This window comes from Herpailurus yagouaroundi, unplaced genomic scaffold (genome assembly GCF_014898765.1).
Source record: "Herpailurus yagouaroundi ecotype Mexico unplaced genomic scaffold, PumYag 77, whole genome shotgun sequence".
Lineage (NCBI taxonomy): Eukaryota > Metazoa > Chordata > Mammalia > Carnivora > Felidae > Herpailurus > Herpailurus yagouaroundi.
Window position 1 is genome coordinate 98,832,023 of NW_024412388.1, and position 72,089 is coordinate 98,904,111.

A 72,089-nucleotide genomic window follows, 5' to 3' on the forward strand; every position below is an offset into this window, starting at 1 on the left:
TTGCACTAGAAACAAGGTCATGTGAAGCTGGGCTAAAAGTAGAATTAGGTCTAAGAGCACGCATTCTCAAATATCACAGTAATGGGAAATGTAAAAAATAATAGTCTCATTAAATTCTATATATACAATCCCTATTAATAAGAAAGAATAAGTCTTGATTTCTACTGTTACACATAGTTTCTAAATGCCTTCTTAAATCATACAACCATTCATCCTCATCATTCTGATTATGTCTCAATTGCCTTTAAATTCCTCCATGATCCATAATTAGTATCAATTTACATTAAACACAAAATGCAAATATGCATACACCCAGAAGCATACATTTTAGCATCGAAGGCATTAAAGAAAGTAAAAGATGGAAACATTTGATTTAAATCACTAGCTTATGTGATTTATTCTTTTTACAAGTATTACCCATAACTAGAGGTAGGTTTCATTTTTAGAAGATCGCTACATTTTAGGGCAATAATTTTTTTCAGATTAATTTTGAAGTGAAATTAAAAAACTGAAATGTAGTTATCATGTTATGTTTATTTTTTAAAACCAAAGTTAAAGCAGAAACTTGTGAAGTCACTTGGGAAACCATCTCCTATGCAATGGGGTAGTTATGGATTTTGAGGAAATATTTATTCTATTAAGGAATAAACTGAAACAAAAAAATGCATACATTATTTTTTGGTATTTATCATCCCAATTTTTCTTCCCTCAGAAACTTAAATAGATAGTGAAATTGATTATGATTGTGTTTTTTTCTCTCTACAATTATCAATAAGCACATATCTCTCGAATCTATTTGACAATCAAAAGCATCTTTTACACATTTGTAAGTTTTTCTTGAGCAGTGATGGCAACTGTATAGGATGAGATTTTTGTCAGTTCTCTGTGAAATGAGAAATATTAGGTCAATGTAGAGATTTTTTAAAAAATAAGGCTAAACTTATTCAAGATTCTAAGGGCTGTTTTCATTCTGACATGTCTTTCCTATTTAGGGGAGGTAAAGGGAACTTTTATTTATTTATTTATTTATTTATTTATTTTTAAATTTTTTTAACGTTTATTTATTTTTTTTCTTTTTTTTTAATTTTTTTTCAACGTTTTTATTTATTTTTGGGACAGAGAGAGACAGAGCATGAACGGGGGAGGGGCAGAGAGAGAGGGAGACACAGAATCGGAAACAGGCTCCAGGCTCCGAGCCATCGGCCCAGAGCCTGATGCGGGGCTCGAACTCACGGACCGCGAGATCGTGACCTGGCTGAAGTCGGACGCTTAACCGACTGCGCCACCCAGGCGCCCCATAACGTTTATTTATTTTTGAGACAGACAGAGACAGAGCATGAATGGGGGAGGGTCAGAGAGAGACAGGGAGACACAGAATCTGAAACAGGCTCCAGGGTCTGTGCTGTCAGCACAGAGCCCGACGTGGGGCTCGAACTCACGGACCGCGAGATCACGACCTGAGCTGAAGTCAGATGCTCAACCGACTGAGCCACCCAGACGCCCCTAAAGGGAACTTTAAAAAAAAAATTTTTTTTTAATGTTTATTTCTGAGACAGAGAGAGACAGAGCATGAGTGGGAGAGGGGCGGAGAGAGAGTGAGGCACAGAATCAGAAGCAGGCTCCAGGCTCTGAGCTGTCAGCTCAGAGCCTGACACAGGGCTTGAACCCACAGACTGGGAGATCATGACCTGAGCCGAAGTAGGATGCTCAACTGACTGAGCCACCCAGGCACCCCTGGGGACTTTTATAAAATTTTGCTAATAGTGGATGGTAAAGGTATCCACATTCAAGATTTCAGAACAGAAAAACACAATTTAGAGCAGAAACTTTCATAAGGAATCATTATTTCCACAAGAATGTAAATAAGATTTAATCCTAGAACCCTGCATTCCAACACTTTTTATTCATTAACAAGCCTCTAACAGTTAAAATGCATTATGTAAATAAGAATGATATAAGGATAACAACATGTAATAAAATATTAGAATTTAAATAAGAATAATGCAAAAACTTTGTATAATGCTTCCCCCCCCCTTTTTTTTTCAATTTTTGAAAGAGAGAGGGAGAGAAAGAGAGAGAGAGGGAATGAGCGGGGGATGGCAGACAGAGGATCCCAAGTGGGCTCTGCCCTGACAGTAGAGAGCTCAATGCAGGGTTCAAACTCACAAACCGTGAGATCATGACCTAAGCCTAGGTCAGTCGCTCGACTGACCCACCAGGTGCCCCTATGCTTCCCTTTAAAGTGTCAACACTGCACATAAGAGAAGAATTACATGCTAAGCTGCTGCATTAAAAGTAGTCACCATAACACTTTAGCTCTGGGAATCAGCCAGAGGGAAGGGTGGAGCAAAAGAATATTGTTAATTAAACTTAATTTAGATCCTAATGAAACCAATTGTACTCAGAATAAAATCCAAATTCTTTTACCATGGCCTACAAGGCCCTAACTGACCTAGTTCCCACTAAATCTCTAACCTCTGGTTCACTGTGATTCAATTCCATTGCTATTTTGGTTTTTCCCACATTGCAGATTTGTTTCTACTCACAACTTGCATTTACTGTTGCTGCTGTCTGGAATGCTGTTTCCCCAAATTATCACTTTGTGGCACTTTCTCATCAGTAACTTGTTAGCTTAAATGTTACTGCCTCACAAAGATCTTCTCTAAAGTAAAAGTACCCACTATCACCATCGCTCTCCACAGTATTAGCTTGTTTTATTGTCTCCATAATATGTATTGCTGTCCAAAATTAACACATTTATGAATTTAGTTGTTTATTCCCCTTCTTTCTAAACAATAGTCCAAGTTTCAGTTCTCTGGTTCATCACTACATCCCCTAAATCTAGGACAGGGACTGACATAACAGTAAGTACTTAATAATATTCATCGAATGGATGAATTATCCATTTCACTAATTCTAAGACATTATTGATTGTACCATACATCGTTATTTGTGCATCAGCAAGAAGAAAATATGTTGCCATTTTCACTCTGACATAATACTGTCATTGGTTACAATTTTTATATTTGTTAATGGAGTTCCTTTAAAGTTATTTAGACCTGGTTTAGGTCTAATTAGATAAAACTTTAAAAACATTTTCATCATGTGTCACTCTTGTGTGTATATAAAGTGAAAAAAAAAATAAGCAAAGTAAATTGGTTGTCTTCCTAAAACTTCTTCACGAAACCTAACTTATGAATCTTTCTTTGTAGTAATAAATTTGACTGTATTTTAAAAATTCCATTCATCAAGAGACAGCATTAAAAACTTTAAAAAATCAAGAAACTAGAATATATATGTTTGCAACATGTAAAACTGATAATGTATTAGTCTCATAAATATATACTAAATTAATACCTATAAATAGGAAAAAGTGAAAGAAAAGAAATGGGGGAATGATTTGACTGTCTACATTAAAAAAAAAAACGTTAAGGGCGCCTGGGTGGCTCAGTCGGTTGAGCGTCTGACTTTGGCTCAGGTCGTGATCTTGCAGTTTATGAGTCTGAGCCCCACGTTGGGCTCTGTGCTGACAGCTTGGAGCCTGGAGCCTGTTTCAGATTCTGTGTCTCCCTCTCTCTGCCCCTTCCTCGCTCATGCTCTGCCTCTCTCTGTCTTTCAAAAATGAATAAATGTTAAAACAAACAAACGAACAACTGTATAGGTACGGGGTGCCTGCGTGGCTCAGTTGGTTTAGTGTCTGACTCTAGATTTCTGCTCTGGTCATGATCCCAAGGTCACAGGATTGAGCCCCGCATCGAGCTCTGCATTGAATATGGAGCCTGCTTAAGGTTCTCTGTCTCCCTCACCCCTACCGGCGTGTGCGAGCTCTGTCTCTCTCTCTTTCTCTAAAATTAGAAAAAAGAAAACTGTTAGGCAAATAATCATTTGATATTATGCTCAGCCTCATTAGTAATCCAGGGAATACATTTTTGTTTTGAGATAGTTTTAGACTTACAAAAGAATTACAAAAACTATATAGAAAGTTCCCATAAACACTTCACCCACTTTTCCATTATGTTAAGGTTACTTAGCCATAGGACAATTTTCGAAACGAGGAAATTAACCTTGACACAATATTAACTAAACTACAAAATTAATTCAGGTTTCATGAGTTCTTTCCCTGATATCCATTTTCTCTTCCACAGTCAAATCCAGGATCACACCCTGCATTTAGTTGTTGTCTCCTTACTCTCCTCCATTCTGTGACAGTTCGTTGCCTTTCGTGACCTGGACACTTTGGAACATTGATCAGTTATTTTGTAAACATCCCTCAACTTGTTTTTGTCTGATGCTTCCCTGGGTTAGATTGAGGTGATGCATTATTTGAAAGAATGTTATGGAGGTGATGTACCTTTCTCATTGCATTATACCAGGGGGCATAAGATGTTGAAATTTATTATTAGTGATGTTTACGTTAATCAGTTGGTTTAAGTGGTGTCTGCCAGGATTATTCATAGTAAACTTGTTATTTTTCCATTATAATTACTAAATGTTTTGGGGGAGATACTTTGGGACTTGATTGAATTGTCCTCTCAAAATTATATCTACTCAGAATCTCAGAACATGGCCTTGTTTGGAAATAGGGTCTCTGCAGATGTAATCAAGTTACAATGAAGTCATACTGAATTACAGCAACAACTAATCAAATGACTACTGTTCTTAGAAGAGGGATATTTGGATACAGACACACACATACAGGAAGAAAATCATGTGAAGATTGAGGTAGAAATTGCAGTGCTGTATCTAGAAGTCAAGGAATGCCAAGAGTTGCAGGAGCTAGAAAAAGGGCATGGAACATACTCTCCCTTAGAGCGTCCAGAAAGAACCAACCTTGTCAACACCTTAATTTCAGACTTCTAGCCATCAGAACTGTGACAGAATACATTTCTGTTGTTTTAAGCTATCCAGTTTGTAGTAATTTGTTATGGTAACTCTAGGAAACTAATAGAAGCTAAGCAAATACCTTTTTCTGTTTAAACTTTAGTTCACTAGGGGCACCTGGGTGGCTCAGTCAGTTGAGCTGTTAGCACAGAGCTCACTTTGGGTCTTTGTCCTCCTCTCTCTTTGCCCCTCCTCCACTCATGTGTGCTCTCTCAAAAATAAATAAATGTTAAAAAAAAAAAACAACTTTAGTTCACTGATTACAGCATACATTGATGAATCTTACTGAATCTCTTTTTGGCTCATAGATGTGCAGGTTTTTCCACACAGGATTATTCTTAGGCCACCAAAAATACTGGTAACACAGGATTTCCTAAGAGTGCTTCATTGTGGTGTCCAGAATTTTATTTCAAGCTAGCAAAAGCTGTGTGGCAGGCAGAACTGTGAGATGGCTACCAAGAATCCCACCACCTGGTGGTGTACATGCTGTGTATAGTCCCCTGCCCTTGAGCATGGGCTAGACCTGTGGATATTAGAGGATACCTCATATCTCCTTTATGGCAAAGAGATTACTGCAGGTGTAATTAAGATCTCCAATCAGTTGGGTTAATCAAGAGGGGGTTATTCTGGTTGGGCCTAACGTAAGCTCTTAAAAGGGAGTCTAGAGATGGGAGACAAGGAAGGTTGGAGAGTGATCTCCTTTTGGCCTTGAAGTCCTGGGAGTTTTACACCTGTATAGAAATGAATTTTGCCGGGGCGCCTGGGTGGCGCAGTCGGTTAAGCGTCCGACTTCAGCCAGGTTACGATCTCGCGGTCCGTGAGTTCGAGCCCCGCATCAGGCTCTGGGCCGATGGCTCGGAGCCTGGAGCCTGTTTCCGATTCTGTGTCTCCCTCTCTCTCTGCCCCTCCCCCGTTCATGCTCTGTCTCTCTCTGTCCCAAAAACAAATAAATAAACGTTGAAAAAAAAATTAAAAAAAAAAAAAAAGAAATGAATTTTGCCAACAACCATGTTGTTGCTTGGGAGGGGGCCCAGAGCCTCAGATGAGATGCCTAGCCTATGCTGACACCTTGATTTCAGCCTTGTGACATCATTAGATGGGAACCTAGTTAAACCCTGCATGGACTGCTGACCTACAGAACTGTAAGAAAAGGGCATTGTTTTAAGGTGGGAAATTTGTGGTCATCTGTTATATAGCAGTAAAGAACGAATATAGCCATACTCCCAAGTTCTTATGCTGGCACTCTCTTGATCTTACCAGAAGGTTCACTTGAATGGAAAGTTCACAGAAAACAGCTGAACCCCTACTCCCTTCTCAAATAGTGCTTAAAATAGTTTCTTGACCAAAATAGCAAGAGCTTACCTTTGTCCAGTCATGCCACCAGGAACACAGCCAATTATGCTTATGCTTGCAGTCAACTACACCACAAACCCCTACATGTGTAAGACATATCCCAATTACAGGGATGTTAACATATGAAATAAAAATCAAGCTTAGGATCAATAACATATAGAAATCCACTTCCATCAATTCCTCTTGTATTTTTAGGCTAGATGAAATGTTGAGTAAATTGCAGTTCATTCAGCTCTGAAGGTTCTGCCTCCTCTTTAGCATTCTTTGTGGGTGACAAAAGAAAAAGCATCATCTGCTTTCCATTATATTAGCAGATAATAGTCCTTAATTCCCTCTAAAAGTTGCTGAGACACCTGCAAGTGAAATACTGAAAAATGTGCAATATAACTGCTTATTGCGAAATGTATCTAATATAAAGGTGGACGGAGAATTAAAATTCAGGAAGTCAGATATTAGCAAGGATTTACAAAATGCATAATTGTAGTATTATATATGTATCTCTTAATACATTATATGATCACACAATGAAATAGTGAACATCAGTGGAAATAAATGACAGCTATGTACAAAACTATTTTTAGAAACATGTTCAGTTGAAAATATCAAATCCCTATAGACTATGTAAAATATGGTACCATTTTTATAGAAATCAAAATGGAACAAAACTAAAAAATGTCACTTTAGGGATGCATACATATTTTAGGTCTTTTTGCATGTGGTAGAACTATCAAAAAAGGGAGTAGGGAGATGGGGAGAATAGGAAAGGAGCTTAGATAAATGCAAAGTATGGGTGATGTTCTAATTCTTGTTAGGTGATGAATGATTATATTTGATAGCTTATTTGGTTGTTACATATCCTTTTCTAAGTGTTAAATATTAAAACGTAAGTGCAAAATTATGTATAAAGTATTGGCAAAATTTGTATTTGCACAGTTGTTTTTTAGACTATGCTTATTTGATCAGCGTTCTTAATTAGAGGCAAGTCAGGTTAATTTTAACAAAAAGTGATTTTATTAAAAGGCAATCCTCAGGATCTCTAAAACAGGCAGAAAACCAAAATGAGAGGCTACAGAGCCTCTAATCACTTCAGATAATTGCTTCATTGACGATCTCACTGTGTGGCAGACACACTGCAGCCGCACCATTGACTTTGCGGACACTGGATACTGAAATGTTGTCACTAAAGCCGCTTGGGCTGTTCCTCTGTGGAACTGGACATAGTAGCCAGTGTTGTAGGCCTTTACTCAAAAGGAATTCTGCATAGTTCCCTGCTTCTTTGTATGCCTAACTTTAAAGTTTAAAGCAGATATATCTTCCTTAGCTGCAAAAGAGGCTGGGAAAACATTTGACACTTAAATTTCTTAGGAGGGGAGGAAGGCCTCTGCCTCATTAGGTGAGGGACTCCCTAACAGGATACGAATGATATTGGGCAGCCAGGAAAGAAATGACAGTTGTCTGCCACAGCCACTCTTGGCCACTCAACACCAACACCTTCAACTTTCACTTATTAAGAATGATTCAGAGTAAAAGGACTTGTCAGACCTTGTTAGTTGCCTTCTCAATACTCTTTCCTCCTTGCTAATGGAATACCGACTTTATCTGAGGCAGCTATGTACACAGCCTCCTTTGAAGATAGAAGTTACCATTTAAAGAGGCAGGCAAATTAAGACAAGGGGAAATCTGTCTGGAATTTCGGGGAAAGCTTTGCTTTCCTTCGTAAAAGAGGATACACAGAGCTGGCACAGGCCATTTCCCTTTATCTTCCTGCCTTCAATAGGGACATGGAATCTGGCACAGCACCACCCTTGCAACTACAAGAAAAGAGCATGAAGGATGAAAAATGGCATGCTCAGGAGGCGGATTTGAAAGACAGCACTGCACTCTTTGTACGTAGGTAAGACCACCAATTAAACATTGTTTAATCGTATGTACACATGGTCTCAGCTGCACCACTTTAGAAAAGAGAGGACATGGGGCGCCTGGGTGGCACAGTCGGTTAAGCGTCTGACTTCAGCCAGGTCACGATCTCGCGGTCCGTGAGTTCGAGCCCTGTGTCGGGCTCTGGGCTGATGGCTCAGAGCCTGGAGCCTGTTTCCGATTCTGTGTCTCCCTCTCTCTCTGCCCCTCGCCCGTTCATGCTCTGTCTCTCTCTGTCCCAAAAATAAATAAACGTTGAAAAAAAAATTAAAAAAAAAAAAAAGAAAAGAGGACAATTACGTCTCATGAGTTAAGACTCCATTTATTGAATTCGTATTTTCTAACATATGGGCTGTGGTGTTTCTTTTGCACTATTAGTAAAAATAGATTTTGCCAATCAAGAACCACTTGAACTCTGACCCGTATTTGGCATTTAAAGGCATCCTAACTTAGTGGTTAAGAGTATGTTTAAGGGTCTCTCTAGGTTGGAATCTTGGGTCCAGTTTAGACAGATAGCATAACCTCCTTGTGCCTGAGTGTATGTAAAATGAGGTATAGTTGAAATGGAGATTATAGAATAACTAGAAAGCACCAAGCTTTCTCCTCCTCATAGAGCCTTCTCTGTATCCTATACATTCTCATATTGGATTTATCACTGCCCTGTAATTATATGTATACTTGTCTCCTCTACCAAATTTTTCTTCAAAAACAGTGTCAACGCCTTTCCCTCACCTTTTTTCTATTCGTAACTCCAAATGAAGTGCCTGGTACATAGCAGATTAGACATTCTCAAACTAGTATCCGTAGAAGTTATCTGGGATGATTATAAAATACAAATTCCTGGATCCCATTCCTAAGTTTCTATTTCAGTAGTCAGCAATTTTGGGGAACACGGAATGGACCTTCAATGTTTGAATCAAATTATGTGAAAATTATCAATATAAGTCAAGGTAAAAGGTATTAAGGTAAGATCAGTAATATTTAAGCATTTTTCAAGGTACTTCTAAACTCAGTTTTTGTAATTTGATTTGTAATCATATAATTTTGGATTTCTAAATCATGAGGAAATCTCTAAAACTATTTTATTTATTCACTTATTTGTTCGTTTAGTTAGTTGAGAGAGAGAGAGAGCCAGCACATGAGCGGGGTAGAGAGGGCAGAAGGAGAGAGAAGAGAGAATCTCAGGCAGGGTCAAGCTCAGCATGGAGCCTGATGTGGGGCTCGATCCAACAAACCTGGGATCATGACCTGAGCTGGAATCATGCTCAACCGACTGAGCCATGGAAGTACCCTTCTAAAACCTTTTTAGATGCAACTATTTGTAGACTTATACATTTGACTACATTATGCTAATTATAAAATATTTATGAAAAGCCCTGTCTACTTGACATGTTGCTATTATGTGAAAAATAGACCTTTGTATTTCCTGATAATTAGACTCACTGCAGAATAAAATTAACTGTTATTCTCAAAATGAAGTTTTTATTAGAAACATTCATATTAACACTAGCCAGAATTACATTATGTAGGGTGCTGAGAGCTCTTTAGACTCAGACTTCAAGCTTTTGATTTGCCAGGGTGAAAGGTTAACATAGACATTTATCCTGATATCTAAGATGTAAAGTACTTTATAAACACCTTTAAAGGAACATAAGGCAGATAAAGAGACACCATGTCATATTATAATGGGCCATTTGATGGCCCTGTATAGTCCACTGCCTCCTGAGTGGAACTGTGGGACACACAGTGGCACTTAGGGTATATACTTCAAGCCAAATGGCTGGACTAAAGGTTTACTTACTCTTGGAAAACAAGATAAAAATGCCTACACTGGGGGTGGTAGTATTTTTCAAATTCTGTATAGGACTTTGAATAGAAATTTGACAAATTCTAAAATACCTGATTATTAAAGACCACCACTATAGGCAAAGTAATTTCAGTATTACTGGGATCAGATGCTTTTAGGATATCTTAGTGAAGTTTTATTGTTTTAATTGGAATTAATTCTTTATGGCAGTATGAAAGTTTACATCACACAAAGCACAAACAAAAAACTCTTTTTAATACTGGGTCTCTCCTATGCAGTATGGTGCTTAGTACTACTGGAAAATGTGGACAGGTTTAGGATTTGTTATTTCAATTATTTTTAGGCAAACCTAATCTGACAGTATAACATGAAGTAATTTGTAAATATCACATGTGACTAAATTGAGATGGGAGAATGAGTTGATGAGTGAGCCTAGTTGACCACTCAGCATTTGAATCTCAACACTGCTTTGTTGTCTGCACAACACGATGAATGTAATAACTCTCATTAGGTGATAAACTTTTGCTTCCTTGTGAAAAGTGGATCTAAAAAGAAAGCCAACTGCCAGTACTAATAATGAAAGACATCCAAGTAAGTGATGGTACTCAACTATAAAAAGAAGTTCTATGTATAGTACACAGAATGTTGTACATTAAAAACCATGATGTGAATAAACCTATTGTATGCTCTTCAACTGGGTGAATCACCCAAGTTGAAGATTTCCTATGAGGACAATATTGAAAAACTGACTATTAATATCAAATAGAATAAATAAAAGCTACCTTTAGGATTTAACTAAGAGTACATGTGTATATGCACATACACGGGACAAATTTCTCAGGATTCTTTGAACAATACAATGACTTTACTATCACTAGAAAAAAGGTGGGCTTATTTTCAAGTATGTTTCTTGGGGACTAGCAGTAGGTTCTCTCAAATTAAGAGTAAAGACACCAGGTCATAAAGTGCCAACTCTTAGCACCAGAGAGACTTAAAACTTCATAGGAGGTGAATGACGTTACAAATCAGAGAATCTACTAATCTAGCTCTATGGAATTGTATTACTTTTCTCAACTGGAAAAAAAAATCTAGGTGTATGCCAAGTAGATTTAAAAAGCTAATCTCTTTTAAAAATTTTTTAGAATTGTAATTTACAATCCTATATAAAATAAAATAAAATTGCTGGCTTATAATAAAAGGCTCTAAGTTTCAGAGATATGAACAAACAAAAAGGAACTGGTAACACAGTTTATATAAATCAAGGTCCCAGAACTGAAAATTAAAAGTAGTCTCTCAGAGAAAGGAATGGTGAAACTCAGTGTGTATTTTCACGAACACACCCAAAAACTGTTTTGTGGACAGCCAATCTGATTTCGAATTTCTGAACTGCCACCTGATACCTTTAATCAACACTAAATCAAGTCTGAGGCAAGACATTACATGGACAATACTCAAATAGAAAGATAATAACTTCCTTCCTTGACAATCTCCAGCTGTCATTCAGAAGTGGAGTTATTTGATGGCTTGGGAAGCAGTGTCCATTGAGTTTTCCTTCCTGACCTGAAGAGATTCACTGCTGATGGACAATAATTCTCGAAGTTCCTTATTTTCAAGCTGGAAAAAAAAAGGTATGTTTATTTCAGTATTTTGATTGTCAAACTGTATCAGAATACATTGTTTTGGGCCAGGAACAGAAAGCATATTAATTTTAAACATTTAAAAGAAACAAAATAACTGAGAATTTCCTAAAATACTAATTATTAATCATTTAATATACATTTACTGAGTAATTTATATAAACCACATGTTAGGATTACAAGGAAAAAAAACCAAAGTCTCTCTCCACCTGAGGTATTCGGTGCTTGTTGTACTTTTTGTGGTTCCCACTAGTTTTACTACTATTTCTTCTACCTTTTAAATTCCTAATAATATTTTTACTGTGCTCAGTCTTTTCTCCTGAATTTGCTACAGTTTTGGAGGAAGGAAGAAAAGGAGAAGAAACTACTCATGGGTCCACAGCCAGGTACCAGTGGGTATCCTACATATATCATCTCACAACAACATGTAGGGCAGGTACCATTCCCTACATCCATGTTCTCTAGAAGACGAGGACACTGTGGCTCACCAAAGTCCAAAAACTTGTCCAAACGCAGACAACGTGGATGTGATACTGCTAGGGTTTCAATCTGATGTTGGTGTCCTTTCCACTTAAAATACTGAGTAAAATTTGTTCCACATTTCCTTAGGGCTATTTCCATAGTTGAGGTACATCAGGGATAGTATAGACAAGGTTGTTCTACTGTTTTAACTAACTCCTAATTCCTACTTGGGACCTTGTCTCTCCCTTTGATTTCCAGCTAGGGCAGCTTGCACTCTGTAGCCTCATTCTCTCTGTAGGAAATTCTAGGAAACCATAGCATTTTTAGGCTTCATCAAGAGTCTGCGTCCATGGTCATTAAATCGTCTAACATATAAAGTGCTTCCCTTAGTACTGTGCATCTCTCCTAGCATGTACAAACCATTTGATACCATATAAGTACTAGTCTTATTCCTTTCAGTAGACTCTGTGCAGGGATCCTCTCTTTCTCTCTGATATTTCTCAAAGGGGCCATGACAGCATCTTGTAATAAGCAACATTCAAATGATTTACTGTTATGTGTTTTCTTAATAATTTTATGGGATTCTAATACCTCCAGGTCTTTTTTTTTCCCCTTGGTAAATTATTGCTATTATAATAAACACATTACATGAAAAGAGCCTTTAAAAAATCAAAACTGTAAGGCTTATAAAATAAATAGCATGCCCTTGGCTTTGTTCCCCAAGGGCAACAACTTTTAAAACTTTTATCTTTTCTTTTGGTACTTACTTCCATAGTTAATAAATGAATAATTAATAGTAATTATTATACCTGTACTGCTATATACATATTTTTAATGTTTATTTTTGAACGAGAGAGTGTGAGTGGGACAGGGGCAGAGAGGGAGACACAGAATCTGAAGCAGGCTCCAGGCTCTGAGCTGTGAGCACAGAGCCCAATGTGGGGCTCGAACTCATGAACCGTGAGGTCATGACCTGAACCGAAGATGGATGCTTAACCAACTGAGCCACCCAGGTGCCCCTGTACTGCTATTTCTTGATGATCAATTTAAGACATTATCTGACTTCCTTTTATAGCAGAGGAGGGATTTTAGCTCACATGTAATCTGTCTCTTCTACTCTCTCTACCCTCTCAATATGATAATATCTCAATTTCTAGCCAACACATAGTTGGCATTTTCATTGTTTGCTGCTGATTGTATTTACTTTCTTGGAAAGAATGTAGAACAGGAGTTTTAATTTTAAATCATGAACACACAGAAAACATCAATACACTGCCTAGGATAGCAATGGCATACCTTCTGGACTCTAAGAAAACTCCCTGAATATTGTGACCCTATAATAGCAACAATCTTACCTCTAATTGGGCTAGTTTTTCCTGAATCTTACAAAATTGGTCATCATCCACCTGAACTGCTTTCCTCATCACTTCTCCCATTTCACAGATTCTGTCAATCTGACTCTCAATTTCCTGTAAAGATTAAGATTAAGAAAAGACAAAGGTGAAAAGTTATCTTTTCTATAGATGTTCACGAGAACATATGCATTATGAGTTAAAAAATTCCTTTAATCTATGCTATAGAAGTTACACAGGAGTTTCATCACAATCTGAGTCTGAAGAGGCAAAGACATAATCAAGTTATCTTGTGGTATTCACAAATTAATAATTTGTTTTCAAAAGATTGATTCTAGCCTAACCAACCACTGGCCATTGAACAACATCTCTATGTGGCTGTTTAACTTAAATTTGAGTATATTTATTGGCAGGAAGCTCACCGCATTCCAAGGTACCTTATTCTATCATTGGACATATCTCTTCGCAAGTTTTTCATGTGAGTTAAACTGTTTTTTTTTTTTTTCTTTTTTAAATGTTTATTTTTGAGAGAGAGTGAGTGAGGTGAAGAGAGAGAGGGGGGCAAGATCCAAAGTGGGCTCTGCGCTGTCAGCACAGAGCCTGACGCAGGGCTTGAACCCATGAACCGTGACATCATGACTTGAGCTGAAGTCCAATGCTAAACCAACTGAGCCACCCAGGCGCCCCAAACTAAACTGTCTCTTTTAAGGTTCAAGTTTTTTCCTCCAGATAACAGAAAATCGTTTATTTTTCTCTTCTAGATGAGAGCTATTCACATATTTAAAATATTCCTGCTCCCTACGACTTTTGTTAAGTCAGTAAAATGCTTTCAAAGGAATATAAGATGCAACTTATCTTTCATAAATTCCCTGGAGCAAATAGGTGCCCATCTTTTAATCCCGTTTTAAATGATATAGTATATGTGAATGTACAATGACAACTATGAAGCACTCTACAAACATAAGCACAATTACTAGGTCTCCCAAATTAAATCATAAGCAACCAAACTATAGAAACTACGCCATGTATTTTTTTAAAACCATACTTCTGACAACATAGTATGATGCTATGTAGTTCAGTTTAATAAAGGTTTACTGACTGCCTGCTATGTGCCAGGTACTATGTTAGGGATAAAAGAAGAATTCATGCTCCTTACAATCAAGAAGCTTATAGTTTAGTGAAAGTACAATAATAACCAACTAAATATTGGGGCGCTGGGGTGGCTCAGTGGGTTGAGTGTCCAACTTCGGCTCAGGTCATGATCTCGTGATTTGTGAGTTTGAGCCCCGCATTGGGCTCTGTGCTGACAGCTTGGAGCCTGGAGCCTGCTTTGGATTTCTGTCTCTCTCTCTCTCTCTCTCTCTCTCTCTCTCAGCCCCTCCCCTGCTCACTCTGTGTGTCTGTCTCTCAAAAAATAAATAAAACATTTAAAAAAATTTAATAAGCAACCAAATATTTACTGAGCACCTTCAGCACTACCTGGCATCATGTTTGGTCAAGGAACTAAGCATCCATTAATCTTGAAAAGAGATCTTGGTGAGGAAGGGAAGAACCTTAATCCTACTCAGAGAAAAGCACCTGAACAGTCCCTTACCCCCCTTTTTTCTATTCATATCCTTACAAAGGTATAGGGAAATCAAAGCAAATATGATAAACATGAAAGGAAAACAAGCTTACTTTTCTTCAAAAACAAGCAAACAATTTAAAACAATTCAAGATTTCAATCCTGTTCATTTAGAACTTATTCATCAAAATTTCTTACTGCAGAGTGAGACTGGTGAGCTTTCAGGACTGGTTCAGCATCCACGGCCTTTTTAGCAACCATTAATTGTAACATCTGTTTCCGGTACTTGCTCATGATGAGTTCCAAAGCATCCTGGTGTTCCTCCAAGGAAACCCATAGCTCTATAAGAAAATAAATAAATAAAATCACTTGGCAGTGATGTCTGAGAGAGAGCTCTCAAAGCCAAAGCTCTTAAAGTTGGAATTTTATGACAGTCCATGAGATATTGTGAATGCAAAGTTATAACTCAGTGTTTAAGTCCACAAAACTCAACAGTTAAGGTCTATCTGAAAAATAACTTTCTAGGCAGAGGCAGCATAGTCTGGTAGAAACAACATGGGATGTAGAACCAGAAGACATGGGTTTCGGTTCAATTCTGTGAGTTACTAGCTTACTACTACTCCTATGCAAATCATTTAACCTCTCTGAGCCTATTAACTGCATTGTAATATTAAATACTGGCTTATCTACCTCAAAATGAAGATATGAGAATATAATGTGATGATATATGTGAAAGCTCTCTGTAAACTGACATACAAATAACTTCATACTATCATTGATAATTTACTCATTAAACCTGAGAATATATACCCTGAGGATAAAATTCATTTCTTCCACCTTGCACAAGAACATTTAAAAAACTTCTTCAATCTTAGTGTTTATGTCAATTAATAAAAAAAAATTTAAGCTCTTGAGGATATTAACTCTTTTCTTATGCAAATATCCATATGGGGATACACAAATAAGCCATGGAATAATTCAACTCTACTAAGCACCCCCTTTGGTAAGCAGCCTATAAATGCAAAATCAGTCAGATGACCTTAAAAAGGGTAACGTAAACTTTATTGTTACTGGGCCAGCAAGGGATAACGCTTTTTCAAAGTACTAATCCGGAGATATATATAAGATGTGAAGTTAGTTTGGCAAGAACTTTTGAAACATTATTGGATATTAGAAAATAATAACTACAGAAAAAGACCTGACTAACCTCTGTTTTCCTGCTGCAAGTCTCTAATCTGTGTGTTCTCTTGGGACAGCAGAATGTGAGGTTTGAATTTGGACATGTCCTTTATATCGGGTGCATCTTCTTGATACTGGACAAACAGAGACAGACTAAGCGCGCCGTTAACAGGAAAACAGCCGCGGATGCAACCGAAGAAGTTGGGGTCGGGGCTCCAGGGCAGCATTCTCAGCCCCGACCCCGCAGAAAGGTCTCACCGCCACCCTCTGAGAGCAGGCATAAATTTAAAGCCGGGTTCCCACCGTCCTATGCCCTCCACCCCTCCCGGTGCACAGAACCCGCGGGCACGGCCCCCTACCCTCTGCCCGACCTGGTCCGGAAGCGCCGTCCCCGCCTCCCTCATAGCGGCCACCCGCCGGTGCAGCGCGGCGGACTGATCCACTAGCGACTCTGCGGCCGCGTCGTGCTCCCGCAGCCGCTCCAGCAGCGTCTTGGCGTCTGTCAGGATCTTCTCGATGGTGCAGCTCATAGTGGCCCAGGACCACGGCCCCCCGCCCTGCTCACCTACACGAACCTTCCCTGAACCTGTCTCAGCGTTACAGACGTCACTTCCGGTATGTTTAACAGGCGCTTAGGCAGCCGCCACATGCGCCTGCGCAGTGGCGGCCCAGTCCGCCGGTGACCCAGTTTACCAGCAGCCTCGCCGTGCGGCCCCGCCTTGCGCGGAGCCCCAGGCCTGGCCTGGCCCTGCCTGGCCCCGCCTCTGGCTTCTGGCTCCGATGGCCAGGTAGTCAAGCTGGCTTCTGGTCCGTGTCTTTTTTCCCAGTGGGTTCTGACTGATGTGGATTGCTGTTCAGTCATCTTTTTTTTTTTTTTTAATTGTGCTTGGTTTCTTTTTAAAATTAATTCTTAAAAATTGTGGTAAAATACACATAAAATGTAGCATATTAAGCATGTTCATGTTTATTTATTTTGGGAGATAGCTAGAGCAAGTGGGAGAGGAGCAGAGAGAGGGAGGGAGGGAGAGAGAGAGAGAGAGAGAGAGGGAGAGAGAGGGAATCCCAAGCAGGCTCCACGCTGTCAGCACAGTGCCGGATACTGGGCTCCATCCCACCAACGGTGAGATCGTGACCTGAGCCAATATAAAGAGTTGGACGCTTAACCCAGTGAACCTTTTTTAAATGTATACTCTAGTACTGTTTAAGTGCATTGCCTTCCTTATGCAACCATCACCACCATCCATTTCCAGAACTCTTCATCTTGCAAAATGGAAACAATATGTCCATTAAATACCAACTCCCTATTCTGCAGTCCTCTCAGCCCTTGGTAACCACTAATCTACTTTCTGTCTGTATGAATTTGACTACTTTAGATACCTCAAGTACCGTAAGTGGAATTATACAAATCATATCTGTTGTTTTGTTACTAGCTTATTTCACTTAACGTGTCCTCAGGGTTTATCTATGCATTTCAGAATTTACTTCCTTTTTAGGGCTGAATGATAGTTCATCAAATGTATGTGCCATATTTTGCCTATCCATTCATCCACTGAGGGATACTTCCACCTTTTGGCCACTGTGAAGAGATGTTTGCTTATCTGTTTGAGTCCCAGCTTTCAATTCTTTTAGGTATTTACTAGAAGTGAAATTGCTGGCTCATATAATAATAATTCTGCCTTAGATTTTTTGAGGAAAGATCATACTGTTTTTCACAGTGGCTGTACCATTTTACATTTTTAACAACATTGCATAAGGATTCCAATTTCCCCACATTCTTGCCCACACTTGGTGCTTTCTTTCTTTCTTTCTTTCTTTCTTTCTTTCTTTCTTTCTTTTTTTTTTTTGATAGCCATCTTCATGGGTATGAGATGCAGTCATTGTTATTTTCTGCTTGCTTATTTTTCCTTTCTAATTCAATTAACAAATAATAAATTTAACCAGAATGGCACTGACTTCCATACTATTTGTTATATTGGTTTATAAGAGTTTACCATATCAAGCTTGTATGCCAATCTTTGTTCTTTTTCATTCATTACTTTAATAAATATTTTTGGTGAGACTACTTTGGTTCAGTCACTGTTTAGTGTCTGAGAATGCTTCAGAAAATGACACAAGGTCTCTGCCCTTAGGGAGTTTATATTCTAATGGGAGAAAGAGTTCATACTCTTATGAATAATTGAAGTTCATGACAGCATAAGGAGGCTGGTAAAACAGGCAAGTGCCTCAGAGAAGTAGTGACAGGTTAGAGAAGCAGTGGGGAAAGAACTATGCTTTTTAATTTTGTATTTCAACACATGGCACAATGGAGACATTCAATGATTGTCAAGAGGGTGATGGGGAACAAGTTAAACAAAGATAACAAATCAGGACCACTGACCGACAGAATAAAGAATAATGTAGAGCCACAGATACAAAGAGGTTTCATTCATTCATTAAAACAAAACAAAATACCCTCCCTAAGTGATCTCTTTCACTTATTTGCCTTTGACTTCTATTCAGGATGATGGTTCTCAAATTCATCTCTGTAGCCCCAATCTTTTCCATGAACCTAGAATATATTTGTATTCACAGAGGGAGAAGATCAAAACCTGATCTCATTATTGATGTTTATATACCTGCTCTTCCCCGTTTCAGTAAAGAGCATATTCATATATCCATTTGCCCAAAAGAGCATCCTGAAAGTTGTCCTTTATCCTTCCTATTTATTCTTTACACTTAATTAGTTATCAAAGCAATCTATCTCCTTTATACCATTAGGACATATTTCCTTCTTTTTATTCTCACTGCTACTGGGTAGTTGGGCCATCATCCTTTCTCACCCAGATGCAGCAACAGTCTCCCAACTGGTCTTGTCCCTACCTCAAGTCTTCTTCTTCTCTAATAGCTCTCCCTTAAGGACACCACAAGCCATGCTGCCCTTTCCATGGTGGCAATTATTCTTCTATGCCCCACCCATGTTAGGGCTGAAAACTAGACTGTCATTGTAATTCCCCAATGACACTGCCAAACCATTACTTGTACTTGGTTGTGTAATTACAACCTCTACTTTATTTGAAGTTTACATCATGCAGGTGAAGAATCTTCTGTCCCTCCTCATTGTTGTCAGTTACTGACTACCTTGGATAGTCCCCTTTATTCGTAGGAATAAGGAATTGGCTTACAGTCTTTTTGATTACTTCATTGGTTTGCTCTCATCTTGGGTGACATTCACATCTATGTGGACAATTTATATAATGTCTTCCTTGGCCTTTTCATTTCAAGAGACATTGAATTTATTTTGGGCATCCATGACCACACCCTTGATCATTCACTAAGAATTTTTCCTCATCGGGAATTTAAACTTTCAGGGGCACCTGGGTGGTTCAGTGGGTTGAATATCTGACATTGGCTTAGGTCATGACCTTACAGTTCCTGAGTTCAAACCCCGCATGGGGCTTCTCGCTGCTGTTGGTGCATAGCCTGCTTTGGATACTCTGTCGCCCTCACTCTCTGCCCTTCGCCCACTTGTGCTCTTTCTCTCTCTTAAAAATAAACATTTTAAAAAAGGATTTTAAACTTTCATATCTAATCATTTGACTGCAACCTTTATTTTAATGTGTCTAGTTCTTGCAGCCTTTTCTCCCACTACTGTCTCTTTGACCTCATCCAGCTCTTTCATTTCTGAATATGTCATAATCTCTCTACCTATCAGATTATTTTGTTATGCTCTAATTTTCTTTCCCTGAATAGACAGGGAGCTTATGATAGCCAATGTGAACCACAGTCTCTCTAGTACCCTTAATTTCTGTGCATATAATTAATAATAATCAATAATATATTTTAATTATTATATATACTAAGCCATATTATTATATAATATGTTACATGTTATGTATAATTATCATACATTAATTATTAACTATATATGTGTATATTTATATATATTTTTTTAAGTAGGCTTCATGCCCAACGTGGAGCCCAAGATGGGGCTTAAACACAGGGCTCAGATCAGGACCTGAGCTGAGATTGAGATTTGGATGCTTAAGCGACTGAGCCACCCAGGTGCCTCTGTGCACTTTTTTAAAAAGCCAAATGCAAACAGTAAACTCCAACCCTTGACCAATACTATGATTCTAGTAGTGGTTAAAACAGGATACAGGGTTTTTGTTGCCATTTTTGCTTTTATCTTTATGAACAAGTGTTGAGCATGTTTATAGCCTTCATATGGGAAGGATCCAATGGAGGAAGAGTTAAAAGAGAGGAGGGGGACGTATGAAGGAGGAAGAACCAGAAGAAAAGGGACATAGTAACTATTTAATAAATTTTTTCAGGAGTTACTATCTCCACAGTCAGAGCCACTGCTGCTGCCATCCTATCTCAATCTCCTATGCCAAGATCTTGGAGAAGACCTTCAAGTGGCTCTGCACCTTGCAACAAAGAATAAAAGATGCCAAATTTATCCAAGAGCAGTATCCTACCCAAATCCCAGTGATAATAGAACCAAGAAAGGGTGAGAAGCAGTTTCCTATCCTGGATAAAACTGAGTTCTTTGCACCTGATCACATCAAAATGAGTGAACTCATCAAAATAATTAGCAGGCTCTTACAATTCAATGCTAATCAAGTCTTCTTCCTGGTTGTGAATGGACACAGCATGGTGAGTGGATCCATGCCAATTTATGAGGTGTATGAAAGTGAGAAGCATGAAAATGGTTTCTGGTATATGGTATATGCCTCTAGGAGACATTTGGAATGAAATTGTTGGTCTAAGATTAGAAAACTGGGTCTATTGGGGCACCTGGGTGGCGCAGTCGGTTAAGCGTCCGACTTCAGCCAGGTCACGATCTCGCGGTCCGGGAGTTCGAGCCCTGCGTCAGGCTCCGGGCTGATGGCTCGGAGCCTGGAGCCTGTTTCTGATTCTGTGTCTCCCTCTCTCTCTGCCCCTCCCCCGTTCATGCTCTGTCTCTCTCTGTCCCAAAAAATAATTAAACGTTGAAAAAAAATTAAAAAAAAAAAAAAAAGAAAACTGGGTCTATTTTATTTTGCTCCTTTGTCCTCCATATGGTAAGTTTTGAGCTCTCATACCTATTTTTTTTCATGTTGTTGCTAACTAATGGCTTTCTAGGACTTGGTCTTGAAAAACCACAGACCTTCATAATTATGGGAAAAGAAATCTCAATAAGATAAGGAAAAATGTTTAGTCTTCTAATAAGTCAGAAAAGCAGATACTCATTTTGTATCATAAAACTTCTTGTAAATGTTAATTCTAATTAAGAGACACCCTGACTTCAGAGATTGTTGCTATGGTCTGTGAAAATAACCTTTAACATCTAAGAAGTCTGTAATTCTGATTTGCTGTTTTACTTAATAATATGTCCAAGCCCTAACTCCCTGTACCAGTGACTGTGACCTTCTTTGGAAAGAGATCTTTCCCCAAATGATATGTCTCCCCAAAAGATATGTCCAAGCCTTAACTTCCTATACCTGTGAATATGACCTTACTTGGAAAGAGATCTTTGCATTTGTAATTAAAAAAAGGATCTCAAAATGAGATCATCCTGGATTAGGATGAACCCTAAATCCAATGACAGTCGACCTTAGAAGTGGCAGAAAAGGGGGTACCTGACTGGCTTAGTCAGTAAAGCATGCGACTCTTGATGTCAGGGTTGTGGGTTTGAGTGTTGGGTGTAGAGATTACCTAAAAGATAAAATCTTAAAAAAAAAAAAAAAAGAGTGACAGAAAAGAAGAAGACACACAGAGTCAAAAAGAGGAGAAGGTCATGTGACGGAAGTAGAAATTGGAATGGTGTGTTTACAAGCCAAGGAATGCCAAGGTTTGCCTACAGCCACCGAAGCTAGGGAAAAGGCATGGAATAGATTTCCTCAGAGCCTCCAAAGGGTATCAACCCTGCTGACACCTTGACTTCGGACTTCTGGCTTCCACACATGTGAGAGAATAAACTTATGTTGTATTAAGCCACCCGGGGGTAATTTATTATGATAGCCCTACGAAACTGATACACATATATAGTTGTTTTGTGTGTGTGTGTGTGTGTGTGTGTGTGTGTGTGTGTGTGTGTGTTTTAACAGAATCAGAAGAACATCATTGGTGATCACTGGCGATGTTCTTCTGATTCCGTTTAAAAAAACCCACAAAAAACAAAACAACTATATGTGTGTATCAGTTTTGTAGGGCTATCATAATAAATTACCACTGGGTGGCTTAACAACATAGGTTTATTCTCTCACATGTGTGGAAGCCAGAAGTCTGAAGTCAAGGTGTCGGCAGGGTTGATACCCTTTGGAGGCTCTGAGGAAATCTATCCCATGCCTTTCCATAAATTCACCCTTCTTCTCCTTCATGTATGGAGATTAAAAACAAAGAAACAAAAACTGTGATGGGTATATTTCTTAAGTAAACAAAAAGCCTATTCTTATTTAAATTAACGAGGGAATCCAAGAAACAGGCATTTGGGGTATTATCACAATGTTGGGAGAACAGCAAGATGGGTGGTCCTAGTTATGAAACCCAAACTACCTCTTGTTGGATTAGACTCTGCTGAATCTGCTTCCCTGGCAGAGTGGGAAGGCAGGTGAATGCAGCCCCAAAGTCCTATTAACAATGGTGGAGTCATTGCAGACCAAAGGGTGGCTGACTATGCTTTTAATTGTTTATTTTTAAAAAACACTTCTGTGTATAATCCAGTGTTTATCATCTAATGTGCTCCAAATCTTTCACAAGTGTGCTGACCAATTCTGATCAATTTGTAAAACTATATGCAATAGGGTCACAAATTTACTTTTATTACAGATATGTGCACAAGCTGTAGCTTATTTTCTGTAATCTGCAATTTCTTGTGAACCCCCATGCCCACCTTATTAGGTAAAATAGGGCAAAAACCCCAACCCTAGCTTTTAGTTGAGTCTGATAAACTTAGTCTAATTAAGTAATTTAACAGTTTCTTCAGCTAAATCAGATTCTTATGTGTGATTGTTTTTCAGATTTCATCCCCCTTTCCCCACTTCGACCCATGATGGAGTATGGGTATTTGGAGGTGTTGGGCAAAGAGTGTCCCCTGCAAACCCCAGGCTTTGGAGGTGTGATTGGTCTGTGGTTGGTCTGGTTCCATCCCTCAGAAAGCTTGGTCTTTCCTCTCTAGACTCGGGACCTAGTAGTCCTCCCTGACCCATATGCAGCAGTGGGGAGGGGTTTATACATCTAATACCTCCTTAAGGCCATACCTCTCAATAGGTTCCTGGCTGAGGCAGTATTTGGAATCCTTAGTTATAGGACCACCTGGGTACCTCCTGATGTTGCAGTGAATTCCTCTGGTAAGTTTCCTAGCCAGTTTCTCAGCTACTGCTCTCATTTCCTTAGAGGCCAGTGGGAACATCTGGGTGTCTTCCATGTTGTGATCACCATTTCTCTTCCTCTTTTTTAATATTTTGAGAGAGAGAGAGAGAGAGAGAGAGCAGTGGAGGGGCAGAGAGAGAGGGAGACACAGAATCTGAAGCAGGCTCCAGGTTCTGAGCTGTCAGCACAGAGCCCCATGTGGGGCTTGAACCCACGGACCGTGAAATCATGACCTGAGCCTAAGTCAGATGCTTAACCGACTGAGCCACCCAGGTGCCCCACCATTTCTCTTCTTTATGTCAGCAATGGTTGTTGTGGGGCCAGCAAGGAGTCCTCCTCTTTAACTAACAAGATACATATTATCAAACTCTTTGTTTAAAAGAAATCTACCTAAGTCGGGGGTGGGGGTGGACAGGTTAAATGGGCGATAGGTATTAAAGAGGGCACTTGTGATAAGCACTGCGTGTTGTATGTAAGTGATGAATCACAAAATTCTACACCTGCAAGTAATATTGCACTGTATGTTAACTAACTGGAATTTAAATTAAAACTTGAAAAAAAAAAAAAGAAAACTTGCATTTAGAAGGTTAGATTCTGGAATTTTAACTAATTAATTTTAATTTAATTTAAATTAGTATTATATGAGAGAGCAGACCCGATGAGGTCAAATTTTACTAGAAGAAATAATAATGGGTATGGAATGGAATGCTTTATATCTGCATAGAATTTCAAATGGGAAGCAGGACAAAACATTCTTCTATTTTGGACTTTAACCTGGGACTTCACAGAAGAAAGGTCAGGACCTGTATGTGTCTGTGTCTTCCCACAATCTTCTGATTTTTCCCAGAGTCCACCCTGACAGAAAGGGCAAGATTTTTTTTTTCTACTTCCTCTCAGGCCTGGACACTCCCAAAGTATCCCCTCCCTCCTTTTTGGAACTGTAAAGTGAAAGGAAAGAGAGGCCAGTTGATTAATAAGAAAGCAAATGAGGTATTATTTCTAAATGCAATATATGTTATGAAGTTATGGAGTTAGTTGTCAGCAGAAACACTGAATTAGGTGACATATGAATCGCTGTATAATATAGAGTATCAACCTGGGTTAAGAGGCAAAGTTGGCTCCAAAGCCTACTGAATGTTCCGTAAAACATGAATGAGATTGTAAATAGTTCACTCTGTAACATGGGCCCACCTAAATGGGTAGGCACTGTGTTCTGATTCAAAAGATTTATCACCCTTACCCTCATCCTTGACTGATCAGTGTGTCCCTAAATTATGGAAACATATAACCAACAGTGACAGATCCCCTTCCATCGTATGGAGAGCCACATCACAGAAGATTCTTGGAATTTGAAGATTTAGCATTTGTGACCTTTGAGTATTCTCAAAAGATCGTGACAGTCCATGAAGTATGGTGATTTTTCTACTACAAGCTAGTGTGTAGGGGTCTCTGCTTAGCTAGTGAGTTGGTTTAAGCAACAACTTAACTCTGCACTGGCACCATTTTATTGTTGCGTATGTGGTTTTGTATTCATTTTGTGGGGAAAATTATATGCTGCAGTCATCTTTTCAAATTTGCAGTATCATAAAAGTCTCAGGCTTTTTCACTCAGGAATGTTAAGAGTCTACTCTATAAGAAACTGTTATGCCTTTGTAAGGAAGACTGTGTTGGTTGAGGCAAAGCTGTGAAGTGGTAAGAAGATAGTCAAGTTGTCTTCAAAACTACTTTGAAGGAAATGGGAATCCTGAGATGATGAAGTCTGACCACCTTGGTTTGCATCAACTCAGAGAAAAATGAAAATGCTTAGCCTATGCCAGATAAAATGGGCAATTTTATCAAAGTTTTGCCTTTCACATCATGCATACAGCCAGAACTGGGGAACGTAGGTTTGTTTATAAGCTTTGACAAAAAGCCGTGCAGGTTCCCTGAGAACTCTTGAAAACTCTGCAGCTTTCAGCCCTAGCTGAAAAATACATTAAACTGTTTTTGTTTCCCCCTTGAATTTTGAAAGAAATGGTTCTAATCAAAAGGCCCGTATTCTAGATTCCTGATTGATGTAGTCATCTCCACTGTTTTAAAGAGTTATCTCCAGAGATTTACTAACAACTTACCTGTGGCCCTCAGACTTATTATGACTCTGGTAATCATGTCAGATTCCTTTGTGTATGTCCACATGTCCATTGCCAATCACCTTAGGACCAATTTGCCAAACAGATTATATCAACAGAATTCTGGAAGACAAATTCCACTACCATATGTACTCTAGATAACACTGCTGGTCCTTCTACCTCACCACTGCAGAACTGCAAACAATACTTTAATATACTTTTTACTAAAGCCCACAATTCCAGTACTCTCCCACAATTTCCCACACTGTTGAACCACAACCCTCCAGCACATCTACATTATACAAAGCAGAGTGCTTCAGTATGCACAACAGAGAGTGGCCTACAGGAGAGGCAGTCTTGTGGAAGTCCCTGTCTAATTCTTTTGCTATGCTTGTACAATCTGTTCCTATCAAAATCTGGAAGACGACTTTTTGGGTCCATTCAAAGCCACAGAGATAACCAACTCCATTGAATTCTACCTCTCATTATGCTATTCTGTGATATTTTTTCCTATTACCATTCTGTACTGTGTCTCAGGAGGCCTACATCCTGCCCCCCTTCTCCTGACATGGGAAGCCAAAGTTTACAGAAGAGAATACTGGTTTTATAGAACCATAAACATCTCTGATACCTGGTCTAATGGAAGGGATTAGATCCAGAAGAGCTGTCATTGGAACCAAACTCCTACTTCAACAAGAATAATAGCAATACTGATGTTTAATAAGTGCTTACTATGTGCCAGTCACTGTTCTAAGGACTTTATATTAATTACTTAATCCTCATGATTATCCTATGTGTTAGATTTTTTTTTCTTTTTTTCTTTTTTTTTTTTTTAAGGCTAGTTGAGTGAAGCAGTGGGAGTGGAGAGGGAACAAAGAAATCTGTAACTGGCTGTGATCAATTAATTATAAACACCACTGCACTCGGACCAGCCCCATGTATTAGATACTTTTATTTCCTACTTCATGCATGAAAGAGCTTTAGTATTATCTGTCAAGCTCAGACTTTTATGATAAGTCAGGTTTTGGTTATACAATCCCATAATTCCTTACTAAAAATCCTGGGTTCCATGTATTCTGAGATTCAGAAAATTTAAGATTTTACGGAGGCACTGAGATCTATAATATTGATATTATAGAACACCCTTGGCAGGGTCTGGGGAAGTACTCAAAATTAAACAGATTTCTGCAGCAAATAAATGCATATTGATTTAACATGGGTATTAAAGATTATATATAACCTCACTCAGCAATAACCCAAGTCATGTTTTTTGTTTTACTTTTTAATACTAGCTTTATTGAGATATCATGTATGATGAATTTCACCCTTTAAAAGCATACAATTTGGTGGTTTTTAGTAGATTTTAGAAGTTGTGTATTGATCAACACTAATTCTAGGACATTCATTACCTGAAATTTCTTTCATAACCATTAGCAGTCACTTCCCATTTCCCTCTCACCCTAGTCCTTGGCAACCTCTAATCAATTTTCTGTCTCTAGTGATTTGCCTATTCTGAGTATTTCAGATTAAACAGAATCATAGAATATATATCTTTTGTGTCTGACTTCTTTCACTTAGCATAGTGTTTTCAAGGTTTGTCTATATTGTGGTGTGTAGGAGAACCTCATTCCTTTTTATGACTGAGTAATGTTCCATACAATGGAACAATATATCACATTTTATTTACCTCTTTATCTGTTGATGGATATTTGGATTGCTTTTTGGCTATTATGAATAATGCTACTATGAACATCTGTGTACAAGTTTTTGTGGGAACATATGCTTTTGATTTTTATGGTTAAATACCCTGGAGTGGAATTGCTTGGTCATAAGGTAACTCTACATTTAGCTTTTTGAGGGACTGCCAAACTATTTTCCAAAGCAGCCACACATCATTTTACATTGTCAGTTCCTTCTCATCTTTGCCAACACTTGTTATCCTTCCTTTTGTTGTTGTTGTTAGAGCCATACTAGTGGGGCGAAATGGTATCTCACTGTGTTTTTGATTTGCACTTCCCTCATGGCTAACAATGTTGCGTATCTTTTCATATGCTTAATGGCCCTTGACATATCTCCTTTGGAGAAGTGTCTATACAAACACATTGATCATGTTTAAGTTGGATTTTTTGTCTTTTTGCTGAGTCATAAGAATTCTTTTTATATTCTGGATTTAAGTCCCTAATCAAATATATGATTTGCAAATATTTTCCTCTATTTTGTGCTTGCCTTTTTACTTTCTTTATGGTAGTTTTTGAAGTACAAATGTTTTTTAATTTTGATGGAATGTAAATTACCTGTTTTTAATTTGTTTTTTTTTTTTTATGTTGTAGCTGTAATAGCTAAGAAACTACTGCACATTGCAAGGTCATGAAAATTTACTTTTGTTTCATGTAAGAGTTTTATATTTTCAAGTTCTTACATGTAGGTCTCTTATCCATTTTGAGTTAATATTTGTATATAGTGGGAGGTAGCCAGCTTTGCTGCCAAATGAGTTATGAAAACAAGCTTTCAAATTTCAGAGATTTTTGGATTTTGTAAGAATATTTAAGGGATTATAGGCCCTTATGATCCTGCCCCCTGACCACAGGTGGTCGAAGTAGGCATGGACAAGTCACATGAACTGGAAAGAATGTCATTTTAAGGACAGTAGCCAGTCTCTATATTGTATGATGGAGCTTGGAGTTGTTCTGTAAGCATTTTGGTGACCTCTTTCAGTGTTGGAGATGTTGAATAATGAGTAATACTACTTACTGTATGGGGATGATCCTGACCCGGTGAAACAAAACAAATTAATATGCTTAATTTCGAGATGATTATAGTTTGGCTTAACAGTGTGGATTATGTGCATCTTTTACACATAATTGCATCTTTTACAGAACAGGCTGCCTACAGTTAATTGTTTTCTTTATCATTCCAGAATTAGGTTGCTTTATGACAGAATATAATCATTACTTTTATTTGGGAGTGTGTATGTCTTTGTTACGAATGTTTGTTTGTAAGAAATTGGGAGAGCAGACCACAAGAGGAACATGAAGATCTGAAATCTTTTCAGTGTAACTTGGAGGAAAGTATGGGAAAAGGAGCTGGACTGGATCTGACATGGTGGCAGCTGGGTGAGACAGTCAGTGAGCCACATGTGATCCCTGTTAAGGCTGAGTAAGTCAGACTTTGGAAACTCTACACTATTGTGGCTTCCTGCGGCCAGGGTCCATATCATATTTTGTGTGGTGGGAAATAGGAGATCTTTCCTGAATACCACACTTGTTCCCACCATCAGTCATCCTTGAGAAGGAGATGAGGCTCCCAAGTAGAGAAGGCCAGCTTTTTACTCTGGCTGGGCCTGGGAAAGAGCAGGAAAGCCCATGGCCTGGGAAGGAAAGGATAAAAAGCGTTGAAAGGACCCCGAACTTTGGGAGGAGAACTGTCATTCTATACCACTGTGGCCAACTGAAGGTCACTGGTAGGGAACCCTCTGTGGTAAAGTATTGCCAGTAGATACAAGGGCAATGATGACTAAAATTTTGTTTTAAATAATCATCTTTTCCTGTGTTGTAGTTTCTTTTATCTTTTTTTTATTAATTTTTTAATATTTATTTATCTTTGAAAGCCAGAGACACAGAGTGTGAGCAGGGGAGAGGCAGAGAGAGAGAGAGAGGGAGACACAGAATCGGAAGCAGGCTCCAGGCTCTGAGCTGTCAGCACAGAACCTGGGAACCATGAGATCATGACCCGAATTGAAGTCGGATGCTTAACCAGCTGAGCCACCCACGCGCCCCTGTGTTAGAACCTTTTAGAGGGCAGAGATTTGTGGGAGGTCCTAGATTTTTAAGTCTTGACAGAGTAGGTCTGAAGGTGGGAAGTGAGAAGCTTTCCCTGGTGCCACACCTTTAAGTCAGCCTGGCAAATGTGAAAATGTTAGCCATAGACAGGCTAGTACTGTTTGTGGCTATGTATTGAACTTCATTTCCTCTCCAGTCTGTTTCCATCTGACCCCAATTCTTGGCTTCACCTCTTATTTACAGTTCTGCTCCTTCTCATTAGACTGGCATCAGTATTTGGTATTCCCTGTTGGACTTTTGGCCTTTCCTCAAGGATGTGTCTGACAGCCACTTTAGTATTTCAAGTCTCAAAATCAAGCTTTGTTTGGGGGTGATGAAAATGCCCTAAAATTAGATTTGTCGTGACGGTTGCACAAGTCTATAAACATACTAAAAATCACTGAAATGTACACTTTAAATGTATGAATTTTATGGTATATGAATACTGAATATGGTTGTGAATGAAACTGTTAAAAAGTCAAGGTCACTGGCCAGTGTACAATAAACATAATAATAGCTTATATTTTTAGTGTTGACTATGGGAAACAAAATGGTCTCAAGGCTTTATTCATATTTTTCCCCACCACTGTATGAAGTAGGTATTATCACTGTCCCTACTTTTACAGAGAAGGAACACGTACTTTTCTTTTTTAAAAAAATTTTTTTTTAACGTTTATTCATTTTTGAGACAGAGAGAGACAGAACATGAATGGGGGAAGGTCAGAGAGAGAGGGAGACACAGAATCTGTAACAGGCTCCAGGCTCTGAGCTGTCAGCACAGAGCCCGATGCGGGGCTCGAACTCACGGACCGCGAGATCATGACCTGAGCCAAAGTCGGACGCCCAACCGACTGAGCCACCCAGGCGCCCCACACGTAGTTTTCTCTCAGCCTTATAGCTTATATGTGCCAGAGTCCAGATAAGAATTGGGAGTCTGGCTTTAGGATTAGTATTCTTGGCCACTATGCTATAGTGCGATGTTTGGTCAGGGTGGGGAGTTAAGTATGTCTGTTTTTCTTACTTGAAAAAGGAGGTAAAATTAGGTACCTAGAATGGTAGTGGGGGTGGTCATTGAATGCTTGGAATAAAGTACTGAAGTGACTCAGAAGGCGGATCATTTATTTCTTGTTCCATAATAAACTACCCCCAAACTTAATGGCTTAAAACAATAACTATTTTGTTCATGAGTCTGCAGGGTAGTCCCTGTGGTCTGGGTCAGGCTGGCGGATTCTGGTTTGTGATTGCTCGGCTGGCAGGAGGCTAGATGGGAAAATATTTAAGTTGACTTTCTTAGTCATTTTAAATTGGCTTAAGGTGTAATATATAATATTGTCAATTGAAGCATAGTGGAAGTTCAGTTTTCCAAATCTTGCTTAACAGTTATTCTTAATTATCTAGGAGAAAGAGAATACAATGTATTATATTCTTTAGTATTTTAAGTATTTCAAGTCTCAAAATCAAGCTTTGTTTGGGGGTGATGAAAATGCTCTACAATTAGATTGTGGTGATGGTTGCACAACCCTGTGAACATACTAAAAATTTGGGTATTTCGGTTGTAAATAACATGATTGAGGCTGTTCACTTAGATTACTTATGTTAGTGTTCTTTTGAGACTTCAGTCTAATCTCTCATTTAGAGACTATCAAGATATTTTACTATCCTATGTTTCAATTATTGAAGGAACACTCCTTCAATGTATCTTGGATAATCAAGTCTCCTTTGAAGCTCTAGCATCTCATAGAAGAGGAATTCATTTTAGGGTCAGGTCCCCCTGACTCTAAGTCAGTAGCCTTAAATGTCTTTATCATATATGACTTTATTGATCTAGCTAAAATGTGGGGGACTATTTTCTCGGCCATTTGAGAATTTTCTGCCTCAAGCTTCTGCCTCCAGCTACTCCTTTATGCCCATTTCTACAGTCTTCTCCCTGATGGATAGTTGCATGTCCCAGTAGATGAGAACTAAAATGTAGTCTTATGTTTATGTCATAATACTGTCCTGTTGGACCACTCAGCTTAGTTTGTCTGTTCTACTGATGGTCTTGTATGAGACGGGCCATGTTCAAGAACAAGCCAAGAAGTTCCAACAGGGTGCTCCCAGGAAGTGAGGATTATGGTTTTTATTTCAGGCCTCTTCCTTTTCTCTGGTCACAAGGCCATACATATTGTGGTCAGTGTTTTTTTTGTTTGTTTGTTTTGTTTTACTTTTTTAAAAAAATTTGAGTGGAGTTGACACGATGTTACATTAGTTTCTGGTGTACAACATAGTGATTCAACATCTCTATACATTATGCTATGCTGTGATCAGCATTTTTCTTTTTTTTTTTTTTATTTTAAGATTTTATTTTTAAGTAATCTCTACACCCAACATGGGGCTCAAACTTACAACCCCAAGAGCAAGAGTCATATGCTCCACTGACTGAGCCAGCCAGGCGCCCCTCTGTGATTGGCATTTTGAGGAGGATAGGCCAGTTTATCTCCTGTCTTCACCTACTCCTCCTGAACCACTGTATGGGCTTTGAATATACCTAGTTGAATATACCTAGGTTTAATCTGGATAAACACCTACCAGCTGTGTAACCCTGGGAAAGCCATTTAAATTTTCTGAGCCTCAGTTCCCTCATCTATAAAATGAGGATTACATGAGTACTTGTGTAACATGGTGGCTGTAGAAATGAAAGAGGCAATATATACAAAGAACCAAGTATAGTGCCTGGTCCATAAATAGTCGGTGCTAGTCTGGGATGATTTCAGGGTTAAATAGCACAGAAGATTGAGCTGTGGAACTAGTCAGTTTATCGAGAAATGACTCCTAAGGAAAATAGTCCTAAGGTGAGGCAGAAGTAGAAAAACTGACCCTAGGGCTGGAAGCACACATCCTGCCATGATACTCTTCAGTCATTACTGCAGATTTCAGCTTACCCTGAACAGTTACCCAGCCAGATTCCTGGGGAAGTTTCTTTGCAAAGGTGCCAAATAGCAACTGTGCCTCTTTACGGCATCTGATCAGTTGAAGACTGCTGGAGTCTGATGCTTTGGACAGCCCAAGTACCAAAATCCACTAAACCTGTCTTTGAAAAGCTAGTGTGAACAAAGGGAATAAGTGTATTGCTTACAAGATGTGCAGGTATGTAAACAAACAAACAAACAAACAAACAAACAAAACCCTGGGGAATTGCATCTCCACAACAACTTGGAATGATTATATGCATTATTCCAAATATATATTCTTTCCTTTTAGGAGTTGTAAACTCAAAGACCAGGAGGGGCCAGACAGGAATTGTAAGTGAGTTAATTGAGCTTAGTGCTAGTAACAGGGAGTGGAGGGCCTTGGGGTCAAAGTGAATTCAAGAGAGCTTGTTCTCCACACACCCCCGGCCCCCCCCCCCCCCCCAGATAATCACAGAGGATGTTTCTTGGCCAATTCTCTTTCTGACACTAGTTTCACCAGTCATAAGTGATTAGAATTATGTTAACACTAAAACAACTATTTATACTGTCTCTTCCTTCTAATGCCTTACTTTCTATCACATTTATTCTTTTAGGTTAAAGGGAATAGATCAGTTGTTCACTCCAATTTTTAGCGTTTGACTTCAGTTTGATAAAATACTGAAACGCGGGTACTGAGTGAAAATGAGGTTGCTAAAGGTTAATGTTTTAATGCTTTTAATATCTAGTAGTGCCACTTCTGCATCTTGTCAAAATGACACAAGTTCCATTCTGGTAGGACTCAGAAGAGCTGCTAACAAAGAATTACTTGATTTAGTTAAAAATAAGAAAGGGCAACTCTTCCCTTGTATGCAGCTATCATCCAGAGCAACTATCCTCCTCCTTAATCTAAAAAAAATACCCATTCTAACTCTGACATTAATGTAAAGAGAACTGTCAAGTAGTCATAAACACTACATTAAAAATGTGAAAAATTTTTTATTCTTACAATTAGAGCCTGAGCTGATCTGTCAGTGCTGCATCACACAAAACAGACTGGCAATGCCAAAAAACAATCCTCAGAAATCATGTGCATTTCTATAACATTATGCCAAACATAATATCAAGGAACAAGGGGAAGTATAATGGGAAAAATGTTAGAGTGTTTAATTCTATATTTTAATGTGCATTTATAAAACATATCTGACAGTCTAAAACCAATGGTGAAATTTCCAGGTAAAAAGTGTTAGTATCATAAGTGGTGACTGAAATTCTCCCTGATATCACTCAGTTCTTTAATTCATATAAAGGAGATTCACTTGTCGATTTAAATCAGATGGTGTGTGTGTGTGTGTGTGTGTGTGTGTGCCTATGTACCTTTGCCACTTTGGAGAAAAATGAATATTTTTTCCTAGATTGTCCCTGATATTATGGGAAAATTCTGGGAAATTTTATTTTCTAAATTCTCCAGATAGGAAAATTGTAACTGGAACATTAGATAAATTTTCTGCTCTTGAAATTGGGGGTGTAACAAGATTTAATTTTTTCATTGGTTGTTGTATTAATATAATTTTTTAAATGTGTAATCTGTAAAATCCAAATGAAGAAATTTCTAAAATATCATTTAATGCTAATTAGAAGTCATAAATTTTTGGAGCTATTTCTTTGTAAGTCAGAGCTAATCAATAAGATTTCAAAAATGCATTGTCACAAATAAGTAGAAATGCCCATGGTATTATCTGCACATTCCTGAATTCTGAAAGGTCTGTACTATATTAATACACTAGAAACAACTTAAAAATGAAAAGGAAAATATTTTTAGAAAAGTTTAAACTTTGGGTTCAGCAAGCATTTATTGAGCATCTCTTATGCACAAGTCACTGTATTAAGCGCCAGGGAGATAAAAACGAACATGGTGTTTGCTCATAAGGTATACATGACTAATTGGTTAAATAAATATGAATGAAAACAGTTAAGGCCCAGGGAGATAAAGTGCTAACAGATGCATAAACTGTTAACTACTAGTGCTCAGTTTTCCTCCTGCAAAATGAGGATAAATAAATGTTGAGTTCAAAAGTGAAGGTGTAAGATAATGGGCTCCTTAATTGAGTATTTTGACTTTCTCGAATGCCAGAAGTATTACTTTATTACGTCTTCACTTTCAATTTCTGGACAGTTAGCTCAATTGGTTAGCATAGCCGTCATTCATGTTTCATTCATCCATTTGTTTATTCATCCACACAAGAAATGCTGAGCACACATTCTGAGCCAGGCCCTGAGATGGGCACCGGGAACACAATAGGGAAGCAGATAGCCACAGACCAACATTCTAATAGAATAGTAATGAAAAAAGATCAGGGATTAAATCACCCGATGTGCTTTTTCCTGCTCCGTTGCTACTGTTGATCTTTTAGCTAGCAAAGTACAATTGTGTACTAGAAAAGAAGCTCAAAGAACATGCTCAGTTGGTGATCTACCACTTGCATCATTTATATATATATAAAGTTTGCATCTCATCATTATCCCTTGTATTCTGAATTAACATTTTACTTTTTGCCTTATTTTTCTAAATTAGTAATATTCTAAATTCTATAAAATATGAAGCCTTGGAGAGAAAGGATTACAATAGTGGAGCCTATTTTCCTAGAAATCATTTAAAACTTTGTGGCATTCTCATTAAATGCCAGTGGATGGGGCGCCTGGGTGGCTTAGTCGGTTGAGTGTCCGACTTCAGCTCAGGTCACAATCTCACAGTTCGTGAGTTCGAGCCCCGCGTCAGGCTCTGGGCTGATGGCTCAGAGCCTGGAGCCTGCTTCCCATTCTGTGTCTCCCTCTCTCTCTGCCCCTCCCCCATTCATGCTCTGTCTTTCTCTGTCTCAAAAATAAATAAACATTAAAAAAATTAAAAAAAATGCCAGTGGAGCAGTCTTTTAGAATACTTAAATCTAATTTTGTTTTTGGATATACAAACCATAATTTTGCTTGTGTGGTCTCATAAATATATATTGAACTAAGAAATATGTCTTCAACTATCTCCCATGCTCCTTTTCAGTCACCTAAAAATCAAGTAAATAGAAAATAAAGTCTCTAAAGGTGGCTTGATTAAACAGGAATCTGATTTTTATAACTAATAGACATAAATAAGCAGCTGAAAACTCAGAGCTTTTCATAACAGCGGATAAAAAGTATTGTTAAAATAATTCCTCTTGGATAAAAGAATTCAGATAACTATGCCAAGAGAAAATCTGTAGGTCCTGAAGGATTCTTTCATAATAAATGGAAAATAACAACAAAATAACTAGAATACTTTATAATTAGTTGCAGTAGCTTTCAAAGAGCTGTTACTTTGCCCAGATCCTATTCTTTGTTTAAATTTTGCTTGACAAGCATTTTATAAATGATTATAGGAGGTGGTTTCTGTTTCATTAATGAAGCTGATAATGGTTAATTACTAAAGTGGAGTAAACAGTTCAAAACCAGATCAAGAATGAAAAGCCAATTATGTAGAAATGATCCAGCTGTACTAAATATGATTTCCTTTTACTATTAAGAACCTCAAAAATATTTTAAAACCCTTAAGAAAAAAACCAACCAAACCACCTATGTTGTAACTTTATTTCTTACTGTTTGGTTTAGTATTGAAAGCCATATCTAGTTTGGTTTTCAAATTCAGTGAAACAGCTCCAAAACACAAAATGGAATTCACTTGATCTTAACATGAAATGAAAATCAGTACAACTGGAGACATTCTTTTTGATTGCTTAATATGAACTCTTAAGTATAGAGCCAAATTTAGAATCCAGCTTTTCTGTTTCTAAGTTGAGATTCACGAAACATAAAATCAACCATTTAAAAAGTGAACATTTCGTTGGTATTTAGTATATTCACAGTGTTGTACACTTACTACCTCTGTTTTAGTTCCAGAACATGTTCATTTACCCCAAAAGGAAAGCCCATACCCATTTAAGCTACTACTCTCCATTTATCCCATCCCCACCTCCTGGAAACCACCGGTGTGCATCCTGTCTTTATGATTTACCTATTCTGGATATTTCATATAAGTGGAATCATACAATATGTGACCTTTTGTATCTACTTACTTTTACTTAACAACATTTTTGAGATTTATCAACATTGTACCATATGTCAGGACTCATTTCTTTTTATGGCTTAATTAATATTTCATGGTCTGTTTATGCCACAGTTTGTTCATCCATTTGTCTGTTGGTGGACATTTGTAGTGTTTCCCATCTTTTGGCTAAAGTGAATAGTGCTGCTATGAATATGTATTTGAGTACCTGTTTTCAATTCTTTTGGGTATATATTTAGGAGTAGAATTGTTTGGTCATATGCTAATTCTATGTTTAACTTTTTGAGTTATCAATAAACTGTTTTCATAATACTGAACTATTTTACATTCCCATTAGCAGTGTACTAAAGGTCCAATTTCTGCACACACTCGCCAACACTTATTTACTATTTTTTCAAATTATAGCTATCCTAGGGAGTATGAAGTGGTACTTCATTATGGTTTTGATTTGCATTTACCTAGTGGCTAATGATGTTCATCTTTTCGTGTGTTTGTTGGCTATTTGTAGGTCTTCTTTAAAGAAATGTGTAATCAAGTCCCTTGTGCATTTTAATTTAATTTAATTTATTTAAAAGTAGGCTTCATGCCCAGTGTGGAGCCCAATGCAGGGCTTGAACTCACGACCCTGAGATCAAGACATGATCTGAGATCAGGGGTCAGATGCTTAACTGACTGAGCCACGCAGGCGCCCCCATTATGCATTTTTAAATTGGACTTTTAAAATCTTTCTGTGGTTGAGTTGTGAGAGTTCTTGATATATTCTGGATACTACATATATGGCTTGCAAATATTTTCTCCCATTCTGTAGATTTTCTTTTCACCTTTTTGATAATGTTCTTTTATGCATAAAAGTTTTTAGTTTTGATGAAGTCCAATTTATCTATATCTTCTTTTGTAACTCATACTTTTGATGCCCTATCTAAGAAACCATTCCTGAATCCAGGATCATCTCAATTTACCCCTATGTTTTCTTCTAAGAGTTTTATGGTTTTAGCTCATATTTAAGTCATTAAACCATTTTGAGTTAATTTTTTTATATGATGTGATATATGATATATATGGATATATATATATATTTTTCCAAAAATATCCACTTTCGCATGTGGATATTCAGTTGTCCCAGCACGATTTGTTGAAGGGACTATTCTTTCCCCATTGGATGGTTTTGGCATCTTTGTCAAAAATGAGTTAGCCATAGATGAATAAATTAGAGACTGGATTTTAAATTACTGCAAAACCAACTAGTCATTTTTATCTTACTACAGAGATTCTAAAATATTTGATCCAAGGCTAGCGGGGGTGTATAAGGATTTTCCTGATGTTATACATTCTGGTCTCTTAGTTTAGTTCCTATAATAAGAAATGGTAGTGAGGAAGCATTTTACAGTGGAAAGAGCAGGCTCTGTACACTGTCTAGGCTTTGAATCCCATGTCTGCATTTACTTGTCATCGATCTTAGGCAAATAACATTATCCGCTTCTTTAGGACAGTGTCTAAACATTTCTTCGCTGAATTTATTATAATGGTGTTCGTTATTGGTAAGCTGCCCAACACTACAGTCATGCTTCTGAACTTTGTTCTTTTACTGCAGTGACAACTGTGTGAGAAAGAGGCTCCACTGGGTCTTTTTTCCATGACAGGTATACTGTAGAAGAAAGAAGCTTGGTGTATACTTTTCTGTTGTATATTCTGTTCTCCCTCCACCTTCCACTTAAGTGGTGTAGACTCATAAAAGCCAACTGTGCGCATTTTTTCCTGAGTCTGTATCCTATAACATCACATTGGTGGCTTGATATTGGCTATGGTGGGAGTATATGCACCAGTGAAATAATCAACCACCACAAATCAAGTTTGTGTTTTTCCAGCAAGCTGGCTTACTAGCTTACCACCGCTTCCACTTCTCTCTTACCTTACTAATTGTTAATAATTCTTTAAAATTCAGTTTAAGTGAAATCTCACTCTGGAAGTCTTCACTCACCTCTCTAAGTCAAGTGTAACTCCTCTGCTTTCCTAGAAACCAGTGGATAACTTAATTGCCTTTTCAATGGCTTCTTAAGGATCAAATTCAGTATCAGTCAGGATTTAATCAAAGAAGCAGAACCGGGAATTTTAAGGGATTTACTGCAAGGAATTAGCTGAAGCATTTGTGAAGGGTGGCCAAGTCCAAAGTCCATAGGCAAGACAGGACAGGAAGAGAAGATCACAAGTAGGCTGGAACCCATGGGCATGAGCTGTTTGGAGTCCTCTTTATTCCCTTGACTCGCTGCATCATTAATCTCTCCCCTCTTCACTGCGATCACTCCTGTCACCTGACAAAGATTGTCTCCTTGGCGTTAAAAACAACAACAGCAAAAAAAAAAAAAAAAAAAAAAAAAAAATGCAACCAAAAACCTCTGGACCTTAAATCCCAGTCTAGATACCATCCCACTTCTCTGCTTCTCCATACAGCTAAACTTCTAGCCAAATGAAGAATGTTTCCATCTGTTGTGTTTTGCTGCCTCTCCCTCCAATTCACTTTTTAAAAAAGTCAACAACTTTTATTATAATTCCATGTATTTTACAGAAATAAGAATGTAGCCAACAGGTCAGAGGCATAGGAAAAAATGTTTTAAAACTGCAGGTTTGTTCATGTTGCTCTACTGACGTCTGGAACAGGCTCTCTGTCACATCGGGCACAGCAGCTGCGCTTGTCTGATGCCTCCTTCTGATGCCAGATGCGGCCCTGGGCACACTTGGCACTGCCCACCAGGCAGCAAGAGCAGCAGTTCTACTTCCTGCAATGCATTTGCACTCTGCATGTTGCAGAAGCCACTGGTGGAGCAGGGGCAGTTGGGTCCGTTTCCGGCTGAGGTGGGGACAGAGGTCCAAAGCAGGTGACACAGGGAGACACGCTGCAGGCATAGTTCCGGTTCCCTCTTCAGTCTCCTATGTAATCTGGTTTTGTTCTCATCACACCACTAAAACTGTTGTGGTCAGGGTCATCATAGCGGGCACTTTTGATCGACTTAACCCTTCATTCCCAACTCCCTTTTCCCTTGTCTACTTTCTCCGTAGAGGCTAGAAAAATTCAACTCTCACTTTCCCAGAGCTTCCCTTGCAGTTCAGGGTGGCTACGTGGCATAGCTCTGACTGATGAGATACAAAAGAATTCTGGGGATGGAAGCTTCTTGGAAAGTTTTTTTCTATTCTTAATAAAGGGACATACACTGTGGGCTCCACACCTTAGCTTCCCCCCCCTGCCTTGTACACAAGTCCAGAACAGTGACACCCCTCTTGCCGCCATCAGAGCGTAACAGGCTCTGACATTCAACTGCCAACTAGCGCCTGTAGCTGGTGATACCTCCAGACTTTTTGTGGTATGTGTGGGGAAAAAATCCCAGATTCTTATTTGGGTTTAATCTGATTTTTTGTTGTTGTCATTTCTTGACTCTGAAATCAGTTCCTATTAATACAGTCGCCACCAACTTTCATGCTGCTAAATTCAATAGAACCTTTTCTTTCCTCATCTTATTTAACTTCTCACTAGCATTCCACACTGTTGAGCACTTTCTCCATGAAACATATGTCTCTTTTAATTTCCTTGATGCCTTTTTCTTGTTTTTTCTTTTACCCTTTTAGCTACTCTCTCTATTTTGCAAGTTCTCTGTTGTCAAACCGATACTTAAATATTGGAGTTTGTCAAGGCTGTGTTCTACTACTTTTTTCTTCCTCAGTGATCTTATGTATTTTAATAGCTTTAAATACCATCAGTATCCTGAAAACTTCCACAGTATTACCACCAGCATGGACTTCTCTCAATTCCAGCTTCATATTATCTGCTTGACATCCCAGATGCTTCACAAACATTTTAAACTCAATATGTCCAAAATTGAACTACTACTTTTCCATTTAAAAGTGTATTCCTTCTTTATGTCTATATATCTTAGTAAACTGTAATATAATCCATCAACCAGAAACCTGGGAGTTATCCATGATTCCTTACTCTCCATCATCTTTAATGTGGCAGATACTATGGGTTGGCTCACCTAACACCCATTACAATAAACTCCTCCTTGCTTTTCTTTCCTTTAAAGACTGGAAAATGAAATACTCATTTCCTAGCCTCCCTTGCAGCTGAGTAGCCACGTAGTTTTTTTTTAACTTTTTTTTTTAAGTTTATTCATTTTATGAGAGAGAGAGAGAGAGAGAGAGAGCAAGAACAAGCAGGGGAGGGGCAGAGAGAGAGAGAGAATCTCAAGCAGGCTCTGTACTGTCAGCACAGAGCCCAATGTGCAGCTTGATCCCACAAACCATGAGATCATGGCCTGAGCCTAAATTGGGACTTGGTTGCTTAACCAACTGAACCACCCAGGCGCACACCAGTTACATAGTTTTGATCAAGGAAATATGAATGGATCTTTACAGAAGTGCTTAACTTTCTTTTCTTTTTCTTTTAGAGAGAGAGAGTGAGAGTGTGAGTGGGGGAGAGGGGCAGAGGAAAGGAGAGGGAGTGGGAAAGAGAGAGAGAGAGAGACGCTTAAGCATGCTCCATGCTCAGCACAGAGACTGATGTAAGGCTTGATCCCATGACCCTAGGATCCTGACCTGAGCCAAAATCAAGAGTCAGACGCTCAACCTGCTGAGCCATTCAGGCATCCTAGAAGTGCTTAACTTTCTACATAAAATTTTACTAAAAGAAAATCTTTGCAAGTCTCCCTCTATCTTCCTTACTGGAACTTATCTGTGATACCTGGAGGTACAGCATCCATCTTGTGACCATATGGTTCAAAGCTATATGCTAGTGATGAGAAAGCAAAGAATAGAAGTATCTTGAGACACTGATGACATCAATAAAAATACTATTAAACTGTTAGACTTGTCACATTCAGACTATTGTTATATGGGGGAGAAAAACCCTCCACTTAAGTCATTGTTGCGGACTTTTTTTTTTTTTTTTTTTTTTGGGTGGGGGAGCATGCGAACAGGAGGGGGGGGGGGGGGGGGGTGGGAGCAGAGGGAGAGGGAGAGAGGGAATCTTAAACAGGATCCATGCCCAGCACAGAGCCCCATGCAGGGCTCTCTCTCATGACCCTGAGACCATGACCTGACCTGAAATCAAGAGTCAGACACTTAACTGACAGAGCCACCCAAGTGCCCTGTAGTAGACTTTCTATTAGTTGCATCCAAATGCAATTTCTAACTCTAACCATCCAATCCATCAGCAAATCCTACAGAGTCTACAGCAAAATATATCTCGAATCCACTCACCTATCTCCTGGTTCAGATCACTATCATCATCTAAGCCTAGGCTATCACCATCTTTCACCTGGAGTACTGTGATAGTCACCTAACTGGCTACCTCACTACTTTTTAAAGTCTCCTCTAATGTATTCCTCTTATAGCATCCAGAGTTATTTAAAAACAATATTCACTCAGTAAGTGAGGAATATAAGAGATTTACCTCAACTTGAGAGTATCTATAAAAAGTTACAGTTAATATCACACAGAATGCTGAAAAACTATATGCTTTCTCAAGATTGGGAGCAAGGGAAGGCTATCTGCTCTCACCACTCTTATTCAGCATAGTACTGGAAGTTCTAGCCATTGCAAAAGGTCAAGAAAACAAATGAAAGGCATACATATTGGAAAAGAATAAATAAAACTGTTTCTATTTGCAGATGACACGATTGTCTACATAGAAAATTCCAAGGAGACCCATGTTGGGTGTAGAGATTACTTTAAAAAAATTTTAAATTTTATTTTGTTTTATTTTAGTTTTTAAGTTTATTTATTTATTTTGAGAGAGAGAGAGAGAGAGAGAGAGCACAAGCAGGGGCGGGGCAGAGAGAAGGAGAGACAGAATCCCAAGCAGGCCCCATGACATTAGTGCAGAGCCTGACGTGGAGCTCGAACTCATGAACTGTGAGATCTTGACCTGAGCCAAGATCAAAAGTCAGACACTTAACCAACTGTACCACCCAGGCACCCCAAAAATAAAATCTTTATTTGTTTTTATTTATTTATTTTTTGCATTTTTTTCAATATATGAAATGTATTGTCAAATTGGTTTCCATGCAACACTCAGTGCTCATCCCAAAAAGTGCCCTCCTCAATATCCATCATCCACCCTCCCCTCCCTCCCACCCCCCATCAACCCTCAGTTTGTTCTCAGTTTTTAAGAGTCGTTTATGCTTTGGCTCTCTCCCACTCTAACCTCTTTTTTTTTTTTCCTTCCCCTCCCCCATGGGTTTCTGTTAAGTTTCTCAGGATCCACCTAAATGAAAACATGGTATCTGTCTTTCTCTGTATGGCTTATTTCACTTAGCATAACACTCTCCAGTTCATCCACGTTGCTACAAAGGGCCATATTTCGTTCTTTCTCATTGCCACGTGGTACTCCATTGTGTATATAAACCACAATTTCTTTATCCATTCATCAGTTGATGGACATTTAGGCTCTTTCCATAATTTGGCTATTGTTGAGAGTGCTGCTATAAACATTGGGGTACAAGTGCCCCTATGCATCAGTACTCCTGTATCCCTTGGGTAAATTCCTAGCAGTTCTATTGCTGGGTCATAGGGTAAAAATAAAATCTTTAAAAAAAAAGGGAGGGGGGTACCTGGCTGGCTTAGTCAGTAGAGCATGCAACTCTTGATTTGATCTTGGGGTTGTAAGTTCAAGCCCCATGTTGGGTGTAGAGATTACATTTATTTATTTATTTATTTATTTATTTATTCTTCATTTTTAAAGTTTATTTATTTTGAGAGAGAAAGCAAGGAGAGGGTTGTACAGAGAGAGACAGGGAGAGAGAGAGAACCCCAAACAGACTTTGCACTGTCAGTGCAGAGCCAGCTGTGGGGTTACACTCATGAACCTCAAAATCATGACCTGAGCCAAAGTTGGATGCTTAACCAACTGAGCCACCCAGGTGCCCCAGGTGTAGAGATTACTTAAAAATAAAATCTTTTTATTTTTATTTTTTTTAACGTTTATTTATTTTTGAGACAGAGAAAGACAGAGCATGAATGGGGGAGGGTCAGAGAGAGAGGGAGACACAGAATCGGAAGCAGGCTCCAGGCTCTGAGCCATCAGCCCAGAGCCCGACGCGGGGCTCGAACTCATGGACCGCGAGATAGTGACCTGAGCTGAAGTCGGACGCTTAACCCACTGAGCCACCCAGGCGCCCCAAAAATAAAATCTTTAAAAAAGAAAAAAAAAAAGAAAAGAAAATCCAGAGGAATAATAAAATCACTCCAGAACTAGCAAGTGAGTTCAGCAAGGTTGCAGGATACAAGATCAACACAAGAAATGAAACCATATTTCTATATACCAACAATGAACATGAAGTAACTGAAATTAAAAACAGTACTATTTACAATCACTTCGAAAAAAATGAGATACTTAGGTATATACTTAACAAAACATGTATAGGATATAGATGCTGAAAATTATGATGAAAGAAATCAAAGAAGACCTAAATAAATGAAGAGATGTATTACGTTCATGTTTGGAAAGTCTCAATGTAGTAAGATGTCAGTTCTTCTCAAACTGATCAATAGGTTTAATACAATTTTTATGAAGAATCCCAGTAAGTTTTTGTTTTGTTTCGTTTTCTTTTGTTTAGAAACAGACAAGCTTATTTTGAAATTTGATTTGTGCGAAAAAGCACAGGTCCCAGAATAACTAAAGCAATCTTACTAAAGAAGGATAAAGGTGGGGGGGGGATCTCTTCACTCAATATTACAGGCCTACTTGATGGCTATAACAATCAAAATAGCGTGGTGTTGTACTGGTGGAGAGACAGATACACAAATCAATGGAACAGAATAGAGAACCTAGAAATATATCCACACAAATATGTCTAACTGAATTTTCACAAGGTGCAACAGCAATTCACCAATGGAAAGTTGCGTTTTCAACAAATGGTGCTGGATCAATTGAACATCTCTTAGCAAAAAAATGAACCTTAACCTAAACCTCATACCTTTTAAAAATAGTAACTAAAATCGTAGACTTAAATGTGAAACTTAAAATATAAAACCTTAAGGAGCGCCTGGGTGGCCCAGTCGGTTCAGCATCTGACTTGGGCTAAGGTCATGATCTCATGGCCTGTAGGTTCGACCCCCACGACAGGCTCTGTGCTGACAGCTCAGAGCCTGGAGCCTGCTTCGGATTCTGTGTCTCCCTCTCCCTCTGTCCCTCCCCTGCTCACACTCTATCTCTCTCTCAAAAATAAATAAACATTAAAAAAAATTAAAATATAAAACTTGCAAAAAAAACACAGGAGAACATCTTTGGGATCTTGGGCTAGGTGAAGAGTTCTTAGACTTAGCACTTAAAGTACAATCCATAAAAGGATAAACTGATAAATTATACTTTATCACAATTAAAAACTTGTTCTGCAAAAGATCCCCTCAGGAGGATGCAAAGACACACCACAAATTGGGAAAAAAAAGTTTGCAAATCACATGTGCAACAAAAGATTAGTAAGTATCTAGAATATATAAAGAACCCTAAAAACAGTAAAACAAAACAAAACAAAACCTCAGTCCAATTAGAAAACAGGAAAAAGACATGAATAGCCATTTCTTTAAAGAGGATATACAAATGGCAAATAAGTACATTAAAAGATATTCAGGGGTGCCTGGGTGGCTCAGTCAGTTGCTTTGGCTCAGGTCATGACCCCAGGGTCATGGAACCTACTTAAGGTTCTCTCTCTCTCTCCCTCTACCCCTCTCCCAAGTTTGCTGTCTGTCTCTCTCTCTCTCTTTCTCAAAAGAAAAAGGATGTTCAATATGATTAGCCAACAGAGAAATGCAAATTAAAACCACGAGATATCACTACACATCTGTCAGAAAGCCTAAAATAAAAAACTGTGAAAATATTGCATCCTAGCAAAGATACAGAGATACATTTGCATGTTGCTGGTAGAATTATAAAATGGTATAGCCAATCTGGAAACGTTTGGCAGTTTCTTATAAAACAAAATATACAATTACCATAAAACCCAGTAATCACACTCTTGGGCATTTACCCAAGAGAAATGAGCATATACTTGTACATATCTGTACATGAATATTCATAGCAGCTTTATTTGCCATAGCCAGAAAATGGAATCAACCCATGTGTCCTTCAATAGGTGAATGTTTAAACTGTGGTATACCTATAACCATAGAATATTACTCACCAATGAGTAGACTATTGATACGTACAACAACTTGGATCAATGTCCAGGGAATTATGCTGAGAAAAAAAAAAGCCCACCATAAAAGGTTATATAATGTATGATCCATTATAGGACATTTTGAAATTACAAAATTTTAGAAATGGAGAAAAATTAGTGATCTCCAGCACTCGGGAATGGGGAATGGGAGGAGGGAAGTGGGTATATACAAACCAGGGCAACACGAGGGCTTCTGGTGATGTTGGAACTATTCGGTATTTTGACTGTGACTGTGGTGATGGATACATGAACCTATAGGTGATAAAATTACATAGAATTTAATACACATGCAAAAATAAGTGCAAGCAAAATTGGGGAAATCAGTATCAATGTCAATATCCTGGTTCTGCTATTGTAGTATAGTTCTGCAAGTTTTACCATTGGGGAAAACTGGATTAAGCATAGACAGATCTCTCTGTATTATTCCTTACCTCTGCAAGTGAACTGACAATGATATCAATGAAAGCTCCATTAAGAAAAGCAGGGGCACCTGACTGACTCAGTAGGTAGAGCATGTGACTCTTTATCTCAAGGTTGTGAGTTCAAGCCCCATGTTGGGTGTACAGATTACTTTTAAAAAGGGGAGCCTGGGTGGCTCAATCAGTGGAGCATCTGACTCTTGACTTCAGCTCAGGTCATGATCCAGGGTCATGAGATTGAGCCCAGGATCAGGCTCTGTGCTGAGCGTGGAGCCTTCTTGGGATTCTCTCTCTCTCTCTCTCTCTCTCTCTCTCTCTCTCTCTCTCTCTCTCTCTCCCTCTCTCTCCCTGCCTCTACCCTTCCCCCACATGCACACATGTGCTCATCCTCACTCTGTCAGGAAAAAAACAAAACAAAACAAAAAATATACTCCAGATTACGTGCCTTTTTTGGGTAGAGTCCTTCAATGATTTCTTATTATACCTGGAATAAAATTCAGATGTCTCTCTAAGGCTCTTATGTTACCTAACTGGAATTTAAATAAAAACTTAAAAAAAAAAAGAAAGAAAAACAAAGGGGAAAAAATCAGGTTTATGTCTTTTCCCCAGTATCATTTTAAGCTAACTGTGTCTTCTTTCCCCATTCATCACACCGGACTTCTTTCCATATGCCAATAGACAACACTGTGTTGTTCCCACGAAAACATTCATCTCCCAACCCTTCTGTGGCTTTTTCTCATCTTTTAGGTCTTGGCTTGGATGTCATCTCCTTAAGAGCCTTCCGCAACGATGCTCCCAACCCTACAGCAAACTAGCTGGTTAGATTTATAACTCTTTAGATTGTTTGTTACTGATATGGTAACAATGTTAATATTTATTTTAAATTTTTTTTTTCAACGTTTATTTATTTTTGGGACAGAGAGAGACAGAGCATGAACGGGGGAGGGGCAGAGAGAGAGGGAGACACAGAATGGGAAACAGGCTCCAGGCTCTGAGCCATCAGCCCAGAGCCTGACGTGGGGCTCGAACTCACGGACCGCGAGATCGTGACCTGGCTGAAGTCGGACGCTTAACCAACTGCGCCACCCAGGCGCCCCTGTTAATATTTATTTTAAATGGCATGTATTGATAAGATAACAATGTTAATATTTATTTTAAATGGCACGTATCTATCTATCTGGGCTAGCTGCCTATTGAGTGACTGTATGAAAAGAATAAACTTCAGGAGATTCCCCCATTTATGCTTATTAAGGAATATCAGTGAACTATGCAATTGTAGAGTGCTTAGGTGACAGTAGCCTGTTGTATAAAATTTAAAAATATGTTCTGCATTCTCTATTTTTTTTTTTAATTTTTTTTCAACGTTTATTTATTTTTGGGACAGAGAGAGACAGAGCATGAACGCGCGAGGGGCAGAGAGAGAGGGAGACACAGAATCGGAAACAGGCTCCAGGCTCTGAGCCATCAGCCCAGAGCCCGACGCGGGGCTCGAACTCACGGACCGCGAGATCGTGACCTGGCTGAAGTCGGACGCTTAACCGACTGCGCCACCCAGGCGCCCCAATGCATTATCTATTTTAAAGTATTAACATATATTTGCACATATTTTCAAGCACTTGGAATGAGTACTATGTGAACAACATAGTAAGTCTAGGGTGTTATCATAAACCAGGGAAGTACATATAAAAATTTGTAACGGAAAAGGTCTGAATGAATTACTCTTTGCAATGCTAAACAAGGAAGCTGGTGGCAATGAATTGTAATATTTCAGATATAGTAAGGGTGGAATGAGGGTGTAAGTGGTCATGGTGATATGAATTAATGAAACGTTTGAATCATTAATGAGCATTTGAGATACATTACTGAATACAGAAACTAATAATTATAGTTATAAGTAGAGGCTAAAACTGGTAATTATCTGAATAATAAAATTAATTTACAAAGCTCCTAGAAGTAAACATGGACTATAAGCTCATTGCATTGGTCTTGGTGATGATATTTTGGATCTAACACCAATAGCAAAGGCAACAAAAGCAAAAATAAAAAGTGGGACTACGTTAAACTAAAAAGCCTCTGTGCACCAAAGGAAATACTCAAAATCAACAAAATGAAAAGGCAACCTACTTAATGGGAGAAAACTTTTGGAAATCATATATCTGGTAAGGGGTTAATTTCCAAAATATATAGAGAACTCATATAGTTCAATAGTAAACAATCTGATTACAGAGTGGGCAGAGGACCTATAGACATTTTTTCAAAGATGATATAGAGGTGGCCAACAGGTACCTGAAAAGGTGCTCAACATCATTAATCATCAGGTAAATGCATATCAAAACCATGATGAGATATCATATCACACCTGTTAGAATGTCTGTTATCAAAAAGACAAGAAATAACAAGCATTGATGAGGATGTGGAGAAAAGGGAACTGTTGTACACTGTTGGTGGGACTGCAAATTGGTGCAGCCATCATGGAAAACAATATGGAGAATCCCCCCAAAATTATAAATAGAACTATTATATGATCAAGAAATTACACTTCTGGATATTTATCTGAAAAAAAAAATGAAAACACTAACTTGAAAATAAATATGCAATCCCATGTTCATTGCAGCATTATTTACAAGAGGCAACATATGGAAACAACCTCAGTGTGCATGGATAGATGAATGAATAAAGAAAACATGATGTATACCATTTACATTTACAACAACAGGGATGGACCTTGAGGGCATCATGCTAAGTGAAATGAATGAAATGAGTCAGACAAGGACAAATATCGCATGATCTCAATTATATGCGGAATCCTAAAAAAAGCAAAATACAACAACCAGTCTCATAGGACAAATTGGTGATTGCCGGGGGGTAGGGAGTGGAGGGTGGGCAAAATGGGTGAAGGGGATCAAAAGGCACAAACTTCCAGCTATAAAATAAAATAATGAACAGGATGGTAACTATACTTAGTATACTGTACTGCATATTTGCTATTTGCTAAACGAGTAGATCTTAAAAGCTCTCATCACAGGAAAAAAATTTGTAACTATGTATGGTAACAGACCTTAACTAGACTTATTATGTTGATCATTTGACAATACATACAAATATTGAATTATGTTGTAAACCTGAAACTAATACAAGGTCTTATGTCAATTACACCTCAATTAAAAAAATAAAAAAATGATAAAATAATTTACAAACTATCCCTGATACTTGTATACTAATACTGAAAGGGCTGAAGTTCTTTTAAAAATGTTTTTTTTGAGAAGCAAATGTTCCTGATAAATATTTAGAAGTTAAACATTGCTTTTAAAACACATCAAGTAGTGTATGTTTGTTTTGCCTTATTTCATTGTAAGGTTTCCAGTAGAGTGTCAGTTCTTTTGAGACATAATTTGGAGCCTGTTTTTGGAATATTTTATAATCAAATAAATGAATTTATCATGCTGGAACTATTATTCTTTGGTTCACGGATTAAAATTCATAGACACAGGGCCTATTCTTTTAAGAAATAAACAAAACCCTATGTGACATGACTTGCAGATTTTATCATGAATTCTTCCCAGTAGTAGATAAGGTCCCTTGAAGAATTCAGCAGATATAGTAGTTGTGAAGTCAGAAACGGGACGTGGACTAAGATGCCAAGAAAGGTGGAAATGTATACTGTGCTACGTTAATGTGCAAGCAGAACTGGGCAGGACAGAGACCAGAGCCTAGAGTCACGTAAAATAGGTGAGTTAGAGGAGGTGTTACCAGAAGAATTGGAGGTTAATGGTGGAACATGCCTCTGTAGAGATGCCTTACAGGGATGATACTATGAGCCTGGTAGCCCACAGACTTTGTTTACGTAAGTGACATTAAAAAAAAATCATAGTGAAGTTATTTATGTATCTTGTTCAACTACATGAATTTTCATTGAGTTTCACCTCTGCTACTAACTGGCTTAGCTATGAGAACTTGAACCAGGAGTAGTATTTATTGGTGTTGCAGTTTTTTAAGCCAAAACATTGAGAGGGTTGGACTAGATGGCTTGTATACATGTAACACTGTACTGATCTGAATTATTATCAACATTTCTAATTGGATTAACAATTATTTTGTAGGTAATGCAGAGATAAACTTCAAGTTGAATTGTTATAACACCTGTATTAATGACGTTTGAATTAATGATGGTTTTTCCTTTCCTGTACATATTGCTTAGTAGTTTCTAGAGACCCAGTGTTTTGTAACCAAAGTGGGAGAATGTCAAATTTAATCAAGAAAACAAAATATTTATTAAGTAAACAATAAGGAACTCTGGGAGAGTGTGACCTGAAGGTCCCAAAGAACTCTATCCCTGATGATCTGGTTATTATTTGATTTATGTCAAATAATAACTGCCCTTGTTTTGACCTAAGAGAGGATTGTCTGGGAAGTTTGTCTCTGAGATAGAGCTGAAGCGTTGCTCTGCAGAGTGTCTGGAGCCTAAGTGTATGCAGAGTGCCCCCCTCTCCGCTCCTTGATAAATAGGGAAAAGGTCCAATTTGCTCCAGCTGGAAAGTTGAAGTCCTTGTTAAATCTATCTATACTTGTTCTGCGAGGAAAAGGACAATCTCTAGTAATATCATTTAACTGTGAGTATTTTGTCTTCTTTCAAAACACAAAATTTTATAGTTTTATGCTGTCTAAATTAAATATGAATATTAATTTTGTTGGCAATTTAAACTATTATTAAACTGGAAGGTGTTAAGGGTATTTTTGGAACCCTTTAGTTTCCATCATCATTAATTTTTGCAAAGCAAATAAGCCAATGTTGTTTCTATGATAGTCAAACTATAAAAAGCATTTGCTCCTTGAAAACGAGAAACTTAAGTAGCTTATACAGTGGTTTGGTTTTCCCCTGAAGAATGACAAGGCAATTTTGAACCGTAGTTGGACTTCAGGTGACATTCGATGTAATAATGTAAGTTGATTCACAGTGGTATTTACTCTCATATTTAAAAATGAAATGTGTTTTTAATCAAGAACTTACTCTTAAAACACATTTTATTTTTTAAAGCAATAGGTTATATGTAAATTGAAGGCAACTTGAAATATATTCTGATAGGGGTATATTCAGGGAATTACACCTCTGTTCAAAATGCTATGATGATATTTATAAACATTCTTCCAGATTATGGAAGTAGACACAAACTATTTCCAACAGTTTGTGGAGTATACATTAAATTCATAGCCATGAATTTTCTAAACATTTAGTCTGTTTTCTCTTTCTTAAGCTGTAAAAATTACTTGACATGATATTAACTAAATATGTTTTTTCATTTAAAACTATATATGGAATTGTAGGATTCCATTTATATGAAATGTCTAGAATAGGCAAATACATAGACACAGAAAGTGGATTGGTGGTTGCTAAGGATGGGGGGGGGAGAAGAGAATGAGGAGAGACTGTTTATGGGTATAGGATTTCACTTTGCAGTAATAAAAATGCTCTGCAATTAGATGGTGGTGATAGTTGCACACTCTGAGTATTCTAAAAACCACGAATTGTACATTTTAAAAGGGCGAATTTTAGATTATGTAAATTACATCTCAAAAAAGCTGCATGATAAAACTGTATGTGAAGACTTCACAGTGTAAAATCCTCCAAGTATTCGAAGGTTAAAGGACAGATCCTTGTAAAGGAATCCAGAAGCCTTAATTTGTGCTGTTATTCAAATATATTCTTTTCATTTTCTTTGGTTCCAATAAGCTCAGAGAATTTTGGATCAAAGAATTCTGCTCTGAAAAACCTTTTTATAATTGTGTATCATACAGCACTATCATTCCTTTTTTTCTAGTAGAGGCTACTCTGAAGAGTAAAATGTTTTTCTTATGAAGCTATCTACTTTTCAGTGATATCAGTTTTATGCAATGCATTATTCATGATTCAAGTGACCTATTGCAAGAGTGAAAATGTAAAAACCGTGCCTTTAACGTGTCACTGTAGTTCTCTGGAGTCAATATGTTTTTCCTGTTAAAAGTTCTAGCTACGTGAAGATTTCCTACGCATGATTTAGGGTTAAGGCAGAGGAGATGCAAATTCATTTCTGCAATTAAGCATCTTTTCAGGTAAATAGCTATTATGATCTGTGGAAAGTACAATTTTTTCATAAAGTTATATTTGTTCTAGAAAGAAAATACAGACTTTGCCCATGCCAAATTGATCCTCTTGATAAAAGCTTCTCTCTTAACTAAGTTATTTTTGTTTTTAAGTAAATATTTACTAGGAAAGATAACAAAACAGAATCACGCCAGGCCTATTGTAACTTTTAACAGGATAGGAAGTCTTTGATTACATACCTTTCTCTATGTTATTAATAATTTACTTAAGTGATCTTAAACTAATTGTACGAACACTGTATTTCTGAAAGCTTTTATTTACTATGTATACATATTAAAATACTTCTATTAAACATCTAAAAGACTGTAGAAAATTAGTGAAAAATTTTATGTAGAAAATAACGCAACATTACTGTAAGCATTTAGAGAGATGAATATTTCATATTTTAAGAAGCATATTTTTAATCAAAGGCTTATTTATGTATGTTTCATGTATGCCCTGGAATATAACAAGTCCATAAACTGATAAAAACAGGTTTACTTTAGATAATATTTTTGGGTGTTTATTTACCAGCATTGGAAGGACTGGATTTTAGAACATCATTGTTTGTGATTTGAACCCTGATAGTGGCATTACTACAGGATACTTGTGTGTGTCTTTGTCAGGATACTACCAGTTTTGTTTTAATGTGCTACCTCTGGTTTGTTCTATATTATTTCTCAAACTCTCCCTCAGCAAAGTCTGTATCTAAGTAGTACCAAATACTTTTAAATTTTCAGACTTCTTCAGATATTCAATATTGTATGAAGCCTCATGGCAAATGCAGCAATTTTAAAGGAGGGTGAATAACAACTTCAAGTTTTCACATTCATTTATAATTTTATGAAATTGAATTGAGACTCCAAAGAGAAGTTTGGAAAGAACTGAACAGGATCATTGCTAAAACGGACCACACAAATTAAGTGGATGGCATTCAGAATTGTTTTTTCTATGGAGGGCCAATTGACCTGTTGCAATATAGGAAACACAGAAGTGTATGCTGACTGATCATACTGATTTTAGTCCTGACTTTTCAAGGAAGGAAAACTTCATATCAAAGTTGCACTTATTTGGGGGCACTGCTTTTGCTTCATCTCTTCCATCCAATGCTCATTCTACTGACTGCTATGCTGTCAGAAGACTGGAGATTCAAACGCTTTTAAAGGAGCATACATTCTATTAGATGATAAAGGGGACACATTTCAGAGATATTACTATTTGAACCGTCTTCGTGGACATAGAAACCTTAGCCACGAACTCGTCACATGGGTAATAAATCCAAGTGAAAGATTTTTCAATATAAGCTCAGAGACTGTCTCAGAAGTTGGTCACATAAATTTTCTGGCATGATTTAAAACCCCAATTTCTCCTTTTTTGGTTCTTTTTGAAGGTGAAAACAGTCTTTATCTTCTAATAGAGAAGATAAAGCTGTAAGATACGATGGACTCTAGGGTGAACTTTATTTTCTTCCAATAATTTTCAATCTCTTAAACTGTGATTTCCTGTTTAAGTTTATTTAAATTTTTGGAGTTCCTTTCTAGGAAATAACAAAAATAAAGACTTTTTTTTTCCCATTAAAGGATAGCCTTAGATTTTGAATAATTTTTCTTATAACAGCTTATGATTTTTAGGCTTTACTATTAAAAATAAAACACTTTCTCCAGTAATCCATAAACTTTCTTTAATAAATAAAAAAATAAAATTTTAGTTAAGCAGAACCAAAATTAATGTTTTAATGTTTAGCATATCATAGGACTATGAAAAATATTTATAGAGGACTTAGAACATAAACACAAGTGCTATGAAAGGCATTTTTTCTTACTCTTTAATTTCCTTCGTGAAAAAGTCTCATTTTTCTTCCTAGTTCCTCTAAATTTAGAACAGTGAAATGTTGAACCTATTAGAATAGAGATTATGAGAATCAGTTATTAAGACAAGAAGTGTGCTGGATTTTACATACATTAAATTAAACTCTCCCAATAATTTTGCCAGGAGGGTTTTATTATTTTTCTTCTACAAATGTTTAGGGAGGTTTAATAAACCCTAAACCCTAAACCCTAAGGTTTAGGGAGGTTTAATAAATGACCCATAAGTAAGTGGTGAAAGCAGTGTATGAAGCCTGACACCAAAGCTTGGTATACTTTCAAAAGCCACATTAAAAAAAAAAAAAAAAAAAAAAAGCTACATTGATTATTACCAAGGTTTAATGAGTTATTTGTAAAGAGCTGAGCAATAAGAAATTGGCAAAATTAGGGATGCCTGGGTGGCTCAGTTAAATGTCCGACTTTGGCTCGGTTCATGATCTCACGTTTCATGGGTTCGAGCCCCACTTCGGGCTCTGTGCTGACAGCTCAGAGCCTGGAGCCTGCTTTGGATTCTGTGTCTCACTATCTCTCTGCCCCTCCCCTGCTCATGATCTCTCTCTCTCTTTCAAAAATTAACATTAAAAATTAAAAAAAATATGTATAAAGAAATTGGCAGAATTAATAATTTGGTGTTTAGAAACTGAAAACTCACTATTTTTCCAATTTTAAAGTATAAATATAGATGTCTAATTTTAGTATAAATTCTGCTAACTCCTCTTTTCCAAAAATAGTACTGTACTTTTATAAAGTCATGCTGAGTTGATAATCATGCTTTCAGATATTCTACAAAAGTTTTATTTCCTTCAGGCTCTATTTCAGCATTCACTGATGAGTAAGTGAGAATTGGACCAGAGAATGGCAAATACTTATGTTACTACATCTGATGGGTACTGTCTTGCTGAACCAGTGCAGTACTATGGTATGTAGACAAATACAGTATAATAGTTAATAAAACATTTTTGTGTGTGTGTAATATTGGTTAATAATAGGGTTTTTTTAAAAAAAGAAATAAACAAGTAAACCAAAGACTTTAAATTATTCTCAACAAGAGGAATTAAGATAAAAAACTTAATAAAAAATTATTCCCTCTATGAGAATATAATTTAAAAAATCAGTAATATGAAAATATTCTAAGCCAGAATCAATTGTAAAAGGGAAAAGCCCAGCGTGCTTGGGTAACTCAGTCGGTTGAGCATCAGACTCTTGATTTTGGCTCAGGTTATGATCTCACAGTTCATGGGATGGAGCCCTGAGTTGGGCTTTGTGCTGATAGCTAGGAGCCTGCTTGGGATTCTCTCTCCCTTGCTCTGACCCTCGTCCGTGTGCCTGCAGGAGTACTCTCTCTCTCTCTCAAAATAAATAAACTTTAAAAAAAAAAAAGGAGGGAAAATCAAGATAGTACAAAATTGTATTTAATTTTTAAAATGTGAATTAACATGCACATTAGAAGTTGTTTTAGGAGTTAGTTGTAGCTAGTTCACATGCAATTTAGTAAATGTAGCTCAGAGTGCTATTCAATATACTTGAAATTTTAATCTTGATATAAGATTTTTATCAAAGGGAAAGAAATAGAAACAGAATGCAGGATATGACGGGAATTTTCTCCAAAAAGAGTAAGGCTATAATATAAATTTATTTTAGGGGCAGTTTTCTTGTCAAGGGTAAGGTTAGGGTTGAGATTTCAACTTGGATTGCCATGACAATGGAACATCAGCCAGTATTCTACAGTCTTTTGACACTCAGTCAGAAAGGACCTTCTTCTTTTAAAAAAAGTTACATTGTTTTTACTGATAACCTTTCTTTTCATATCAGGTGGTCATTAGTATTTACTCAACACTTAGCATTAGACTGAATGCTCTAAGATTGCAAGTGACTTATGTGAGTTAGTTAATGAAAATTATAATGTTTACTGATCTTGGTAGAATTTTGAGGTTAATCACCTGGTGATTCAGCATCAGGAAAAGTACAAATATTGCTAGTTACAGACATAGGGCACTCAGTACTCCTGGATCCATTTGGAGCCAATTTTCTGGATTTAGATTTAACAATTTTGCTGAAAGTGAAAAGTAAGTTGGTGTTTGGGAGCTTCTGATAATTATAATAGTGATATTCATTAAGCATTATTTTGTATTTTATGTTTTATGTTTTATATTTGCTTTTGCATATCATCTTTTATTTATCCTTACAGTAACCCTTTGAGGTAGGTGAACTTATCACCACATAATTGCTAGTTAGAACTGTTAGTCAACAAAACACAAAAGAAACTAGTAATTTAAATCAGGCCTATGAATTGCAAAGGAGAGTGTTAAGGTATATTAAATGGGGAGTTCAAGTAAATAATATTTTTTAAATTAATTTATTTATTTTGAGAGAGAGAGAGAAAGCACGAGTCAGGGAGGGGCAGAGAGAGAGGGAGAGAGAGAGAATCCCAAGCAGGCTCCACGCTGTCAGCACAAAGCCCAACACGGGACTTGAACTCATGAACTGAACTCATGAACTGTGAAATCATGACCTGAGCTGAACTTGGACACTTAACTGACTAAGCCAGCTAGGCTTAACAGACTTAAGCTCCTAAGCCAGCTAGGAGCCCCAGGAAAAAAAATTTTCTTTGCTTGAAATAACCAGGTAACTGGTAAAATTGTATTTCAGGTTGGTATTTTGGGGAGGTGCTAATTTATGAACTCATCTCTTTGTTGGCCTCACTGCACTGCAAACGGTTGTATCCACAATAAGGGAAATGCATACAGTGGGGAAAACCTTCTTTCATTCCAAACTTTGGGAAATACACATTTGTATTTAAGAAGGAGGCTGGAGTTGGTATGCAGGCCATTAGCAATGACTGCCCTTTCTCCCAGTTCCTGGGCAACCTCTGCATACCACTGGGACGGCAGCACTTATGATGCATTGCAATACAGTTTACTGCCTGCTCCTCATGCTGGACAGCAAGTCCCTGGGATGTAGTGGACATGTTGAACTGTTTGTTGAGCATAAAACTCTTTGACCTTTGAAAACAATTATGAAATTTTGACTTTTTACCATTTGTTCTTTGTTTATGCTAAAAACACCTAGATATTCTGCCAGAGCAAATCAGTTATCAGCTGTACGACACTGATTTTCAAGAATCGCCTTTTTGCCAGTATTCTACCGTCCAGTTGCCAACAGCTCTACAGTCCCAATCTTTACAAAGTCATTTCAACACTTGCAGCTTGGATCCACAGTTCAGTGGTGGAGAATGTGGACTTGTTTCCTGTGAATTAAATAAACCCACTTATGTGGTTGACCATGATGTTGAAGATGGATACTCTGGAATAAAAAGGTCCAGACTAACTCATTCTTCTATGCGAATTAAGAGACAGGAAGACCTCTGTGTAGTTTGTGGTGATAAAGCATCAGGATATCATTATAATGCACTTACTTGTGAAGGTTGCAAAGGTAAGGATAAAGTTGAAACGAAACTGAAGTCCTAGTGTTCACTGAAGAGACATGAAATTTTAGGCCTGTAAGAATAGCCTTACTTTTTAAAGTGTGAAAAAGAAAACCAGGGGGACCCATTGATGTATTTAAAGGTGATCCATCTGTGGCATAAAAGACATGAAAGTGGAATGTAATAAAGTTTTGATTTAGTTTTCATTTTTGATGAAAAGTTTTGCATTTAAATACAAACTTCAATATTTATATAATAGCAGGAGGTTTCTGTGTTCCTAGATGAATCTGATATTGGAATGGAAAATGACTTTTAAAACCATCTGAATGGTAACTAATACATCTTCTCATGCGGCTGGTATAATTCATGCATTAGAAAGGAATTTGAAATTAAATGACTTCTATGAGTCTATTTTAATTCTTTTGGAATGCTTTTTTGAAAACAAATGGGAAGTTTGCAAGCAAAGATCATTATTGACAATGAAATTTTCAAAAAGTGAAATAGCCCTTGATGAAATTTCGAGGTATTAAAACATTTCTGCACTATTTTTATTTACAAATGCAATGTTGAGACAGACCTGGAAATGCTTAGGCCAATGCAGCACTAGGTAAACATATCTATTAGAAGTTCACGGTGAAGACTTACTGTCAGAATCTCACAGCATACCCCTCACAAAGAATAGCCAAATAAAGACTGTGGGAAATGAAGTTCCAGCTTTGTGAATAGAATAGCTGGGCATGTATTTGCTTACTCTTAAAATGCAGGGCCTTGCTGTTAAAACTAGGTGGAGGATGAGGCATAGTTCTTGAAGACTTCAGCTGACCTTTCTGCTCCCTTTGTTGAATCTAAGTCATGAAACTCTCACTCTCAAGTGTGGCTACAGAAAAAAGGTATGGCAGGCCTCTGAGAGAGGCATTGACATGGCTTATCAACTTTACTGCTTGGAATGGATTAAGAAGGTAGCAGGGGTGACTACAGAGAAATGGAAAATAAAAGAGGAAATGGGAAGGGGGACTGCTATGCATGGATTTAGGAAATGAAAGAGAAAATATAGATACCTCCACCAAAACACACACACACATAACACAGCCGACTCAATGTCTCACCTGTGGGGGTGCTAAAAAAGGAAGGACAGGGGACTAAGTTTCAAAGAATAACTCTTCCTTTATGGGTTGAGGTGGAAATGTGAGGAGAGCAGAAAAGAGGTTTCACCTGAGCACATATTATTTCAAAGGCAGCTAGAGAGATGCTTCATGGAATCTTGATAGTCTGCAGAACATAGTTATAAAAATGCTTTAGATGACATAGTATAACCATAGTAAAATAGATAAAATAAAATCTTAATGTATTGGAGCTATTTAGTTTAATTTTCGGATGCGATTATTGAAAGGAATACCCTTGGAATAGAATATTATCAATCATGAGGGAATATAAATGTATATCAATCAAACCAAACCTTCTTATTGATAGAAAAACACATTTTATTGAAATAATTTTATTTTGATCATTTTACTAGGAAGGTATATATTAATGAAAAACAACTAAAAATACCTAATCGTAAATTTTAAAAGTAGTTTTTCTTGTCATTAGGTTTTTTTCGACGTAGCATCACCAAAAATGCAGTATATCATTGCAAGAATGGTGGCCACTGTGAAATGGACATGTACATGCGTAGGAAATGTCAAGAGTGCAGACTAAAAAAGTGTAAGGCAGTAGGAATGTTGGCAGAGTGTAAGTATTGTGGATTTGGGGGGCTCTTTTTTTGAGGGGGATTTTAGTTTTTCTTACCTTCCTGACAATGCATTCCTCAGATTGTCATTTTGAATTGTAACATAGTTGTCTAGATTTAAGCTATTTCTCTAGCAACTGATAAATTAGGATGACCAGTAACCAATCTAGGTAATTATTTCCATAAACCCCGTTCTATACTATATTGCTCTAATTTTGCCAGTAATCTTATGTTCTTAACTGGAAATCCTTGTACTGCCATGTTACTTAACCTAAAGTTATATAATGTATCTATAAAGAGCAGAATTTTATTAAAAAAAATTTTTTTTAACGTTTATTTATTTTTGGGACAGAGAGAGACAGAGCATGAACGGGGGAGGGGCAGAGAGAGAGGGAGACACAGAATCGGAAGCAGGCTCCAGGCTCTGAGCCATCAGCCCAGAGCCCGACACGGGGCTCGAACCCACGGACCGCGAGATCGTGACCTGAGCTGAAGTCGGACGCCCAACCGACTGAGCCACCCAGGCGGCCCAAAAGAGCAGAATTTTAAATTGGTAGTTCCCCTTCTTTGGTCTGGTATCTTTACAAGCCTCCATGATACCATGATAGGGAAGTAGAGCCTACTAACAACCCATAGGTGTCAAAACCCAACTCAACAGGCAGAAGAGTAGCTAAGCTGTTTGGGTTCCTGATATGTTCACTGAGTTTTTAGCTGATAACTTACATGATGTCATTTAATCCTCAGAGTAGCACTAAGATTTTGGCATTATTTCCTCAATTTCTCCTATTTCCCAGGGCTCAAAATCTCATGGTGATTTCAAAATTTCATTTTTCTTAGTAAGGTACTATCAAGGTTTTCTTCTCATGTCTAATCTTGCACAAACTCTTATCATCTTGCACTTATACTATTATATTAATTTTATGGCTATTTCTTCATTTTCTGTTTTTTAGTTCAATCTACCTTCCACTGCTATAATATTCTTCAATTTTTATTAAGTTACATTCTTGTTCAATAAATACCAATGCAGTATCCTGTTTTTTTTAAATACAGCTTATTATAATAAAATCCAAACTCTTCAAAGTTTTTGAGCGAAAGGATTCCTATTTAAGATTCTAGGGTTGGAGAAGATCTTAAGGTTATCCTGTCCAGCCTGAATCCTTTAGTTTATCCCTGTCTTGAGACTGCTCGGGCTGCCATAACAAAATACCATTTTCTTGTCTTGTTAGGAAAAAATTGACTTAGCTCATTTGAAAAATCACAAAATATTCTCTTGACCTTATATAAAAATCAAAGAAAAAAGCTCATGGATAAGGTAGTTAGTTCAACTGCTCTACCAATTGATATTTTATATTACTTCCAAGATCTAATTAATGTGTATATTTCTCTGACATAAAAAGGTCTAAACGTATAGTTTGGAGATGCAAAATTAATTTTTAATTTATGTCTAGGCTATGTATTTTTTTTGATGTTTATTTATTTTTTGAGACACAGTGCGAGTGGAGGAGGGGCAGAGAGAGAGGGAGATGCAGAATCCGAAGCAGGCTCCAGGCTCTGAGCTGTCAGCACAAAGCCTGATTGATGCGTGGCTTGAAGTCACGGGCCATGAGATCATGACCTGAGCCGAAGTTGGAAGCTCAACCGACTGAGCCACCCAGGTGCCCATAGGCTAACTATGTATTTTTAAGTAGAAGGTAGTGATGGAAGGAAAAGGAGAAAGTAATGTAGTAAATTTAATTGCTGCTTGCCATAAGAGAAAGATTCTTTGTGAAAAGACAAGTCTATGATTATATATGTATCCAGTATAAGATAATTTTTATCAAATCCTAGAATGTTATTTGCCATACCTAAAACATTTTATATGAATTTTGTAATATCACAGGTTTGCTCACAGAAATCCAATGCAAATCAAAGAGACTTCGAAAGAATTTTAAGCAGAAGAATAGTTTTTCCTCTAGCATCAAAGTGGAAGAGGAAGTAGACAACAAGCTTGTATCATCCACCACTAGATCTGGAAAAGTGGCAAGACTCTTCTTATAAAATTTCTTGTTTCTTTAATGATGACATGATGTCTTGTTTAATAAGAATTCATTATAGTTCTCCTCCCTCCCCCATGTTTTCTTACAGATTAAGGAGAGCATGGAACTAACTCACGAGGAACATCAGCTCATTAAGGACATTGTGGCTGCTCATCAAAAATACACAAGTTCTTTAGAGGAAACAAAGATGTTTGTATGTGTTCATTATTGGCAGGAAATAATTTATAACTAATTATGTTAGAAAATAAGAGTGTCAATGTGAAAGTTAAAAATTTAAACTTGTAATTTAAAAGTTTAACATTTTAATTTACTTAAAAGAAAAAAATCTAATAGCCTTATTTCTTTTTGCTGGCTAGCTCCAGAAATATGCAAATCCTGAGCTGAGCTTTTTGCAACTCTCGGAGACCATGGTCCTACACCTACAGGGGTTAGTGGATTTTACCAAGGGACTCCCAGGTAATCACTTCACCTTTGGAAAAAAAATTAACCTTTTTTTTTAATTAAAAAAAATTTTTTTTTAATGCTTTATTTTTTTGAGACAGAGAGAGACAGAGCACGAGCAGGGGAGGGGCAGAGAGAGGGGGAGACACAGAATCTGAAGCAGGGTCCAGGCTCTGAACTGGCAGCATAGAGCCCGACATAGGGCCTGAACTCATGGACCGCGAGATCATGACCTGAGCTGAAGTCGGACGCATAACCGACTGAGCCACCCAGGCGCCCCAATACTTTTTTTTTTTTAAGTTTCCTATTTTAAAGGAAGGGGACCATTTAGGAAAACAAAAACCTCTATTTTTCCAGCAAAGCTGGTGGAAATGGTTCATTTTGTCTGCTTTAAACAATCAGGTAGTTGAAAGTATAAATATTTTAAAATATTCAAATGACTCCAAGGACTTAGGAACAAGAGAAATAATATGACTGTATCTTTTAACTTTAGCTAAAACATGAAACAAACAAAATTGCCAGTACAGTATGAAAAAATCAAGGTACAGTTGGCCAAAACTTACCTATCTACATATATAGATAACTCACTGTAAAAATAAATTCTTTGAGGCTAAACTATGTTTGATTTGCTCTTGCCATATGAAAGTATTATTATCTAGTTCTGATGAAAGTGCTCCAAAATATTATCATGTGGAATCAAGAATTTTATTTAGATTTGAAGTTACAAATTGTGATTATTCTAAGGAAACATTTAGGATTTATATTATAACTAAATGGATAGTTAAAAATACTAAATCTTATACCTGAAAATTATCTTTTCATTATTGATTTCAAACAATTATGTGATCTTTTGTTAAAGGATTTGAAAATTTGACAACTGAGGACCAGACTGCATTACGTAAAGGATCAAAAACTGAAGTGATGTTTCTTCACGGGGCCCAACTTTACAGCCTGAAAGAATGTCTTTCGTCAGCTTCTGAAAGTAAAAAAGTCCGGCCAACATAACCTTACTGTTAACAGTTACTATTAAATACAGCAACAAATTATACCACATTGAGTTATTTTTCTTATTATATTTTTGTTTTACTAGTTAGTGTAGTAATAAGAATTTCGTAATAGCTTTTCTAATTCATTGGTCTAGCTTTTGCTTTTCTTTTAAAGTAAACCATTTTTATTATATGGCATCATAAGAAAAATCTTTTTGGAAGGTTTTCTACACAAAATTTATATAAAATCTAAACTATTAATCTCACTTCCTGTTTCAGTAATAAAAATTATAAATCTACCATTTGTTGGGAATGTTTCCTAACAGATTAGAGAGAATGGATTTACTGTGTAAAGTTTTTTTTTAAAAATCAGACTTTATGTTTTCCCCTGTTACTAGGTACTATGAGAATATCAGATCATTCAGATCACTCACTGAATTGTCACAATCAGAGTGTTAATAGAAGTGTTATTTATTCTATGGAAACCTTTTGCAACGAAGACTGTCCTCCTACTACACTGACTGGTAATGTTACATATCATACAAAATATAATGGGTGGAAAAAATTGGTCAGATATAATGTTTTATTTTATTATTCTGCTTTAAGAAAAAATGATAATGACAATATGTTTGATTCTGCACTATGTTCTGACAAAAATACATTTGATATTAATCTTTTTAGGTATTGCTGAAGAATTTATTAACACATTGTTTTACTTCTACAGAAGAATGAGTGAGCTTAATATTACTAATACTGAATATGCTCTGCTTGCAGCAACAACTGTGTTTTTTTCAGGTAAAAACCATTCAAAAGTAAAAATTTGGATTAAGTTTGGCAATCAAATCATGATGTCTGTGGTTATTACATTATTCACTGATGCCAAATGTAACAATTTTGTTTCATCAAAATCTCTTTCTCCTTGAGAGAATTCTCTTTAGCTTACAAACATGCTATAATTTCTTGCATCTCAAAAAATGCCTTCTTGACCTATAATCCCCTTTCAGCTGTTCTCCCATTTCTCTGTTCTACTTTACAGAAAAAAAACTTTTTGAGTTGTGTGTGCTCCTGCCTTTATTTCTCTCATTTACTCATGAACCCACTGCAGTCAGATTTTGTCCCCTTCTTTCCATTCTGCCATAACTTGTCAAGATCTTTAGTAATCTGGCATTGCTGATTCCATTGGTCAATTCTTAGTCCTTATTGTACTTGACCATCATCAACTTCATCTGACAGAGCAGATCATTCCTTCTTTCTTGGAACACTTTCATCACTTGGCTTCTGTTGGTCACTCCCTCCCTCTTGAAAAAAATTTTTTCCCCACTTAATTTCCAGGACATCACACTCTCTTGATTTTCCTCCTCAATGACTGTTCTTTCCATCTCCTTTGTTGACTCCTCCTCATCTTTCACACTGATAAATGCTGAGTGTTCTAAGGCTCAGTTCTTTTCTCTTCCATACTCACTTCCTCTGAAATTTCATCCTATCTCATGACTTTGAACACCATCTACATGTTAACAACTCTCAAATATTTTTATCTGAGAGAGAGAGAGAGAGAGAGAGAGAGAGAGAGCGTGTGTGCGTGGGAGAGTGAGTGGGGGAGGGGCAGAGGGAGTGAGAACTTAGGCAGTCTCCTTGCTGAGCCTGAGCTGAGCATGGGGCCTGATGTGTGGGGCTCAATCCCGTGACTCTGGGATCACAACCTGAGCCAAAATCAAGAGTTGGATGCTCAACTGACTAAGCCACCCAGGCAACCCAGCCAACTCCCAAATTTATATACCAACTTGGACTGCTCCCCTAACTCCACTAAATAGCCTACTCAAGATTTCAACCTGCAGTAAGGCATATCAAATTTAACCTATCCCAGGATGAACTCCTGATCTCTCCCCGATCCTCCTATATTCTTCCTCCATCTTTACTAAATGGCATCTCCATCCTTCAAGTTGCACAAACCAAGAACCCATATCAAAAAGGCAACATCTCCTGTTGGCTCTAGCCTCAGAATATATCCAGAACTCAACCATGTCTTACTGTTCTGTTCCTGCCACCCTAATTCAAACTAGTGTCCTTTTTTGCTTTCCTGTTTCTGCCCTTTCCTCCCTAGGGTCTAGTCTCTATATAGAGACCAGAGTTATTCTTTTAAATTTTTTTTTTCAACGTTTATTTATTTTTGGGACAGAGAGAGACAGAGCATGAACAGGGGAGGGGCAGAGAGAGAGAGGGAGACACAGAATCGGAAACAGGCTCCAGGCTCTGAGCCATCAGCCCAGAGCCCGACGCGGGGCTCGAACTCACGGACCGCGAGATCATGACCTGGCTGAAGTCGGACGCTTAACCGACTGCGCCACCCAGGCGCCCCCAGAGTTATTCTTTTAAAACATAGGCCAGATCATTTCACTTCTCTGCTCATAACCCTTTCATGGTTTCCTATTCTACATAGCTTAAAGCCCAGTTTTTTCCATTATTGCCTACTACTATTCCTTTTGCTTACACCACCACAGCTACATTTTTTTCCCCACATTATTTTTGATACATTTTGTTACTTGAAAATGTCAAGCAGTCTCCTGTCACAGGTTGTACTGTACTTGACAAATATCCTTGGAAAGCTATTTCCCCAGAATAGCTACATGCCTCCCTCCTCCTCCTTGGATCTCTGCTAAATGTCATCCTATCTCTGATTATCCTTTTAAAAATAGCTAGTGTGCCTCCCCCCCTAAATTCTTATCCCTTTCTCTGTTTGTCTCTGTAACACATATCATTGTCATATTATATTTTAATTTAAATTGTGTCTATGTCTCTTTTCTCATCCACTCCTCCCAAACTCAGGCTATAAGCTTAATGAGGGCAGGAAATTGTGTCTGTTTATGTTCACTGCTGTATCTCTACCAAAATGCCTGGATAAATGTTGCCTAGGCATTAAGAAATTCTTGGTTGGTTCTTATTTTTATAACTAGGTACTTAAGAAGCTTAACCTTTTGGGGCACCTGGGTGGCTCAGTCAGTTAAGCGGCCAGCTTCAGCTCAGGTCATGATCTCACAGTCCGTGAGTTTGAGCCCCGTGTCAGGCTCTGTGCTGACAGCTCAGAGCCTGGAGCCTGCTTCAGATTCTGTGTCTCCCTCTCTCTCTGCCCCTCCCCTGCTTATGCTCTCTCTCTCTCTCTCTCTCTCTCTCTCAAAAATAAATAAAAACATTAAAAAAAAATAAAAAATAAATAAAAAAGAAGCTTCACCTTTTACTTATTGTTGACCTGGAGGAAATTAATCTTTTTAAGTTTCAAGTAAGCTTGAAACTTGCTTTTATATTCTTACAACCACTTACTGACCTTTCTCTTCCTATTTGACTTCTCTACATCTTAAGAAGCTTGTCCAGGGGCGCCTGGGTGGCGCAGTCGGTTAAGCGTCCGACTTCAGCCAGGTCACGATCTCGCGGTCCGTGAGTTCGAGCCCCGCGTCAGGCTCTGGGCTGATGGCTCGGAGCCTGGAGCCTGTTTCCGATTCTGTGTCTCCCTCTCTCTCTCTGCCCCTCCCCCGTTCATGCTCTGTCTCTCTCTGTCCCAAAAATAAATAAAAAACGTTGAAAAAAAATTAAAAAAAAAAAGCTTGTCCAAAAAACAGCGGTAATAATAGAATTTACCTCATAGTGTACTCCGAAGACTAAATAAGACATTGCATGAAATAAGTTACTTAGTGTAATATCTGGCATATATTAAGGGTTCAGTAAATATTTGCTATTTTTATTATTTACAAACTGTATTGTTTTCAATGAATTTGCTATCTTTCACCACTTTCCAGTGTTCATTAAGATGTATATGATGATGTTTTTCAGATCGTCCATGCCTTAAAAATAAGCAATATGTGGAAAATTTACAAGAACCAGTTTTACAGATTTTATACAAATATTCAAAAATTTATCATCCAGAAGACCTACAGCATTTTGCTCGTCTCATAGGGAGGCTCACAGAACTGAGGACACTGAATCACAACTACTCAGAAATACTTAGCACTTGGAAAGCAAAGGACCCCAAATTGGCTAGTTTACTCTCAGAGAAATGGAATTTGTATTCACATTGCTGAAATTTTAGAATGTGGTTGTGGTTTGTCTTAAAACTTTCAAAATCTAGATTGTTTATCATTATAGGATGACTGCTTTGAAAAACATAAACAGAATTGCTAGGTTACCAATGTATCAGCATAAAATGGGACATTATCAGTGCTCATCAAATTTTGTGGGATATAGGACCACCACTAGAGGGACATCCAGGATTCTTTTCCAGATTTGACTCAAAAGAAGCAAGGATTATTGTTTGCATGGTTCCTTCTGAAGGGAAAAATGCTAAATAGAGTTCTTTCCTGAAGATGCTCTACTTTTTCCCTTTAGTAAAAACTGAACGAAAATATGTAGATTACTTATAGACATGAGAAAGGGTATCTAGTGGAAACAATTGTAATCAGAATAAAGACAGTTTGTGAACCTCATTAATTAGGCCAGATTGATGGATAAAGGAGTAACATTTTAAACTTATTCCTGTTATGGCATTTTATGAATTATTAAAGAGGAACAAAACTTTGTTCAACTCTTACCTTTTCTTAATGTTTTCTAAAAAGAAATCGTTTATAAGCCTAAATTAAAAAAAATTGTGATGGTAAAATATTGAAAAAAGTTAAAATGACAAATCATTAAAATGGTTTAAAAAAAATTTTTTTAACGTTTATTCATTTTTTGAGAGACAGAGCGTGAGGTGGGGAGGGGCAGAGAGAGAAGGGGAGACACAGAATCTGAAGCAGGCTCCAGGCTCTGAGCTGTCGGCACAGAGCCCGACATGGGGCTCGAACTCAGGAACTGGGAGATCATGACCTGAGCTGAAGTCGGACGCTTAACCGATTGAGCCACCCAGGCGCCCCTAAAATGTTTTAACACATATTGGGAAATACTGGCACGATTTACTGCTTATTCTGGCAGACAATACTTTGACATTTTTGCCAATATCTTTTGGAGAAAAAAATGAAGTTCTTAAAAACTGAAATCTTCCCACAAATATTTTAATCCTTGTAAGGATAGGAAGGCTATCTAGTAAAAATAAATTTCATATGAGATACATGAAATTAATAAATTCTGTGGTGGTATCATTTTGAAAGACTGGGTGTAAGTCTTTCAATACTGTGAATTTAAGTTAATTTGATAGCAGCAGTTTGGTTTTCGATGAAAAAAAAAAAGCCCATAGTTAAATTTTTCACGTTTATAAAACTTAAAAAAAAAAAAAGACATAGTTGAATTTATATCCTCAACTTCAAAATGATCTTATTTAAATGTATTAATTATTGTCCCCCGGGGGGGGGGGGGAGTATCTTGGGCATAAACCTGGAATCATCTCTTGGAGGGAATATTCTTTTTTTAGGGTATCTAGACTCAATTTCCTTAAAGTGTAAAATGAAGGACAACCTGGCTCATCTCTTTCAAAGCTCAAAAAATTTTTAAATTCTAGCAGAAACTATGATGTCTCATTAAATTTACACAAAACAAAATTGGTTATTTAAAAATATTACTTAAGTCCTTTGGAAAAACATCAATTATAGACATTAGAAAACAAAGTCAAATGTGGTCAAAACGGAACGGAACTCATCTAATTGCTCAAACCTAGGTACTTAGAATCATAATATTTATTAGAGTTACTTGCCCAAGTCTGAAACTAGGAAGTCATCTTAGACTTCTCTCTTTCACTGCTTACTGTTAAAACAGCCCATCAACTCCTATTAATTTTACTTCTAAATACCTTTTACTTTTGATGCCTCTTCCTCATCTCCAGCGCCACTGTCATGGCTCGGGTCCTCATACTTCACCCAGCCTATTAAAACTGTCTCCCTAACTCAAGTCCCAATGCCTGCCTAAACCATTTCTCATACTACAAATTTTCTTCTGAACTTGATCTTGCCTCCCTCTCCACTCAGAATTCTACAAGTTCCCCGTCCACAGAGGCTAAAATCCAAAGGTCTTTGCAAGGCCTTATCTGTCAAGCCTGCAGTCTCCTTCTTGCCATTCCCCGACGTTGTCCTCACACACCTACGCCACACTTGTTGGAGTCTCTCTTGTACTAATCTCTTTCACAACCACAGGGCCTTCGCCTACCTTCAGGAGTAGTCTTTCCCCATTGACTAGACCAATCTGTCTATAGTCACTCTATTCTTGACGGAAGCCTTAAAAGAAGCCTGTCACATCTGGGCAGCCTCTCCTGACTCCCCAGGCCACTGAAAGTACCGCTTTCCCTGTGTCCTAACCAGTCTTTGAAAATTACCACCTTTAAATGATTATACGTGGCTACAACTGTTTGCCCATCTGTTTTTTGCCCTGACTGAACTCTCGGAAGACACAAGAGGATTTTTTATTCTTCGCTCCAATCTGTCATGGGACTTGCTATAGTCTTCCTTGCATTCTCTGACAATCGCAGAAGCTTCAAGAATGTCTAAAGAAAAACAGAATCCGGAGAAGAATTGTTACCGACACAAAGGAAAATCTCGCGAGAATCGGGAGCGGGCCAACGGTCGCGGCTGACCGTTATTTAGCCGTTAAACCGTTGTGCACCCGGCCCTTTTCGGCCGGCCGCTGAGGCGGAGCGATTTCTTACTTTTCTGGAGGTTCGGAGGCAGAAGTTCTCGTAGATTCTTTTTGCCGCCCTAGTAGACAGCGGGTAGCAGTTCGCGTGGGCACCGAGTCCACGGTTTCCCGCTGACTATTCAGAGGTAAGGGCAGGTGTACTGAGTTCTTTTCCTGACGACCGAACCCGGAGCTGGGCGATATTTTGATTCTGGCCGCCCCCACCCCCCACCCCCCGGCGCCTCGTTGGTAGCTGTAGCCCCCTAAGAACCTAAGGTAGTTCTCGCGGCTGGGTGATGCAATTTACCAGGGCCGGTGGGGGGCAGAGCTTTCTTTTCAGGGGTGGGAGTTTCTGGCTTATCTACGCCGGCAGCGTGGCCATTGGCGGTGGGGGGTGGAAGGGAACAACTGCGGGGTGTTTTTACTTTGCCCAGTGATGTGACGCTGCAGACTCACATTGTAGCAAAGCGTACACCTGCTCCTTGACACAGCATTTATTGTACAAACGTCGCCTTTTAAAATAAAGAGGGTATTAATGAAACCATGTAAAACGCTTTCCCTCCCTCCACCCCGCCCGCTGGGGCAACAGATAATTACAACTGGAAGAGAGAAAATGGAAAAGCAAAAGCCTTTTAAATTGTTCGTACCACCAAGATTAAGTAGCAGTCAAGTATCTGCAGTGAAACCTCAGAATTTGGGAGGAGATTCTAATTTCTTCAAGGTAAATTTGCGTATGAATCTTGATTTGAATATTCTTCAGGTAAAGAGGCACGGTGTAGTTTCTAACTGGTAATATTGTATAATTTTATTTGTACATTGTATAATTTGTTTTTCAGTAAGTGTGGCCTGATTTGCCCAAGAATTTTTATTTTTAATTTATTTTTTTATCTTTTTTAATGTTTATTTTTTATTTTTAAGATACAGAGAGCACTAATGGGGGAGGGGCAGAGAGAAAGGGAGACTCCGAATCCGAAGCAGGCTCCAGGTTCTAGGCTCCCAGCGGTCAGCGCGGAGCCCCATGCGGGACCTGAACCCAGGAACCCTGAGGTCATGACCTGAGCCGAAGTCGCTCAATGGGCAGAGCCACCCAGGCGCCCTATTTTTGATTTTATTTTAGCCCAAGAATTTGTAAACAAATTTATTTAAAAATTTAAATCCCATTTACTTGATATACAGTGTTATATTAGTTTCAGGTGTACAATACAGTGATTCAGCAATTCTGTACATTATTCAGTGCTCATGAAGATAAGGGTACTCTTAATCCCCTTCACCTATTTCACCCCTCTCTCCACCACCTTCCCTCAGGCAACCACCAGTTTGTTCTCTATAGTTATGAGTCGCCTTCTTGGTTTGTCTCTTTTTTCCCTGTAGCCTCCTTTGTTTTGTGTCTTAAATTCCACATAGGAATGAAATCATAGGGTATTTGTCTTCTTCTGACCGACTTATTTCGCTTACCACTATACTCTCCCAACTCTGTGCTTGTCGTTGCAAATGGCAAGCTTTCATTCTTTTTTTATACATCAGTACTATTCCATTGTATATCTATAGCACATCCTTAATTTTTTTTTTTGATGTTTATTTTCGAGAGAGACAGCGCAAGCCGGGGAGGGGCAGAGAGAGAGGGAGACACAGAACCTGAAGCAGGCCCCAGGCTCTGAGCTGTCAGCGCAGACCCCGACGTGAGATTCGAACCCACAAGCTGTGAGATCGTGACCTGAGCCAAAGTCGGACGCCCAACCGAGTGAGCCACCCAGGCACCTATAACACATCTTCTTTATCCACTCATCTATCAGTAGACACTTGGGCTGCTTCCATGGCTCGGCTATTGTAAATAATGCTGCAGGACACATAGGGGTGCATACATCTTTTCAAATTAGTGTTTTCATATTCTTTGGGTAAATACCCAGTAGTGGAATTACTGGGTCATAGGGTAGTTCTATTTTTGTTTTCTGAGGAACCTCCATACTGTTTTCCACAGAGGATGCACCAATTTGCATTCCCACCAGCAGTGCACAAGTGTTCCTTTTTCTCCACATCCTCACCAACACTTGTTTCATGTGTTTATGGTTTTTGCCATTCTGACAGGTGATGTGATACTGTGATTTTGACTAACATTTCCGTGATGATGAGTGATGTTGAGCATCTTTTCAGGTGTCTTTTAGCCATCTGGATCTCTTCTTTGGAGACCTGTTTGTTTCATGTCTTCTTCCCATTTTTTAAATTGGATTATTTGGTTTTTTTTGGTATTGTATATATATTTTGGATACTAACCCTTTATTGGATATGTCATTTGCAAATATCTTCTCCCATTCAGTAGGCTATTTTTTAGTTTTGTTGATTGTTTCCTCACTGTGCACAAAGAAGCTTTTTATTTTGTTGTAGTCCTCATAGCTTATTTTTGCCTTTGTTTCCCTTGTCTCAGGAGACTTGCCTAGAAAAATGTGGATATGGCCAGTGTCAGAGAAACTCCTGCCTGTGTTGTCTTCCAGGATTTTTATTACCCAAGAATTTTGAATAGTATTGCTTTGAATGAATAATGAGCATACTTAATGTTTGCGAGCATTGTTCATTAAAAAAAATAATCACTGTTGCCATAGAACTCTGGGTACATAATGGGTCCTAATTTGAATCCTCTCTTGGAGGCAACTTATAAGACATGTACATTGAAGTATCAAGGTATAAAAGTATATTCAGAGACTATTAGGATCAAAAAAATAAGAAAATTTGGACAAATATGTCAATATACTGGTAAAAATTAGTGTCTGACTAAGCTTAAAATTTGGCTTTGAGCTTCCTGCTTGACAGGATAAAAAGAGAAATTCATTTCTGTAGTAGAGTTCTTACCAGAAAGGGGGA

The 72,089-nt window shown here is 37.8% G+C and overlaps 3 protein-coding genes, 1 long non-coding RNA gene and 1 pseudogene across 7 annotated transcripts in view; 3 read left to right on the forward strand and 2 right to left on the reverse strand.

Moving 5' to 3' along the window:
- Nucleotides 1–9,606: 9,606 nt before the first annotated feature.
- SIKE1 (suppressor of IKBKE 1) lies at nt 9,607–16,761 on the reverse strand. The gene is made up of 5 exons (XM_040471394.1): nt 16,524–16,761; nt 16,181–16,286; nt 15,172–15,314; nt 13,413–13,526; nt 9,607–11,572 (listed from the first exon to the last, which is right to left on the reverse strand). The coding sequence occupies exons 1-5, from the start codon at nt 16,680–16,682 to the stop codon at nt 11,471–11,473; spliced, it is 624 nt and encodes a 207-aa protein (XP_040327328.1). The 5' UTR covers nt 16,683–16,761; the 3' UTR covers nt 9,607–11,470.
- A 3,415-nt stretch (nt 16,762–20,176) lies between these two features.
- On the forward strand, nt 20,177–20,900 carry LOC121027740 (microtubule-associated proteins 1A/1B light chain 3B-like; annotated as a pseudogene).
- A 24,695-nt stretch (nt 20,901–45,595) lies between these two features.
- LOC121027744 (uncharacterized) lies at nt 45,596–69,377 on the reverse strand. Its single transcript, XR_005788902.1, has 5 exons — nt 69,265–69,377; nt 58,563–58,725; nt 53,990–54,064; nt 45,805–45,882; nt 45,596–45,650 (listed from the first exon to the last, which is right to left on the reverse strand). It is a non-coding gene; the product is annotated as an uncharacterized LOC121027744 (long non-coding RNA).
- LOC121027742 (bile acid receptor-like) lies at nt 50,471–67,224 on the forward strand. The gene is made up of 11 exons (XM_040471399.1): nt 50,471–50,659; nt 54,840–54,951; nt 57,102–57,464; nt 59,047–59,187; nt 61,065–61,204; nt 61,310–61,414; nt 61,578–61,677; nt 62,522–62,644; nt 63,047–63,172; nt 63,330–63,443; nt 66,471–67,224. The coding sequence occupies exons 2-11, from the start codon at nt 54,888–54,890 to the stop codon at nt 66,716–66,718; spliced, it is 1,524 nt and encodes a 507-aa protein (XP_040327333.1). The 5' UTR covers nt 50,471–50,659; nt 54,840–54,887; the 3' UTR covers nt 66,719–67,224.
- SYCP1 (synaptonemal complex protein 1) overlaps nt 69,275–72,089 on the forward strand; it is a 122,273-nt gene continuing 119,458 nt past the window's right edge. Inside the window, exons 1-2 of one of the 4 annotated variants that reach the window (XM_040471396.1) lie at nt 69,275–69,379; nt 69,823–69,954. In XM_040471396.1, the coding sequence (XP_040327330.1) occupies nt 69,847–69,954 (108 nt within the window). In that variant the 5' untranslated portion in view covers nt 69,275–69,379; nt 69,823–69,846. Of the gene's footprint in view, nt 69,380–69,478; nt 69,510–69,634; nt 69,955–72,089 lie in introns of those variants that run through there. The other 3 variants (XM_040471397.1, XM_040471398.1, XM_040471395.1) reach the window with 3 other exon arrangements.

What these genes read in the sequence shown, in the direction of transcription:
- SIKE1 (XM_040471394.1), bottom strand. Translation starts at nt 16,682, where the DNA reads ATGAGCTGCACCATCGAGAAGATCCTGACAGACGCCAAGACGCTGCTG. An exon ending in CTCACCAGTCTCACTCTGCA is followed by an intron (nt 13,527 to 15,171) that starts GTAAGAAATTTT and finishes TAATCTTTACAG; the next exon opens with GAAATTGAGAGTCAGATTGA. An exon ending in AAAAACTAGCCCAATTAGAG is followed by an intron (nt 11,573 to 13,412) that starts GTAAGATTGTTG and finishes TTTTTTTTCCAG; the next exon opens with CTTGAAAATAAGGAACTTCG.
- LOC121027742 (XM_040471399.1), top strand. Translation starts at nt 54,888, where the DNA reads ATGGCAAATACTTATGTTACTACATCTGATGGGTACTGTCTTGCTGAA. An exon ending in TTTTACCAAGGGACTCCCAG is followed by an intron (nt 61,678 to 62,521) that starts GTAATCACTTCA and finishes CTTTTGTTAAAG; the next exon opens with GATTTGAAAATTTGACAACT. An exon ending in TCTTTCGTCAGCTTCTGAAA is followed by an intron (nt 62,645 to 63,046) that starts GTAAAAAAGTCC and finishes CCCTGTTACTAG; the next exon opens with GTACTATGAGAATATCAGAT.